At 47.7% G+C, this 67201-nt stretch overlaps 1 protein-coding gene across 1 annotated transcript; it reads left to right on the top strand.

Annotated features, from left to right (window-relative positions):
- The first annotated feature begins 6634 nt into the window (after positions 1-6634).
- On the top strand, positions 6635-33724 carry LOC142594676 (heparan sulfate glucosamine 3-O-sulfotransferase 3B1-like). The gene is made up of 2 exons (XM_075719798.1): positions 6635-7086; positions 33106-33724. Exons 1-2 carry the CDS (start codon positions 6635-6637, stop codon positions 33722-33724), a joined length of 1071 nt encoding a protein of 356 aa, XP_075575913.1.
- The last annotated feature ends 33477 nt before the right edge of the window (positions 33725-67201 follow it).

The following is a 67201-nucleotide window of genomic DNA, read 5'->3' as shown; positions in this document are numbered from 1 at the left end:
TTATCAGAACCAAAAGTCACCAGGGAAAGCAGTGTTTCACCATGTGCTAATTGCCTTTATGATTTTCCAGCAGATGATCTACCAGGAATCTGCCTGAAGGATCCCTAAAGATAGGAAGATTTCCATTCCTGGTCTCTCTCCTGTTTGCCAGTAAGTTACAGATCTGTGTCTGACAGCTTCCATAGCCTGGCTCACCTCTGCATTGGCCTGGATGAGCCCTGCCATTATTCCCAAATTAGGCTCATTTTGTACAGAACTGGAGCCGAAGACTCAGGTAAGTCAGGGAAGAAGCTTGAAAAGACCCCAGAAGAGATTTGCAAGCAGCAGGAGTAGCAGGAGGACTAACAGGGTCTGCAGTGGGTATTGCTTTAATGCCGGACAGAATTTAGTGGGGGAACTGAAACCTCCTCAGAAGCAGCAAGGGCCGTCGCATCAATGAAAAAACAAGGAGAAATCCAGTTGCGTGAAAATAATTCCATGGACAAAGCAGTGCAGCCACAGAAATTAGAGAAGGAGAAGTAGCATTATGTCATCTCGCCTTTCCTTTTGGCCAGTCACTGGGCTGATTTCCTATTCTCTTGTGCTGTTTTAAAATGACTTCAGCAACTTGGTTTCTGCTTGTTCCCATGGGAAACTTCCACAGTCTATAGATTTCGCTGGTAGGAAACTCTTCTTGACAGTCAGACTATATTTTCCTTTACTCAATTCCATCACATCACTCCTACTTACGCCTCCTTGGAGCACCCTAAACGCTCTTCTCCATTGAAGTCGGTGGAGTTATGCGAGCAGTAAATTTGGCCTGTGGCACTTGGAGAAATAGATATTAAAACCCCAGAGACAAATTAGAGGCCGAGGGGAGGGAGAGCAGTGAGGGAAAGGAAATGGTTTCAGGTTGAGAGAAACAAGATCTCCTCTTACATCTGTACAGCGGTGCTGCCCGCTGCCCCAGTGGGAGCACGCCCGGGACTCAGCGGCAAAATGCTGCAAGAGGCAACTATGTCCCTGGGGTGTCCCTGAGCACTGGTGTGGTTATGAAGCCACATCTGAGGGCTCGAGGACAGTGCATGGCACTTGGGCTTAAGTGCAGAAGGATTGCATGAAGCCCTGGGCGCTTTCCTTGCCAGTGGCTGGCCTGTTTTGAGTCCCAGTGATGCTATCCACAGTCACCCCACTTCCTTTCACCTCCAGGATGGCCCAGCCCCACCATTTGGCTCTTTGCAGCCGGGATGGTCACACAGGTTCAGCAATCCTGACCAACATAACACTCACCACAAGCTGTGCCTCTGTGGGTTAATACCAATGCATGCATTTTTCAGGACAAAATCCCAAATGCTCTGAGCCCTTTCCCCCAGCTCTTACCTCACTGTTGTGACATTAATATGAGTCCAGCAGATGTGTGCAGTGATGGAGCTGATGCGGTACTAGAGGATAGGAGGCTGCTGACAGACGCACAAGAGTTAGACATGGGCAATCCTCAGCTCCCCTCTGCTCCGAAATAGCTGCAGTCCACCAGCCCACGGGGTGCACTGCAAAGGACACGCAAGGAAGAGAGGAGACAGCACTGAGGACTTCTTAGGGTGGAAGAAGTGGAATAAAGATATGTGGGATCTCTCTTCCTGGGACCTTGCAAGAGGGGGACAAGAGGCTGGGGACATGGACGTGTGACTGAGGAACATCTCGGAGTACTGCAAAAGACCGATAAGGACAAAAACCCCATTATAGATACATATGTATGGAAGAGGACACATGATAGCCTGCAGAAGCCCCACACAAAAGCCCTGCATCTCAGTGTGCTAGATGCTGCATGTTCCCAAAAAGGAGGTGGTATTGGCTGGTCACCTCCTCTCAGGTCACTGTATGCAACAGCACTCCAGGGTTACATGCTCCAGAATACCTTATTTTCCCATGAACATGCACTTGACTAACATCACGAAATGGTGAATTACTTTTCTCCAAACAGGACTATGACTGTGTCAGGAAAACGGCGTGCTGTCTGGATTTGGGATCAAGAGCACCCTGGCTTGTTTTTACGTGCCTGCTCCTATTTATGGCCCCAGCAGGACTGGCTCCTGCAGATTTTTAAAGAGCTGTGTGTGCCCTGTCGCTGACATACAAGTCTTCATACTTCAGAAGAAAGAAAGAAGATGCTGAGCATTTCAGAACTGGCCTGTTCAGTGGCAGGAAAATAAGCTAAAAGGACGTATGGATTTTCTAGTTTCTATCTCTGGGAAGAGATAAAGCAACAAGGTGAAACGCAGCATCAGGCCAACAGGATAGGATCGGCACTGGGAGATGCTGTCTTGTGTCAGACTCCAAGAAGACGCTGGAAAGCACATGACTGCAGCTGCAGGGCACATGGCTGGGAAGAGTCATCCAGGGTGGATGCTGGTGAGGTGAGCCTGCAGACCTGACCCTTCCTCTGTCCTTGCTGGGGGCTTTAGTCATCTTGGCTTGAAGGTGTGTTGGGTTCTCTGCTTTCTGCCCTGTTTTAACAAGTGCATTTTGCAGATCTGGGTGCCCCTCCAGGCCCATCTCAGCAGTGCTCCACCAAATGCCACCGTGACCCCTTGTCAGGAGCTGCACCTTCCCAGTGCCGTCTGTGTAATAAATCAGTCATCAAGAAATGGGATCCAGAGACCGTACTGATGCAGCTCAACTAGTTTATTGATTAACCAGCTAGCAAGACAGCTACTATCATGATTCAAGGGCTCTGCAGCAACAGCATGGAGCAAATGGAGTCTTGCATTTCTGTTTGTGTGCATTTCTTTCCAACCCCGGTTTCTTCATGATGTAGCCCCTGTTGCTCTGTTGCCCTCATCAGTGGGGCACAACACATGTGCTCCTGCCACAACTGCCGCATGTGGGACGTTAAACAAATTGCAAGAGCCAAGAGCAAATGTGCAAGCCTTGCTGGAGCCCTGTTCCTGAGGTGGCAGCAGGTACAGACATGCAGGCTCCAGCTGGAGGCAGGTGGGTCAGTCTGGAGGATGGAGCCACAACTGGTTCCCAACTCACTTGTCAAAACCTGCCACACCTGCACCCCCTGCTCCAGGGAGAGCTCAGACTAAGTGGTCTCAGCCCTCCTCCTGACCTACCTTTGCTTGGATGCTGTTTCTGATCACTTACCCATTTGCCATTCCTAGGGAAAAAACTCCTGACGTCCAACTGTTGAAGATACAATTACAGTAAAACCTATCTTGGGGCTATTTTTCTTAAAAAGCCAATCCAACTTTTACAAGCTACAGCTGACATATATTAAGGGCTTAAACCAAACTTTCTGTGACATTTTGTTGATGTTATCCTGGCTGGTGCTGGTGGATGTAAGAAACAAGGAGAATTATTCCATCCGAAGGGTTTTCCTCTTACCTCATGGGCATAGGAACGTGCAATGGAGCAACCTCTGCGTGAAAGTAGCATGTTTTCTGGTTTGAATTGTACAAAACACCGAGTAAAAAGGTGAGTAAATCTGGGTCCAGGAGAGACCGCCTGTGTCACCCGTGGAATGATTGCTGCCCACAGCTGTGATCCATGCATTGCCAGAAGTGTCCTCTGTAATTCTCTCCACAATTACCAGTCTGGGCCAGCTGGCAGAGATTTACCGGCACACAGAGGGAAACTAGAAGACGATTCCTCCTGTGACTGCACCTCATCTCTGCTTGGTTTGTATCACCCTTCATACCACAGAAAGCCCAGCAGTGCCATCTATTTTATCTCACAGCAGAGAAACATTTTGGAACTGTTCACTGTTTCACTCCATAGCTGAAGCACAAAAGATCTCCTTGTGTCATCCCAAAATCTGTTTTGCAAATACCCAGTCCCAGGAAGGATGGGGACCAGTGGCACTGGTACTGATGGGGGTTTAGGTGGCCCAAGCACTATTCTTAGCTCTGTGTTAACCCACTGAGCAGCTTTTAGAGAAGTCATACACCTCTCAGGGTCCTATTTCCCATCTTCAATTTGCCTGGTTTAATTAGTTTGTAAACTCTAATTTGTAGTTTGGGATTATTTTACAAGATGCTCACACCACAGCCAGTGTGATCGAAACAATTCACTTTTGCATGATGCTTTTAATGAATTGATGCAAAGCTGATATATGATCATGCTATCTCTTCCTTCACACAAGAGAATCAAGGCCCTTGGTGGGGAAAAGATTTGCCTTTTGTTTGGTAGCAAAAGTTAAAAAGTAGAGGTTCCAGCAAAACTTGGATTTGCCCTTAGAGCAACAGTGCTCTGAAAACAGGCTAATTCAGTACAAAAATTTATGAACTTCTAATAAAAACATGGTAGAAAAGCTGCACACATGCATGGAAGCTGCTGGATGAATGCTGACTAAGGCGCTTCCACAGAACATGCAAAATCCCCACCGGCTCCTTGGAAAATGCTGGCACGATCTGGTCCTGGAAACTAGGGTCCCAGAGCTGAAGGTGTCATGGGAAGGGTCTCCTCAGCCAAATGCTCTTAATTTGGCTTTCACGGGCTGTTGTGTTGTGTTTGGTCTCTACGTGTTACTCCTGATACGTGGACTGTGACAGATCTCACCAGGTATTTGTACAGGCAGGGACTTCAGAAAATACAGTGCTACGAAAGGTGTGGCTCATCAAAAAGCCAACGCATGTCAAAAGAATAGGTAAATCCAAATACTTTGGGGAGGAGGAGGAGGAGGAAATGACGCAGATGACCCCAACACCATGATGCCCCAGTGCCCAACCTTCAGCTAGCAATTCCCTGCAGCTGGGGGGGGGCAGGGAATGGGGAGTGGGAAATCCCAGCCTGGCTGGAGACTGGCAGGAGTACGTGGGCTTTCTCACTTCTCTTTCTGTCCTGCAGCCTCCAGAGGAGGGACGCAGCCATTGCACCAGGGTGTGCAGCTGTAAACTCTCCGGGGACATGCCCGCTGGGTGGGAAGGTTGGGCTGCCGTCATCCTAGTCTAGCTAAGACACTAAAGGATCCGAGCAAAATGTGGATTGACAGGTATAATCCAGAATTGCATTATCTTGTCTTATGGTTCTCTTTTGTGTCTGTACAGCAGATAGACCTCTGAACCCTTGTCTTCAGTCTAGCAATTAAACTTACTATTTTGTCATTAAATCATGTTTAGGGGTAAAGCCGAGTCTGATTAACATTCTTGAGTGCAGGCCCTGGGGGATGGACAATGCACGGGGTGCCTCAACCAGAGGCCGCAGGAGCCAGGGTACTCCCTGCATGCATATAGGGCCTGGCTCGCCCAGGTTGGGGAGAGAAGTCCCCATTAGCAAAATTAGCCAGAGCATCTGAGAGCCCAGCCATGCTCCATGAATGGAAATCCTCTCAAATGTCCTTTTCTTTGTGGTTTTACAGCACTAGATGATGCTGGAGACCCCAGTTCTGATCCACAACCAGAAGAGCTTTGTGGGAGGCACTTTGGTTAGGTAGAATTTACTCTTGAGTGAAGTCTGTTTAATATAATGTATTGGACCTTGATAATGTTCCATCGTCATGTTGGATAGATGTGCTGGGCAGGGGACGACAGCTGATAAAAGCATCAGCATCACTGCCTCACCTCTAGACAACACCTTTCATCCCAAAGTACTTTCCAGATGACTTACGGGGACCGCATCGCCCATCCCAGAGATGCGGCCACTGATGAGCCGGAAGGTGAGTAGCAAGAACATCTCAAAGGGCTTCTGAGCTGGATGAGGATCCTTCCATGGTGCTGTTTTAGCCCGTGCTGGATTAGCAGCAGGTACCAGACAGACTGGGGGAGAAGAGCTGGAAAAGGGAGTGCTGTTCCCTATCCACGGAAGAGCTCGGAGGGTCTGAAATTTGGGGTCTGCACGTTCAGAGTGGGAGGAACAGCACATCGGGAGGAGGCCTCAAGCTGAGATGAGGGCGCTGCTTACGCCTTAGGCGGAAGGGGTGACGTGGAGAAGCGGGGAGATCCGTTCATCTCCAAATCCACGCTTTGTCCCACCTGATAACCTCCCGTTACCCGCGCTTCCTCGGCGGTTTTTACATGCGGGTTCTCGGAAAAGCTGGGAAGCGCGGTGTTTTAGGGGGAAGGCATGCGGGATGGCACCTGGATCTAGCGCGTCGGGAAAAGCCTCGAGCGATGCGAAGCCTGAGAGCGGAACCTCTCTGTGTTTGGCTAGAAAGAAAGCGTTAGGAAATGAGAGCGGGGCGTGATGGATCGTACGGAGCTGGAAGGCTTCGCATCACGACGGCAGCATCCTCGACGCCCTCACTCGCCCCAGCGCTGCCCCGCGGGCCCGCGGGGCAGCGCTGGGGCGAGTGAGGGCGTCGAGGATGCTGCCCCGACGGAGCGAGTCCCGCCCCCCGCTCCCGCCTCACCAGCCAATGAGCGCCTCCGCCCCGCCCCCGCGGGCTAACCGCCCTTCTGATTAGCTACTCCGCCCGGCTCATTATACGCGCAGAGCGCGGCTGTGATAGGTTGACGGCGCTGCCCATCAGCCGGCCCCCGCCCTCCCCGCCGCCGCCGCCGCCGCTGCCTTTGCCTGCGCTGCCGGCGGCGGGGAGAGCGGCGCTGGGGCGGGCGGCGGGGCCGCGCTGAGGCTCGGGGGTGCCCATGCGGCGCCGGGCAGAGCCGAGCCGAGCCGGGCGAGCTCCAGCCATGCATCCCGGCGCGCCCGCGGGCACATGGGGCAGCGCTTGAACCGCTGCCTCGATGTCCCCGTGGCGTCGCCGCCGCTGAGGCGGAGGCTCCTGCTGCTCTTCATCATGCTCTTCCTCTGGCTCTATATGTTTTACTCCTGCGCCGGCTCCTGCGCCGGGCTGGCGACCCGCGGCTCCCCCGCGCCGCCCCGCGCCGCCCCGCCGCTTCCCCAGCTGCTGCCGCCGGCCGCGGGGGAGCCGGGCGAGGAGAGCAGCCTGGAGGAGCAGCGGGCAGCGCCCGACGCCGCCAGCCCCATCTCCAGCTTCATCAACGGCTCCGGCACCAAGCGGCTGCCGCAGGCCATCATCATCGGCGTGAAGAAGGGGGGGACGCGGGCGCTGCTGGAGTTCCTGCGGGTGCACCCCGACGTCCGCGCCGTCGGCGCCGAGCCCCACTTCTTCGACCGCAACTACGAGCGGGGACTCGCCTGGTACAGGTAGCCGCCTCTCCGCCTGCCCGGCGGGGCTCCGGGGCGGGGGGGTCCCCCTGGCCTGCCCGGCGGGGCTCCGGGGCGGGGGGGTCCCCCCGGCCTGCCCGGCCCGGCGCGGGGTGCGCCCCGGCGGGGAGGTGCGCGGCGGCCGCCCCGGAGCGGAGCCGAGCGGGGGCTGCGCCCGCCCCGGGCTCTCCGCAGCTCGGGGCAGCGCCCGGGGCGAAATGCGAACCTTCCGCTAAATGCACCCCCCCCCCGCAAAAGCAACCCCTGGGGAAAAAAAAAAAAAAAAGCCCCAAAACAAAACCAAACCCCAAAACACGACACCCTGCGCGCAACTTGCTTTCCCCGTTAGTCCAGGCGGCGGCTGGCTGTTTGCAGGCTTTATGCTGGCCAAACGGCATTTAATCTTTAAATAAAGGTTAAATATTAATTAATTTTTTTTTTTTAAACCCTTTTATTTCGTTGTGCTTCCAGGGCTTCTGCTGGAGCGTGTGTTTTTCCTTCAGCTGGGGGTGTCGCTGGGGGATGGCTGGCATGTCCGAAACGCCCTTCGGGTGGGGGAGCAAGGCTGCACCGTGGCGTGCTCCCAGCGAGGGCAGGTTTGGGGGGCTCTGACCCGTTCTGGGGGCGCAGCGGCAGCCCGGGACTGGCAGGCGGCAGCTCCGCGTTAGAGATAAAACTTCCTCGATCGCTTCATTCCGTTAACTTTCTCCTTCCACTGTAATCAGCTTTATAGCTGATAAATTGCTCTGGCTTGCAATTTCCAGCCTAGCGCTGGGGATAAGATAGCGGCGTGGTATGCGATGGTGTAACGTGTGCTTTGGGGACGGGATGAAACTTTTTGGCTGGGAGAAAATTGTAAATTACGGGATTGCGTCCCGCAAGGGTGGATGTGTAAGTAGTTTTGCGAGGAGCAGCCCTGCGCGCGATGTCTGTGTGCGGGTGGGCTTCAAGAAGCAGGAGGCGATGGGTGTGGAGGACAAGTCCGGCGCTCCTCAGCCCTGCTGGGACGCCGAGCGCGGCGCTGAACCCCATTTAAGTTTTTTTTTTTTCAGCCTTTTATGATAGAAGTACCTTTACGAAGAATATTTTGAATATGTCTTTCTGCTGAGTGTTTACAGGAATACTAAAGGAACAGAGATGGAAACTTTGAAGCTAGGTGGGAGCTGTGAAGTTCTGAATTTTAACCTCTTTGTAGTCTTGAAACTCCCACCCTGCAAGTCCGATTAGGTTTATGTCTCTTTCTTTAATGTTGCCATCCCTCAGCAGTTAGTGAAATGAATGCAGGCTAAGATCTGGTGAGGAGGAAGTAATTTTTGAAAGCACTTTCGTTTTATGAAATTCTAGAATTTTGGTGGAGGATGCAGCGTGTCGTCCCATAGTGACCAAGATGAAATCTTTATGAATTGAGTTGGTTTTAAAAAATTACTAATCTCGCAATTTGAAAGGAGAATTTGCATATAACAGAGCGGAAGACCTGTCAGGATTTATTAGCAAAATGGTGTTGTACGTGTTGAACTCTGTTTTTAATTAGGCACCTAAATTAGACCATAAAATGGTTGATTAATCTTTTACAAGTAAGAGGTGGAAGGGGAGAAGGAGAGAATAATGCTTATGATTACATTAATCTGTTACCCCAGATGCAGCGGGCGAAAGTCAATATTTAAAGGATACACATTATTTTTAAATTTGGAGAAGCTGGCATCAAAGTTGCATGTAACTTCTTAAAGTTTCACCTTATCAGCTGCTTAATTTTAAGCAGCATGGGCCCTATCCCTGCAAACGCACCTCTACGTTATTAAATAGTGTCTTTGCAAAAGGGGTGTTTTAACTGAAATACAACAAATCTTCAGATCTGAATGGTGACGCTCCCAAGCAGCGAGCATAAGTGATGCTGAAGGTCTTGAAATCACTCGGGTACAATTCACCCTGAGGACCGGAGCGTGTTTGTCTGTCTGTGGGACTGGGACCTGGATCGACTGGGGAGGGGAGAAGACTAAATAATTTAAAATATATGGGGGGAGGATGTATTTGCTCAAATCAACAGTCAAGTTGTTTGGTAATTGTGCGTTATTTCTAACTTCGATTTGAATTAGACACAGATGTTTGTTCCTATAAATTTCAGTGTTAGAAATCAGATACTATATAGCTCAAAACTCCCACTGACTTCAGTGAATCTTGGCTTCTCAGCACTCCTCAAGAGCATGCTTATTTCTCCAAGCCCTAATGAGGCTTTTATTTATTATCTTAATGTCAATAAGGAGATGAGTTTGAATTTTCTTGTTAATGGCCCAATAAAATGGGATTAAAAATGCTATAAAATATCCGCTGTGCCAGCCATCGTGCAGCGAGCTGGGCAAGCCTTGTCTCTGTTTTTCAGATGCTTTTGCACAAATTGACTGAACTTTGGAACTGGGGGAGTTACTTGTCTCCTCAGCACCTGGTCCTTGTAGTTAAATCCAATTACCTGGCTTTGAAATGATGAAGATGCAATTTTTGACCCATGTCTCTCAGTATATTTTATTCGACTGGTTTCTGTCTAAATTTGGTCATATCTGGTTTTCTTTAAGTTGTTCCTGCCATATAATGAAGTGTTCCAATGTGATGTTTTCTCATAATTTCCAAGAAGCAGGAGGCATCACAAATTTGCTTATTTAGCTTGATGAAGGCTTATATTTTGGGGTATTTGCAATTAATCATATTTATGTTAACTACTGATCGCTGTCTAAAGTTTTCATCTATAGAAAATAACTTTTGAAGGAGGGAATACAAACTTTTTTTTCTTGCTCCATTTTCTGTCAAGTGAAATGAAATCTTTTTTTTCTTTTTTTCCTCTGTGTGGAAGGCAAAACAGCATCAAGTGGCGCTGACCACCGTTCCTAAAAAGCAGAGGGAAAAGAGGTAAAAAATAAATTGATTTTTTTCGATAGTGAGATTGGTACAAATCTAATGGAAATAATTTCTGTACGCACATTGTGGGGTTTTCCCCCCCGTTAATGAATACAGCATGTTAACTATTTCAAGTGAAAATATGTACCATGACAGAGGAGAAACGGGATCCAGCCACTATTGCAAACTAATTTTAAGTAGTGCCTGGAATTTTTGGATAATAAAGAAGTTTCTTCTTCGCAGCAGTAAGGAGTTCAGCTCTGCAGCCTGTGCGCGTGTGTGTCTGTCTGCCTGCACAAACAGCCTGCCCGGCAGCCCGTTGTTATTTTCTTATAGGTTTACTGTATGGGCTGGGATGGGTGAAAGTGTTTCTTGCAAGCCCAGAAAATCAGTTGTTGGGGGTTTTTCTTTCCCCTTTTTTATTTCATGCAACAATGATGCATTTTTAAATATACTACAGACTTGAAAGCCTTTTGTCCTATAATTAACATAAAGTAAGGACAAAAGGTTGTGTCATTAGTCTTATGTGGTTTTGGGGTTTTTTTTCTTTTCTTTTTTTTTTTTTTTTTTATCATTTTAGGCCCAGTGGGCTGTAGTACCCGATCCCTCCTGCCGTGGGCTGAGCATTCCCAGCCCCACTCAACATCACTGATTTATATTACAAGTCTGTAGCCCTCTGCTAGGAAACCCCGTGCCATGGCTACGCCGGCTGTAATCTCGGTTGCAGCACTAGCCTGAGCTCCTCTGCCTCTAGCAACACAGAGGGGAGACCTCTCGTTCTTTTTCCTTTTTTTGGGGGGGGTGGTGTTATTAAAATCTTCCCGCTATTGCCAAGCTACCTTTAATTCATTCACCATGCTGAGGCTGTGGCTGGTTTGGGTCAGCAGGATCAAGCCCAGTCGTCTGGTGGTGTGCAATAAACAGCTTCAAAACATGCATCTCTTAGACTCCCCAGTCACCTAAATAAGCATTGGGGACCTTGATGTGCGAAGTGCTGCTCTGCAGCAATTCCTGAATTGGCAGAAACTTCCTCATTTTTTAAAAAAAAATGTATTTATTTTCCCCCAGGAGCCTCCTTTTTGCCCCAAGGAGCGTGTGGGGGTGCGAGCAGCGCAGTGCTGGTGCTTGCAATGGGCCAGGCAGGGAGCAGGGGAAGGATAAAGTGATAGCGGTTAAACGTGCAGGGGTGAAAGCCTTGCTGAACCAAGGGCAGACCTTCGGCAAGGCAGGATTTTGCCCCTCTGTTTGGCCGTTCTCTCGGAATCCTGACTTTACAGTGTAGCGAGGGTTTAATACCTGCCGCTTAATTGCCACCGCGCTTTGCAGCCTCCCGAGCAGGGCACGGATCCAGCAGTGTGGAGGTGTCGGCACGGACACAACCGGGTGCTTGCAAAACTCAACGTGTTGTTTCTGCTGCGTGTCGCAAGGCTTGCTGGCCCAGGGAAGTTTGGGAACGGTCTTGATTCTCCCAACTGAACTTGGGTGCAACTGACCGATTCCTCCAGCACATTCCCATGAGCTGCATTTGGTTGGAATGAGCGTATCCTAAAGGACAGTTGTGTTCTCTGGGGTGGCTTTGCCAAGCAGCTTGCTCCTTGAGATTTTTGTTGTGGGAGGCGGAAAAATCAACTATTGACCTTGCATTGTGTCGTGCTTAAGTGAGCGGGGACTTTTAATGGTCCCCTCAACACGTGCACAGGGTTCAGCGCCCCCTTGGCCCTTCCAGCAGCTCCCCGTGACGTTGCCTTAGCTGCTGTGCAAAGTTTGGAAGAAAATGGCCCCAAAAAAGAAGGGCTGGGCTGCTATAATCAGTCAGTAAGGCCCTTGTGTTTGCATGGGATCATTCCTTTAGATCTGAGGAGGGTTGAGTTGTTCAAACAGATGGCAAAGATTATTCGTGTTGCTGGGGTTTCAGTGCACTGCTCCGTTTCAAGCATGTTGCCCGATATGACGCACGTGACAAGTTCTTCCCAGCACGACGCTGGGGGGGGACAACATTGTCTGCCGTGATCGGGTTTCATGGCCTCACCTGTTGAGCTGCTGAACTTTTCAAAGTTGACCATGCGTTGGGGGTGACTTATTTGGATGGTGGATCTGCCTGGCTAATCGCGTTAGCGCAGCACTGCGTGGCGTGCTGGGGAACGTTGTGCTCCTTCTTGGCATGAAAATGATGGGAACGAAAACCCACGGGCTCAACTCTGGGTTTGGGATTTATTATTTTTTTTCTTTTCAAGTGGGCCATGGCAAATGTCTGTAACACACCCTGAGCTTTGGATACCTCAAGGCGCTTCCAGTGAAGGCTTTGTTTTTAAAAGCATCCAGCAAGCCCCGGATGCGGTGGCTATAAAAACTCTACCCAAACTGCTGTTCTTGTGAGCTGTATTTCCGACCTGGCCTGATCCTGGACTTGTCTTGCCATCAGGCCTCACTTGCTAAACTGCTCTGTCAGCTTGAGCCTGGATTTGGTGCTATTAATCCATCCCAAGTAGGAAGAAGTCTAATTTAGTGATCATTCAGCATGAGCATTCGTGTCTTCTGCTGGTGTGGCCATGGGTGGTCGATGGGTTCAGAGGATAATGAATTGGCCAGGGCCGTGCGGGACAGTTAACGTATGGGCTCAAAGAACGACAAATAGTGGGGCACGTTATTTCAGTGGTGTAATTAGGGGGTCAGGGGCTATTGGCTGCTACCTGTTGTCACCATGTGTGTGAGGAGTGGCTGGAGGAGAGGCTGCTGCTTTGGTTTGTGAAATGACTAAGTGCTGTGCTGGGTCCTGACTTGCTGCTGATGACTGTACTGGTGCTTGCCCATGCCGTTGCAATTTCAGGTCTTTCAGCAGCTCACTGTGTGTTTCTTAATTAGCTCGCGAGAAATGCCATGTGGTTTTTTTTTTTTTTTTCAAAGGAGCTCAGCCCAGCGGCCATCGCCAGCAGCAGCCGGAAGGCAACTGAGTAAATGGACCTTATCTTGACTTCCTTAATGGAAACGAGGATTCCCGTGATGAAACGTATTGATTATCAGGCAGGCTCAGAGGGAACGTGGGGTTAACTCAGGGCAGTGGCTTAACTGGTGGCATAGCGTTGCCATTAAGGAGTTGCTCCTGGACTGGAGGTGGTTGCAATGTACCCACACACAAGTCTGGAATGGCATCGCATCTTGCCCTGAGTCAGACGAGAAGAGGAAGCCAAGGTCACGGAGCACAGTCCCTCTGTCTTGAGCATCTTTGTGCCTGGGGATGGTGGGGACTGCTCAGACGTGATGTGTAGTAGACCTTAGTTCATTGATAAATGTTACGGGAAGGAGATAACCTTTTCTGGTGCCAAATTGGTTTCAAGCGTCCCCATGGTGGTTTTCCTCTTTGTAATGGCTTTGAAGATGGAAGAGGAAAATGGACTCAGTGACGGTGATTTTTGCATGTGGTGCCCTTGTACTGGGAGGGGGCGAGGGCTGTCAAGGTTGGGGAAGGGCACGTGGGAAGCTGTGAGCTGGCTTCCTTGTCTGCTGACCTGCAAGACCGTGCATCCCATCTCGGCGAGCATGTGTGCTCCTATCTCAGGATGCTGCTGGCAGAAGACCTACGCTGATTTCAAATAAATAATTCACATTTTTAATTTCTTCTGCTGAAATAAGTGAGCGTGGCAGTGTCCTGTCACATGGTGGATAGCAGGGAAGGAGAGAACTTTATTTAAAGAAACATAATGCTGTGTGCTGCTAAATGCTTTACATCGGCTTTAACCTCCTCAGAAACTCCCTGCTTCAAAATCTATTTTGTTTTCTACTCTCCCTACAGAAGAGGGATGGAGAAAGAACGTCTCTACTGAGGGATGCTGTGACTTAGCGCTGGCTTCAAGGGAGTTGTGGCACTTTATGGCAGCAGAGGATCTGACCCAGAATTTAATTTGCAGCTGGTCTTGGATGCCAGGCCACGCGTGGGTAACCCTGCTCTCAACGTAGCTTTGTGCAGTGGCGTCTGGGGGGCTTGGCTCTGCTAACCCTTGCTGGAGGGAGACGTCCTCCCTCATAAGGACAGCCTCTTGTTGTCTTGTGCTGCTAAAATTCATAAGACCAGAGCTGTAATCTGGCCAGTCTGCCGGGGACTTCTGCAAACCCACCAAAGTGGCTACTTTATAATAAACTAGCGAGCAGTTATATATATATATATATATAAAAAAAAAAATAAAAGCAAGCAGTTGTAACCTCTCCCTTGAATTGGCATGGCCTCTCCCCTCCAGCGTGCGTTCCTGGCAGTGCAGCAGGCAGCTCTTCCAGAAGAAAGTGAGAATTGTGCATGGGCTTTTATTTTACATGTTGAGGTATAGTATTATAGGTGGATGTATATATTTTATACATCCCTTGCTGCATGTGAATGCAAGGCCAAATCCTTTGTTGCCACAACCACTATCCGGCAGTACCAAGCGCGGGTGGTGTGAAAACACTGGTTCTCTTTAAAAAAAAAAAAATGTACTTTTCATGTGGGAAGTTGGCTCTGGTGAGAAGACAAGTCTTCAGCAGCGTGCTGGTGGCCAGGACTGGTCCAGGTCCCCAGATCTCACAGTGTTTAATGCAGTCCAAAGCCCTGCCTGGGGGAGGGCTCCAGGATCAGGTCCTCGGCATGTGTCTGTGTGACTGTGAGTACAGAAAATGTTTTCCCAAAGCCAAAATCCATTACAATGATTAACCTCGATAAAGCAGCTAGACAAGCCTTATGTTAAAGCCCTGAGCATGCAGCCTGTCTCAAGTATCAAACGCAAACTTGTCTTAAAACTTGAAAGTCTGCGAAGTACAGGCGAGACACACGTGGAGGCGTAGGAAATCTTTAGAATAAACTGCTGAGTTGGTGAAAGAGTGATTAAACACGGGAAGAGCAGAATGCACTGGCATTACAGTGAGGTTAAATTGCATTAGTATTTTTGATTTGGAACGGGGTCTGTTGGGCTGCAGCAGGCAGCTGAGCCTGGGTGGTGCCTGTGGCTCAGTGCAGAGATCTTCCCGTCACTAGGGGGAGGACAAAACCCCGGCATTTATTAATAAAGTGCTTTGGTGCTTCATTGAGCTATTAAATATTTGTTTAAAAACTGGCAAGGCCTGTAGCTTTGGCGTGCCTTCGGTTTGTTTTTTTAAAGGTGTATTAGACTTGGAATAGAAGCAGGAGGTGCTGGAGTAAACAGCAGGTGTGTCCAGCCCTTCAGTCCCAGCAGCGGCGGTACATGGTCCTCAGCTGGTTTATACGCAGGGCTGGGAATGTGGCTGCTAAATGTGAATTGCAGAGGGAGCCCATGGCTTTGCTCTGCCCCGCGTCTCTGCATGTCAGGGTGAAGGAGATACCTGATGCCATACCTCTCTGCTCCAAGCCCCCTGCACCCACCTCTGGTGCCACATTTAGCAAATTGTGCCGCATCGGAGCTGGTCCCCGCGAGCACCGGGGCTATCCCCATCTTCTGCAGGTGGGCTGGGATGGGGGAAGCTCCCAAAGGTCTTGCCCCAGAGCAGCGGGGCAGTGGGCTTCATGGAGGTCTGTAAGTGTCCCCGAGCATCTGCTCTGGCTTCACCACGGCTGGACTGAGCAAACTGAGCTGCCCAAGAGCCAAACAGCCTGACTGTTGCCCCTTCTTGAGGAAGGGCTTAGCAAAGTCCATCTCCTTCCCTCTTCCCCAGCACTGAACTTGTTGCAACTTAACACAAAGCTCATAGCTTTTTTTTTTTTTTTTTTTTTTTCTTTTTAATTTCCCTCTCGAGCTGGTCTGGTAGCTCATGAGCCTTGGGCTGTCTGCATGGCATTTTGAAAAGCAGAGGGAATAGCTAATAGAGGGTGTTGAGCAGTGAACGAAGCCTTGGGAGAAGATATCAGCCTTGCCAAAGCAGAAGTGGAATAGCCGGTTAGGGTTTCAGCCTGGGTTTGCTGCAAGCTGAGAGGGGCTGGGAGCTGCTGTCTGCTCCGAAGCCTCTTAATTGCAGGCTGGCGCTGCCCGGACAGCCGGACGCGCAGGAGGAGCAGCCTGCCCTGCATGTGGGGAGTGTCCTGGTGTCTTGGTGCACACCGATGCCTTGGCTGACTGCCCTGGCTGCACCATGGCTGCTGGCTCCCCCCAGAGATGATTTCAAGGTCACACTGCTAAATGCAGTGTAATAATTAATTAAGCTATATATAAACAGCAAGCTCATATGGTCCTAAAGCAGATTAAGAGCCCAGGAGTTTCTTCTCGTCTGCCTTCCTCCCCACAGTCTTCTCCTTCCTTGGTTCCTCTGCAGGTGAGCCCTGCGGTTGTTGCACGCTCAGCCGTCCTAGCACGGCTTACCAGTCGGGTAAAGCAGCTGCACAGCTGGGTCTGAGCCCAGAAATGATAGGAACAGAGCAATACCTGCTCCAGGGGACTCCCTGGCTCACCCAGTTTTCCCATCACACCCAGTCGTCTTCTTGCTGGTGCTGGAGGAAAGGACATGTGCAGCATCTCTGCCCTCTTGGTGGGGATCACTTCACTTGGTATCGGTGCCTGATGCTGGGAATAGCCTAGTACTCGGAATAGCTACTGGGGTTTGCCTTCAGTAACAGGCGTTTCAAGACTCCTGTTGCTTCGAGGCTCAGTATAGCAATAGCTGAGCTGTGTCATTTTTTTTTTAACCCCACTTTGGTGTTGGGTTAAAACCTCCAAATAAAGCACATTTGTGTGGGGTTTGCAGCATGGAGGTAGAAGAATAAGCTGGGCTGGGTTTCCTGGGACTGCTACAGCAACTTAAAGTTTGTAATGAAGCTTGAAACTAGAGTCAAGCAAATACTTGCCTTGCAGCTCCTGTGGAGTTTAGATTTGTATGGTATCAAAACTGATGCTTATTTTTTTTTACTTTCTTCCGTCTATCCAAAACTGGTCAAAACTCACTCACTGCAAGCCCCAAAAGTAAAAAGATTTAGGGATTAGGTTCAGTTTGAACTCCAGGTTACTTTTAATGTAGAAATACCCCAGGAAAATTAAAAATCCTGTCTCTTAATGAGGTGGAGGTGATGTGCGCTGTCAGATGTCGAAGTACTTGGAGAAGGGCAGAGCAGCTTTCAGTGGTTCCAGATCAGTCCAGGTTGTGCAGCTGGGGCACGTGCATACCACGAACCTATCAGCAAAGTCTGATCCTTGGCTTTGCACAGTGAAATCCTTGGAAAACTGAACAGACTCCACAGCCAGCTGTGGGAGGAGTGGGGGAGTGTGTCTGCACTACCTGCGCTTGCTCCCAGGCCTCTTCTGCTGCTTCCCCGGGCACCTCCTTGTGCACGTCCAGTTGACCAAGGACCACCACTGGGGACCAGGGCTGGTGGGAAGAGGTGCCTGGGGCTGACAGGCTCCATGTGAGAGGTTGCGTTTGGGTAACTTGGATTGTCTATCTCCAGCTCCCTGGCTCTCTGAGGCAGAGCTGGCTTGTCTCAATTTCCAAATGCCAGGCTGTATCTACATCCAGGAGATGGAGGCAGAAAGAAAAGGCTTTGGAGTCCCGAATCAGTTCAGTCCTGATGAGAGGGGGCCGGGCTGTCTCTTTGGGAACCCAAGAGTGTAGAGATCAAAGGTGCGAGTGAGTCAATTACAATTCACATTTGGTTCGTCCATATGTTTGGGTATTTGAAAGGCTTCAATGGTAACCCATTTTATATCTCTTATGCCCATTGATTTGTTAATCTGACACTTGGTTTCATCTGAATAACAATAGCTCTCATTCAGACTCCTCAGTGTTCAGGGAAAAGTCATTTCACTTGGGTTGTGCTCCAAGGCCTTAGCAGACCAGCCCACTGTGCCCTTTATGCAGAAGGGCTTGAAGGACTACAGGATAATTCAGCCCTGTCACCAGCTCTGGAAGGAAATTGTCTCTCGATGGAAACAGAGTGGGATGCTGAAGGTCGGTTCTGGGTTATGGCATGTGTGGTTTTGCTCCATGAGGTCTTTCTTGTTGCCACCGTAGCCGTGGACCTGCCACCGCAGCCTGCAGAGTGTGAAGGGGTGGGCAGGGTTATGAAGAAAGACAACACAAGTAGTCAGAAGTGGAAAGCAAGCATGGAGAGCCCTCTTAAATACAGCCTGAGCAAGTGTGCTGGACTAGATCAAATCATTGGTATGGTGATGTGAAGTCTCTAATTATGTGAATACCTTTTTAATTAGAAGCAGTGCTTTGCATCTGTTGTACTTGCAGCAGAGCATCTCCACCAGCTGAGCCTGCTCTTTAAAGAGCTCTTGACTCTATTTTGTTGACTGTTTATGACCACGTCATGATCCCACGTAATGACTGGGGCAGGAGGGGAGTCTGCAGACAGACCTGCTCCTTCATGTTTCCCTAATTGGTGCCTGTCTCCCTCCTTTGCTGGGAGTTTCACTGCTTCTCAAGGCTGGTTTGGTTCCTTCTGCTCTACCCTGAGTCCTGTAGTGTCACTGGGGACCGACCTTGGGATGCCGTGGCACCACGAACCCCTAGGTTGATTACCTCAATGGGCACACTACTTTTTTTGTCCTGGAACTTAATTTTCTTTTCTGTGCTTAATGTTTGGTGTGGAGGGTAAAAAGGATGAGGAGAGACTGGGGAAGGTCATACTGGTCTGATTGAATATGTTGGGGGAAAAAATCCCATCCTGGACAAACGTGTCTCACTCACTGCCCTGGTCTGTTTACCATGGAGTGATCTTAATTTCCAGTGCTACTCCTTTATGACTGTAAATCACAAATCCATTAACAAATGAGTTGAGGTGACAATCCCATTTGTGTTAAAATGCATTTAGGGATCAGTACTGAGAGGATCACCGGTGTGTTAATTTGCCAGGCCTTTTGTTCCAGTGGGCGGTAAATATAGCTCATCCCAACGGGGGACATGCTGACTGGGCCAGTGTCCAGATTGCCACCATTTCAGGTTGTGGTCTGTGCCCCCCCTCCCTTGTTGGGAAGGAAGTAGGAGACCTTTGGAAATGAATTGGGTGTCTCAGCTTGCTATAAAGTCTAAACCAATTTTAAAATTGTTGACCCACGTGATGGGATGCTTAGGGTAGTGAGCAGCCAGCTGGAAAGTACAGGACACGCTTGCTTGGTTGGGCACCTTCCCACGTAGCTGGTCCTCCTCTGATGAGATTGTTCTTCACTACCAATACTGGCCACTGGGAAGGTGACCTGTCCTCTGACGGTCAGAGGGGGCATCCACTTATCTTTAAGACAGTCAAGGAGGAACCTCAGTGCTGCAGTTACGTGGCTGGTTTGGGTGTTGCTGAAGAGGCAGGTGGAGTCATGCAGCTGGGGTTTGGCAGCAGCTTGCTGGCATCACTTGGCCTGTGTTAGGAACATGCATGCATTAGCAAAAAGCACAGAAAAAAAATTGTAACTTCTTTTTTTCCATAGTGAAAATGGAAAGCTGGCCACTCTCTGAGCTGTTGTTTCAAAGGCCTCTGCTGTTCAGGTGATGCTGGATGCCCATAGGATCCCTTTAGGTGCAGAAGGTGGATTCCTGGAGATCCTATGTGGCTTTTTTGAAGACCTGTAGATGTACGTCTGCATCGAGGCTTGTTTCAAGCCTGCCCTGGCCCTGCCACCCTGAGAACTCCCTTCCCATGTGCTGCAGAGGAGCTAGCGGGCTCCGGCTCAGCTGTCACATGGAAGATGCTCCAAGGGCTCTCAAGTGCCCAGAGGAAGGCGCTGCTGGGTGAATAAAGCAGCTTCCCTGTGCCCCTCCCTGCTTTGCTATTCCCACAGAGAGGAAGAGGAGCAGGAGCAGAGTTGTCATGTGGCTGCTGCTGGCACCAGTCCCTTTTGGGGCTCTTAACCTAGCACAGTGCTTTAAGCTCTCCCCTTTGGTATGTCTTACCCTGAGGACAGACAAATCGCCAGGGCTGCTCCCCCCACATCGGTTACGAACCGAGGGGTGTGAGCTGAGGCGTTGCTCAGGGCAGAAAGGGGCTCTGGGGCTTATTGGGAGACTTTTTCCTCTAATCATGGCTGTGAAGCCCCAGTGCAGGAAGGCTAGACTTGATTAGGAAAAATGTGTGTCAAGGTGGCAAGCAAAACCCTCCCTGTGCAAATGCTGGGCCGCTCATGCGGGTGTTTAACAAAGGGCGGCATTATCAGTGTGACTTGTTACCTGCCTGTGCAAGCACACAGATTAGGGCATTAATTTCTGTGTTGGGGGAAAATGCAAAAGACCTCTCAGCAGGGCTGTGATTTATGAATGTGGCAATACAGGAACGTGGTCCTGCCTGTATGTTGCGGCGTTGGTTTTATTCGGTGGCTGTTGACTTGTGCAACATTGAATTTGGGGTTGAGTCTTTGCTTTGTGGGTTATCGTTGGTTTTGGTTCCCCCCCCGCCTTCCCCGAGCAAAATCAGAGCAGGTGAAATGCAGTGGCTTGGCACTGCCCCAGGGGAGAGGGACAATGTGGGAAGCAGTGCCGAAGTTCATCTACTTGTAGTCCTGTCCTGGGTGGAAGTTTGTTAGGTGTTTCTGAGTGTTCAGCATTGGTGGACCAGTATTGGCTGCCTGCATCAAGCTGCTTTTGTTGGTTAGAGAGAGGCTGCTGCAGGGGTCACTGGTGCGTGCTTATTTAGCCAGAAAGTTGATTTATAAGTATGTGCCATAAAAATCTGTATCCATGTAAACCCTGTGAATCACTACCCTAGAATGGACCCAACCAGGGGTTGCTTCTTCTCTTGAACCAACCCCTTTTCTGGGAAACTTCTTCCTATTGCAGCATGGCTACAGAAACGCTGTGGTGGCAACGTAGCTGCCATACAGATGGCTAGGGCCTACACAAAGTGACCATCTCCCCCTGCATTAGATGCACAAGACCCTTTGGGTCCAAACTGATATGTACTCTGCTTGCTGGGCTCCCCACCACCAGCATCTGTCATAATGGGTCCCCGGGGAAGGGCCTTGAAGAGCATAACCTCCCATGGGCTACCTGGGTTAGGAATACCTCCTGGTGCCCTAGCTGGGAGCAGGAGCCCTGGGGTGGTCTGGTGTGACAGGTCATGAGTAACAGGGTGTCCTGTGCTGGGTGCAGGGTCCAGCCCTGTGGTGCATCCCTTTGGGGGAGCCAGCAGGATGCTCTGCTCCGTTTTCAGGTGGTTCAGCTCTTGGATGACTCATGATGCTACTTGGTTTGGGCATCTAATTCTTGAAACACCTGGTGCTTGTGGGACAGCAGCTGAAAGCCTGCAAACTGTATGCAGTCTGCAGTGCTGGCTCTACGCATCTCAACACCCGATTTTGTCTTGCCCAAGCCCCAGGTCTCCACGTGCATGGGGTTTAACTTGATGGAGATTGCTCCCTTTGCTGCAAGGAAGCATTTTCCCAAGAACTATAAAGAGGAAGGATGTCTAAAAGACCAGTGAGTAGCAGTGCCTGTGGGGTTTTAACATCTTTGAGAGGATTAGTGCCATTGCTGCAAATTAAGAGGAGCAAATTTGTGGGTGTGGGAGCAGGTTGGAGCTACAGACTCTGTGCTGGGCTGGTGGGTGCATTGCTGATGGCTGAACACTGCTGGCACTGGCTGATGCTCCTGCCGCATTGGTTCTGGCTGAACCTCTATGGCAGGGAAGGGGTGAGAGGGAAGAGCCTTGGGAATAGGCTGCGGTGCGAGCAGTGGCCACCAGTGCTGTTTGGACGTGGCCGAGCTGCTACTGCATGGCAAAAGAGCTGACAGCAAGTGGTGGGCTTTGTGGTGGGAGTTATGGGAACAACCCGGTTGTGCTCCTTCTGGAGCTGAAGCCAAACGCCTGAGATCAGGGTCTCTGGGGTTGGCTGAACCCAAGTGACAGCCATGTTGGCCCCACGTCCTCTGCCCCAGGGGACAATTCTGTCACCTGCATGTACCACAGCTGTTTTTTGGATCTCCCACCAGCTATTACTTCTTATCTGCTTTTACACCTCTTCCAAGCTGGGCTTCCTTTGCTTATGCCTACTCTGAGCTAGCAAAAGCCTTGCAACAGCCACATTTTGGGTTTTGCCTTTCTTATTTCTTTCCACAGTTGAGCTGATAACTCCAGACCTTGACTCTCTTGGTCTTTTTTTTTTGGATGGAGACATTACTTCTGCGCTTGCAGCTGCTGAGCTAGTTCAAGCTCAGCGGATACTAGTTCCAGCTTCCCACGAAAGGCAGGATCAGTGCTACCCAAGTAATGCTGAGTTCAAGAAGTAACATGTCTGGTACAAGGAATGTGTTAAACCAGCAGTCTCTGCAAGAGGTTCTGAGAGCAGAGCTTCATCTTGCAATGAATCCATAAGTAGATCTACCAAATCTTTGCATTGCAGGAGCTTAGTACACATAATGTTAACTCAGAGCTATACATTTTTGAGGGAAGAGAAATGGCTGGTCCTTCTGGTTGTGATAGAGTAAGAGGCAGAGGCAGTCCGGAGAATTTTTCCCCAGGAGCGAGTTGTGAGCGCTGAAATCTCTGCAGGTGCCTAAAATTATTTCTCTTTCCTCACTTTCAGGCTGTTGTCTGTTTAATTTATAGAGAAAAATATTTCTACCGCTTTGCAATAAACTCTTGGACACTGTGAAAGTAATCTTAGCTTGTTCCAGACCTGCACCAGTGTAGCTGCTGACTTACATCCACACCAGGGTGAGCAGAGCTGAGCTGCCTGCTTCTGGTGGAGGTGGTGAGGACTGGTACTGGTGGCTTTCAGGTGCCAGAAGAGAGGGAAGGAGACTACAGTAGCGCAACTGCAGGGATAAATTCCAGTTAAACACTCCAGCAGGGTGTACTAAGAGGTGGCATGGCACAGAAATGAAATACACAGCTTGGCAGAGTCAGTTGGCCCTGCGATCTGCTGGAAAAAAGTCTTTAGTCCCAGTTTGCCAGTTAGCTCAGTCGTGTTTCCTGCTGGGTTTAGGGTTTCTCCCCCCCCTCCCCTTAAATCATGAGTTTCACAGAACTGCCCACTCCCTGCTCTTCTTTTAAACAAAACCAGTCTTTTTTTCCCTTTTTTTGGGAAATGGAGACAGATTATAGTAATCTCACATGACTCGACCAGTGGGCAGTGAAGTCCAGTGATGCTGGGCGGTATTCTAAAGAACTCACCCATAAACAGCAATTAGCTTTTAATCGCGGCGCTGCTCCTGGCCCCCGCGCCCGCCAGGAACAGCAACGTGTGCGCTTTGTCGGCCGGAGCGGCACTGGGGGGACCCGCAGCAATGAAAGGGAAGCGGGGGTGACCGAGAGGAATAAGATGCTCATTTCAGCCCCACCCCCTTACTGCACTCAAAAGCTCGTATTTTCAGAGCAAAGCACTATTGAAGCATCGGGACAATGGAGACCAAATCCTTCTGGGGGAGGGGAGGTGCTGGCAATTGCATCTTTTGTTGCTTTTACTTCTTTACTTGCCTATAGCCTCCCCCATCCCACCCCTCCAAGAAATCCACATAGATGCTTGCTAGATGATAATGCAATCACTTTCTTGGGGCCTTGCTAATAGGATTATAATTATTAATGGAGATGAACAGGAGTGAATAGAATATTTACCACTTCATCTTAAATTATTGTAAATCCCTCCAAAGCAGCCCTTTGATATGTAAAGTGCTGCCCCTCTCCCCCCAGTGAAGATAATTATTTAGTGGAAGTTCAGAGCTTTTAAGTATGATGGGGAACAGAAAGAGGCTTCGGTGTTTACATAAAGAGGAGGGCCTATATAATGAACTAGTAGAGTTGATGAATATCTTGCCTGGCTCCAGCAAAGGAGGAGGGAAAGTTCTTGCTGAGCAGTTGTAACGTCTTGGGCTGTTGTTGGGGGAAGAGGGAAGGAAATAATTGGAAACTTGGCCCTTGGTCCCACATCTCTGCAGCAGCACATGTTCAGTCGGTGCATGGGTCCACCTGGTGACAGTGGCAACGTTTTGTTCCTTAGGGCTGGAGGAATTTCTGTTTGAGGAATGACGAAGTAGGCTGGGAGACCTCAGCCTGGCAGAGATGCCTTGGGGGAAGATACAGTACTCTACAAAGTCAGAACTGGGCTGGAGATAGAGGGAGGGATGGATTGGTGTCATGGTGCAAGGACTGGGGCTACAGCATGAAGCCAGGAGCTCGTGCACAATGGGCAAAGCAAGGACCCAGGATGGGCTGTGCATGTGGAGGGTCTACGTGGGTTCAGGAGAAACCTGGACAAGAGGTTGGAAGAGAGGTCGATTGAGGGTCATTAGGTAGACAAACTGCATCGGGCCCAGGAAAGTTCCTGAGCTGAATTTTAGTGGAGGTTGAGAATAGTGGTGGGGGACAGGCGGTGCTTCTTGCCCTGTTTTTCCTCTGCCCTAGTCCTCCTATGGCCAGGGTTGGAGATTCCTGGGCTATAGGGGCTTTGACCTGAAGGAGAAGGCTGCACCCTGTGGGCATATCCACAAGAGCATCTGCAAGCAGGATACATTTCTTCCAAGCTTTCAGGCTGGTCCCATCCCCTTAAGCCCTTCCTCCCAAAGGCTGCCATCATGGAGCATCAGCTGTAGGGTGGGAAGGGGGATTGCTCCAGCCAGCCGCCTCCAAGAACAACTTTGTGCCTTTGCATCCATCGCCAAGGACAGGCATGTCCCAGGAGTGACGGCTGCATCACCCATCAGCCTCAAAGGAGTCTTTGTCGTTCTTTGGCCTCTTTATTATGCTGTCTGGTGAAAGCACAGACCCTGTCCCCATGCAGAGAAGACTCCTATCAAGTGTTTCTGCTGCTCTAAGTTACTCCTCCCCTAAAGGCTGCAGCTATACAGTGCACCATATAAGGCACTTAGTTATACAAGGCAGCAGCCCTGTGAGGGATAACATGTCATTATCTTGGTTATGAGTCTGTGCTTCTAATTAAGCCACTTAAACCTGTGAGGCAGGGGAGGTGTTTGGGAGGGAGGTGGGTTTTGGTTGGCGTGGGGTGGGAGGCAGCTTTTACAGGAGAGGCAGGGTCTGCTCATCACACTGATTGCTGTTCCTGGAGGCACAAACTCTCCAGGTTTTGTCCCTGGATCAGTCCCTGCTTTGTCCAGGTTGGGTGCTCAGATGCTGCTGCAAACCGTCAGCTCTGTGGCTGCGGCTGGGCAAAGTGCCCCATGTCCCTTGCCTGCAGCACAGGGAGGGTCAAACCTCCGTTGTGGCTCCCAGATCTGATCTGAATGCAGTGACTTTGGGGGAGGTGGATAAAGCCTTTTATTAAAAAAAACCTGAGAAACCCAACCCCTTGTGATTGCAGCAACATGTTGTCCCCTCCTTGAGGCACTGCTTGCTTTGATTTGCTGGGGCTGTTTGGCATGACTCGGCTCTGCCTGCGTGGAGTGGGGACCAAAGGACCATCTGCCGGTGCCCCTTGTCTTCCTGCTCCCTCCAGCCTTTGATGGGATTTTTTATCTGCATCAAAGGAACTTAGATCAGACTCCATGGCCGGGCCAGAGTCTGTCCCTGTGGGGTATGTGGTGATGCCACCCATGGCCACCGGGTCTTTGGCCCCATCAAAGCCCCGGAGCAGCTTCATGATGAGGACCTTTGGCACGCTGTTACCCTCCTCTGCCTCCTCTAATCCCCAAACTCCCCAACAGGTGAAGGGCACCTGGCAGATTTGGGGGCAGGGAGCAAAGAGAGTGAGAAAAACATTACTTTCAGGCCCACTTATTTTTTTCCCCCGTTTCCCTCCTCCTTTACCTACCCCTTCCTCACCCACAAAGTTCATTAATTCCCATCATCTGTTTTGTGTAAATGTCGTGGCAAGTGTTTGACGGAGCTGGATAGGGTTACACCCATTTCAAAAAGGCCAAGGCTGGTTCCCAGCCGTTCCCTTTTATTGTTGTATAATTTGCCAACGCAAACAATGGGCTCCCGCTTGAGACAAAGGCACACATGTTGCCCTTACTGCTGGTCATAAAAAGAGGAGAGGCTGTGTGCTACTATACAGGTCCTTGGTGCAACGGCAGCCTGAGCTGAAGGAAATTTTGGTAAGAAAAAGGTGATGCATCAAAAAATAAATCAGCAAGTGCTCCCACCCCCAAAAAAAGATTTGCTATTGCCTCTTCGCTGTGTTTCTTCCTTCTTCTCCACCTTCCTTCTTCCCTCATCCAGAGCTGCTGCCACCAGAAAGCAAAGTCAAAGCCAAGTGGGTAATTTTGAAGCAAGTTGACCTTGATGCTGGTGGCAGGCTCTGTGATGTAATTAAAATGCTTTAACAGTCTTTTCCTGAGCTTGTCAGGTTCTTGCTTTTAGGGAATGTTTCTGGGATTTGATGATGTTGAGATCAGTCCCGTGGAGAGGAGGGCCAGGTGGGGCTGCGATAGGTGTAATGTGGTGGCCTTGGGAGCTGAGCTGGTGGTGCTAGTGATGCTGGTGATGCTCTGGGTTTTTGCTTCCCAGAGCATTGCAGAGCTCTTGCTCGCTGTCGTGTGCTGGTGCAGGGCTACAAGTGTGTGGTTTCAATCCAGCCCTTGGCTGCTCTGATCACCACTGTACATTTTTCCTGCTTTCTGAAAGCAACATGCTGCCTCAGAGGCTGGGAATAATGGGGTATCACCTTGGCAGAGCAGGTGGGCTAGAAGGCAAAGCTGCCAGCAATGGAGATGCCACGCCCATCCTTTCCTGGGTGTCTACAGCTCTTTTTCAAGATACTAGATTTAGCTCACTTGGCTTAAATTTACTTATTGGGGAGGGGGAAGAGAGGAAGAGGCAGAGAAGCAGGGGGATTTGGAATGAGAATTGGCTGTGCAGGGCAGGAATGGCAGTAAAGGCCTCCTCAAAAGTGTGTTTGATTTAAGGCAGCGGACGGATGATCTGTGGTTTAAAACAAGCCCTTTGGCTTTGGTGGGATCCTAACCAGAGCAAAGCTGAGCAGGAGCATGTTGGGATGGGAACAGGGGACCAAACCGCCCATGGGGACAGGGACAGGACAGGAAAGGATTCAGCAGACTGGAGAGCATCAATGTGGCAGGGGACGAGGCTTCAACCTGCCTCATCTTCTTCATTTGTTTCCTTTAAAGCTTTTCCTGGCTGGTAACAGCAGGCTTATTTGCTTTCCAACCTGCAAATTAGAAATGCAGCAGAAGTCACAACAAATTCATCACATGCACCAAATTGTACTACGTTCCGGGTTGTGCTGCATGGGCTTGTTGTTACCTCAGGTTTTCAAACTCCCTGTCACAACTCTGGAGGCTAAAAATCTTGTCTCCTCCCAGGATGGCAGAAGAGCTTTTGTGTCTACTTTCTCCATTTCTGTTCACCTTCTTACCATAAGCTTTCAATCTAATCTATGTGGTTGCTTAGCCTTTTGGGAGGATTTAGGGGCGCTTTCCCCAGAAACAGTCAGGTTGCCAAAATTTGGTTTTCTGGGAAGAAATCCCTTGTTGTCTGCTTGAAACAGCAGTCAGGAATTTGGGTAGAAACTGTCCAGAAATAGGTTGGATGCTCTGCTTGTGCACCACCGGGTGGCAAAGCAAATGGTTCTGGATTACAGGCCTGAACTCGGCATGAATGTGGCTGATGTCCAAAACAGTTCAACTTGCTTTTTCTTCCCTTTCGTCTGTTTTCCTTGCTTCCAAGGAACAGCTGTGGGGGGAAGTCTAGAAATTCTGCACCAAAGGTGATTCTTGCTGTATCTGCTGGCAGAGCTGCCATGGGGACTGCTGTGAGCGCTCCCTGGTCTGCCTCTCGCAGCTGCATCCCCATACTACAGTGTTTTATCCTGACTGTAACAATGCTTCTCTTGTTTTTACAATCCCCTATACCCAGCTGTCCATCTCCTCTAGGAGAGTTTTGTCATACTTGCAGAGGGAAACTGAGGCAGCTCAAGGATTGAGCAAGGGGGGTGGTCGGGAGCAGAGGGGTTTGAGGCTGGGAAGTGCTGTTGCTGCAGCATGGGGCACCCCAATTTTAACACTTACCAGTGGGACTTCAGCTCTTGAGCGCGCTGGGGTGAGGGGAACATCTCCGAAAGTGATGCTGGGTGGCTCCAGGTGCTGGGTAGGAATATTTCCAGCACAAAACCCTCCCCAGGAAGGAAAACTCATCATCTGCTCAGCTCCAGGACTCCTGTTTGGCAGCAGGAGCACCTGAGCGTGCCGGGTCTTGGCTGGGCAGCCTGACGGTGACCTCTGTGCGGGCAGACAGCCGAGGATGGTTGTATCTGCAGCCCCCCAGGCTGAGCCCCGCTGCAGGGCTTCGGGCTCCGGCAGACCCTGGGTTTATCCCAGCCAGTGTTTGCAAATGGCAGGAGGTGCGTGGGGGGACCAACAGATGTCCCTGGGGATAAAGCGGGTAATGACGGCTGTGCTCTGCTCTGCGCGTTGGTCTGTTCTACCTGTGGCGAATAACTCAGCAACAGGTTGCAGAGGTCCCCTCGACCCCCCCCAGCCTGCGGTCCCTCGCCGTTCCTCCTTGAGATGTGGCAGCAGATTAGCCTGGAGCCCCTCTATGCAGACAAAAGCTGCCACAAAGGGCATTAGGCTTCAGGATTGGATTACCGTGTGGCCACCTGTCATTCCCACTTTGTAAATTTATCTTGCTCTGGGTCCGGTTTTCATACTGGAGAAGTTTGCCCTTAAAAAAAAAATATAATTCCTCCCTCCAGAGTCTCTCCAAGCAGCAGCCTGGTGGAGTTTGTTTTAGCATCCCTTCTTATTCCAGGCTTCAGAGCTATGTGGGGCTGGGGATTAGGGCTGTTTGAATACAGAGAGCTTTTATTACATTAGTCTAAGTGGTTAATAGGTAAAGTAGGCCAATCCATCTTTAGACTAAGCCTATCACTTTGCCTATGAAGGGTGCAGGCTTCACTGAGGAAATATTCATTAAAGGAAAAGCTTTTCCTCTGTCCCTCTTGACATGTTAATAGCTCAGGGTTAGGGGCTCTGCTCTCTGCCTGCGGAAAATTCATAGCTGTGCTCACACAGCAGCTCCCTCCTGTCACTGGGACCCCTGACGCTGCCGGCAGCTCTGCCGAAGTCAGCAGAGCAGTGCTGAGCCCTGCCAGTGCTTTGCCAGCTGGGCTTGGTGGGGAACAAGGGATGCTGGGAGTCTGCTGGCGCTGCTCATCCTCGTTTTCCTCTTCCTTGCTCAGAAAGTAGGGGTGTCATCCCTTCCCAAGCAGGGATGTAGGGAGAGGGTTCAAATGATGGGTGAAGGCAGTGCTTTGGTGCTGGGACTGTCTGCTGTGGGGTGTTCTCAAGGCCAGAAGTATTCATGGGTTTGAAAGGATTAGACAGTTCACAGTCACTGTAAAATGGGATGATTTGGATGCAGATGCTGGCTCCAGAGGTCTTTGAACTCCAGGTTGCCAGAAGGCAGGAGGATAACAAGGCAGGAGGGACTGCTTGCCAAGCTTTTCATACTATCTTTATTTTCCACTACAGTATCCGCTACAGCCCTCAGTGGTGTCTCCATCCAGCCCTGTCCCAACTGGTGCAGCAGCTTTTGTCCAAGGGCTCAGCTGAGCTCCCCATTTCCCACAGCCTGACTCCCTTAATCACCTCCCTTTCCTCTCCCATATGGACAATGGTGGTAGCTGCACCTCTGCCATTCTTATCTTGCACCTAACAGTGCTGGCAGAAGCTGCCCAGGTCTCTAACATGCCTGTGAAGCTTCCATGGAAATAGAGGACTCCACAGCTGTCACGAGCTGTCCCAGGGCTGAACTGCATGTACGCCATTGAGCTGACCATGGGTTTCTCCTGTTACTTTCGCCCAAAGGGGTTGCATCGTGCCAGGGCACAGTGGCTACAGCTCTTCTGACCATTACAGCTCCCCTTTGCCCTCCTTCTGCAACGGCTGTCATTTAGTGCAGCCCTTGCTGTCTTGGAGCCCCAGAGCAGACATGTTCAGAGCTGGAGTTTGGTCCTACTTCCACCAACATGTATGTCCGGTGTGTTGTGTTGGAGCTGCAGTGCTATACGTGGGCCAAGTTGCCCTTCTCTGGTTGTGGTTTGAATGGGAATAAATGCTTCTTGGTGACTTTTCCACCTGTGTGTGTTCAGACCAGCAAATTTACCAGTTCCTCCTGTCCCTGAGGCTCTGTTGTCTCTGGCTGCCAGCATGAGGATTGATGCCTCTATGGGAGATTATGGAAACGGTGGGAGAGCTCCTCACAATGGACAGACCCATGCAATAAAACCTTGCTTTCCTAGATGTGATGTTGTCAGAGGTTCAAACCACATTCATGAGCCACAATATTTGGCCTCACTTGCTGCTGTCTAGCTTTTATGCAGCCACTTTTCAAACAAGGCCGCATCTGAGACAATCTCGAGGATCTTAGTTTTGGGCTATGCCCAGCACCCATCTGGGTACAGTGAAGGAAGAGAGTGCTGGAGCTAGCGCTGAAGGCTGGTTTTGGTGGATTCAGTTCTTGTTCTTGGGTTGAAGGCTCCATTTCTATTTCTGCTTGTCTAGCTTGGGCTGACCAAGCCAGAGAGCAGTATCAGTATCAGTGATGTGCCTTGTCTTGCTTCTTTTGCTGTGACGGGTCACAGGCAAGATGTTATGCAAATGCCAAGGATTCAGGTCCTCTCCAAAAAAGCAATTTTGGGAGGTCTAGATCTGCATAGAACTGAGTACTCTCATCTCTGTTGGAAACAAGACATATTGGATATCCTCAGCCACAAATCAAGAGTGTGGGTTCAGGTGCTGACTGGTCTGCAAACGGACTGACACTGGGCTGGTGGATGCCTCTTAGACAAAGAGTTGCTCCTTGCTGTCTTCCACTTCTGCGGTGTGCTCCTCTGTGTTTGCTGAAACGCTAATTAAGAGCCTGTGTCTCCCAACCAGATCAACTGACTCAGCACCTCCACCCCCAGCAATTTCCTCCTGTTTCATGGCCCAGCCCTACCCAATGCCTCTCTTGTGCAAGGAGACAAAAATAAGCCTTGCGTCATTCCCAGGAGACTGATAAATATTGACTGTAAAACTCCTGGAGGAGAAATCGGTCTCAAGGTGCAGGGCCCTGTACAGCAAGTAATCTGATGGACCTGACCTGAAGCCAGAGGGCTTCAGTGCGGCGTAGCTGTCGTGAGCACGTCTTGGGAAGCAGTCTCCTCTCTAGGCAGGTCCCAGTCCATTAAGGACTTCATGGATTGAAACCAACCTCTTAAATCAAGCTGGAAAGCGGTCAGTGGCCAGTGCAGGATGTAGAACCCGGATTTAATGTGGCCATAAAAAGAGACACCACTTAATGAGTAGACTGTTGAAATCCACATCAGCCCATGACAGATTTAAGACTTGCTCCCTGAACATTATTGACTGGCTCTGTTCTGTGATGGCGTTAACGGGTTTGCAGAGTTGGCCAGAAAGGTGAAGGATTCGTCAGAGTTTTATTTTGGTTTTATTTTTTGGCACACTCTGGCTCCTGACTTCCAGAAGCTCTCGTGTCCCAGGTGTCTGGTAGACCAGTGTGATTTTTATCTGCATGTGGAACTCCACTTGCGTGGCCTTGAAATCACAGCCCTAGGGGTTGCCACCACCCTTGGGCATGGCTGGAGATTCCCACAAGCTGATATCCCCTTCCTCCGCAGTCCAGCTTCTCCATCACGACCTCCCAGTGATCTGGGCAGATCTGGTATGGGGACCATCTCCCACCATGGGTCTACAGAGAAGGGGCTTCATGGGCAGTACCCAAGAACACCTCATCTGCGGTGCAGAGGTGTAGTTATTGGGTGCCCCTTGCCAGTAAACATGTTGCATAAAGTTAATGCCAGAAGCTGATGAAGTAAAATACCAGGTACAATGTGAGCTAAATAGCAGTTGCATAAAATAGCTACTGACCAGCTTGCATGGGCATGTGATGATTTGTGATTCAATCACACTTCTCATTCCTGGTTTTCCTATTATTTGGCCTCAGAACAGATGGGTCAAATTTTTTTCCTTGGCTTCTTAATTGGGGCATCCATTGGCTTTAGCACAAATTATCAGTGGCTTTTTGAATTGCAAGAGCCCACGGTGATCTTTGCTGTAGAAGCATAAAAGTGGTAAGGGAGGCCATGGCCATCGGGGAGCAAATAGCCTCTGTGTGCAATGTCGTACGTCTGAGGGAACCGCTGTTTCAGGCTTGCAGATTACACACTGGCTGGTTATTTCTCTGTGCTGGGTGGATGCTTTGAAAACTTCATCAAGTTTTATTGCTTCAATTTTGTGGTGGACTCCCCTCTTGCCTTTTTTTTTAACTGTCTCGCAGCCCAGAGCAAATGAGTCCCTTTGGGTTATAACGAGAAAGAATTGGTAAATGGTCTGAAATATTTAAGCTTGCCTAGTGAATGATAGGAAAAAATTACTCTTCCTGCTTTGTGCTGCTTCCGTGATTTCTGCAAGCTTTCTAGTTTTTCCACACATTGTTAATTAGAGATAGCCAGGGAATAAGTTTGAATTGCTGAAGGATTTAGGTTTCAAGGGTGTTTTGTGGGGGTACATCCTGCCCATGAGCTGAGGTTGCGTTCTCCGTGGTCATATCCTGTGCCCTGACCTGCTGTAGCCTGCGTGGCATCAGAGGGGAGAGGTTGTCCTTGCTGGGTGCTGGATTGGGATGTGCTGAAGCAGCTCTAGATGCTCCTTCTAGTGCGTGTTAGGGAACAGGTCTGCACAGCAATAGCAAATAGTAAAGCAATGGGTGAAGCTGGGTGCAAGAGGACCCCTGCGGTTGGGCGAGGTCCTGCTATTGACAAGCCAGGGACAAATTCCACCCTCTTGCCTGAATTGGGAAAAGTGGTGTGTTTGGGATGCTAAGGGAAAGCAAGGGGGACACGCTCCGGTGAGCTCCTGCTTTTCCACTACACCGTTTCCCTTGTTCGCCTAGGGAAAATGAGCTCTGGGCTGGGGCTGAAGGCTCTCCGGCATTGGCCTGAGCCAGGAAAGCCTGGTGCAGCTCAGGACTCATCCTGGCTGGTTGGAAGCCAGTGTGGTACATGTAGCCACACTCCAGGTGCAGAGTGCAGCCCAGCTAATCCACTCATGGATAACTGGGAGATTACTCAGCTGGATTTCTAATACAGTGGCCTTTAATAATAATCCCCTCTTAATCCCTAAATCAATGGAAAATGGATTTATCTGTATGAGCTAGATGACCTGTGTAGGCATTTTAGGGAGAAAAATTCTTGTGTATCTATGTGTGAGTGTGTATATATATATATATATATATGCATATGTGTATTTTTGTTCCTGTTACCGGCCATTCTGACCTATGTCTGCGTGTTTTGCCGGCAGGGACCTCATGCCCAGGACCCTGGAGGGGCAGATCACCATGGAGAAGACCCCCAGCTACTTCGTCACCAAGGAGGCCCCAGCCCGCATCTCCTCCATGTCCAAGGGCACAAAGCTCATCGTGGTGGTGCGGGACCCCGTGACCAGAGCCATCTCGGACTACACCCAGACGCTCTCTAAGAAGCCCGATATCCCCACCTTTGAGAGCCTGACCTTCAAAAACAGGACTACGGGCCTGATTGACACCTCGTGGAGCGCCATCCAGATTGGCATCTACGCCAAGCACCTGGAGAACTGGCTCCTCTACTTCCCCATCGGGCAGATCCTCTTTGTCAGTGGGGAGAGGCTGATCAGTGACCCCGCGGGGGAGCTGGGCAGGGTCCAGGACTTTCTGGGCCTCAAGAGGATCATCACCGACAAACACTTCTACTTCAACAAAACCAAGGGGTTCCCATGCCTGAAGAAAGCGGAAGGCAGCAGCAAACCCCACTGCCTGGGGAAGACGAAAGGCAGGACCCACCCCGACATAGACCAGGAGGTGGTGCAGAGACTGCGGGACTTCTACCGGCCCTTCAACATGAAGTTCTACCAGATGACAGGGCAGGACTTCGGCTGGGACTGAGGCTGGTGTGGGAAAGTCACCTGTAATTATTTGCCCAGCACGGTTTGCGTATATAAAGAGATATATATGTATGTAAAATGTACAGAAATCTATTTTATAATAATTTATTTTTAATTCCTAAGCAATTAATTCACTAAGCTGCCTAACCGCACTGGCTAGAATGGTAGCCTGTAACCTGTTTAACATTCCGTGGTGTTTAATTCTAATATGTCTGTCCTTTTTTTTTTCCCTCCTCCTGATTTCTCCTCTTATTCGTTTGGTTTGTAACAAATGGTGCTTCCATTTTTCCTAAACAAAATTTGTATTTAAAAAAATCAAAAAAAGCCAGGGTGGCAGGGGAGGGGAGGGGTGGGGAGGGAGGGAAAGCACAAATTTATTTTTGTTACGGGTATTTGGCCTTTATAAACATTTGCTTTCCCTATTCTGGTGTCCCAGTCTCTGCTCCGGTGTTGTGCTCCCTCGTCCCACAGCTTTCCGGTTAGTCCCGCAGCCCCAAGGGGGTTTCTCTGGGGCGGGTGGGGAGGGAGGCTGGGCATCTCCCTGCGACGCACATACCTCTGCTGAGCAGCAGCGTGTTTTACCGGTGGCTGTAAAGCGTAGGGAACCTCAAGCCATACAGCTCCTGCTCTGCAGCCCGGGACTCTGCTGGCAGGGTAGCGTGCTCGTTTTCTAGCAGAGAAGCTGCAGAGCCTGTTGCATGGGCAGAGCTGTCTCCTCGGTATACTTTTCCTTCTTGCCTTTTGTCAGGGAGGCTCTTTCCCACGATCCCGCTATGCATTTTAAATCTTTACTGCAGGACAAATGTAAAAATACACATATCTGTATGTGACACGCTCGGTGCTGGTCTGAATGACTTGCAAGAAGCGTCGCTCCAGGAGTGCCTATGCACACGGGGCACCGCTGGGAGATGGCTGTGCTGGCAGTGCAGGGAGCAGCGTCCACCTACCAAAGATGCTGGCAGAGCCACGGAGCCACGTGAAAACCCCAGGTCTCTGCTTGGAGCCATTCCCAGCATGGAGGGTGTCCCAGGACATGGCACAGGCAGCGCTACCTCCTGCCCTGCAGCTGCTGGAGAAGCCCCTGGTGCGTGAGACTGGGGAACATCATCCTTGGCCCTCTTGACTCCCAGTACTTTTTGGTGCAATGCCTTATCCGTGGTCTCTCCCAAGGAGCAATATTTGCCTAGAGCCTGGAAGAAGTGCTGCTTTGCCAACAAGGATGAATCTGTAGAAAAGCAGGGGGCTGTACTTGCATTGGGGCATTGCTGGCAGTCCAGGTGCAGCCAGGTGCCTCCCTGATGCCCCAGGTGAGCACAGGCATGGCAGCCAGGCAGGACAAGGAGGCTCGGAGCTGTTATCCATCAATCCAGGTGCAATAACCTGGAGATCCTTCACCTCAGGTGGAACCAAATGCTTTGGGGCAATAGGACAGGTTGGCAGGGCTCTCCCAAGAACTCTAGCCATGTTTTGTGTGCTCAGGAGGTTTTGATAAATACCATGTGTGTCTAATGCCTTATCATTACTGTCGGAGGTTCTGCTAGCTCAACTGGAACATTTTCAGAGCAAGGTGACAGCAAAAGCGATTTGCTCCTTGAATTTTTAACAGAAGCAGGGCCATGTTGTCTGTGTGCAACAAAAAAAACCGCGCACCTCACCTGCAAGCTTTGAAAGGATGTACCACACCAAGTGTGGAGCTTGCTGGATAAATCTCATGTGCTACCGTGTGAACTCTTGCATCAAGCAGGCAGTGTAAGTAAAACTCAAAACAGCAAAAGCACCAACGGGCAGAGCATATGTGAGTTGAGTTAATGCTCTAGTTTCATATGCATTGCCTATACAAATGCATGCCCTGCATCTCTCCCCAGTCACCCATAGCAAACCACATTTGAGTGCCACGTTGCTGAGCCCTTCCCAGCTGTGGTGGGGTGTTTTCAGTGGCATTTCCCAGATGTTTCTTTTACTTTCGCAGCCTCCTCGCTCTTGCCTGCCCCTTACAGCTCTCTGCTGTGGCTGTTTGGTGATGAAAAGGCCCTTCGGAGCCTGGACTGCTCTCCCTGGGTCTTGATCTGGTCCTGCTCAGGTGGATACAGTGAAGAGCAGACCCACATCTGGGTCCTCTGCAGGGATCTGCAGATAAAGCACTGCCCTTCAGTGTTTTGTTTGAACCTAAGGGCTCTTGGCTTGGCTCAGTGGTATCACATCTCTGAAGCGATTGAGGGACTTGCACCCCCATCAGTGCTGGTGAGGCGTGTGTGGGTTCATGCATGGGGTGCAGTGCACTGGGGCGTCCTCAAGGAAAGGGAGATGCTAAGCATAATGTCAGGACTGAGCTGTGTAGCAAACCTGCTGTGAGCAGGATGCAGATCCCTCCCTGGTGTTTGCTTCCAAGCACATCTTCCTACAAAAAGGTAAAGTTGGGCAAATCCTCTCTTTTTTGCACTGAGCCATTTCTAGCAACAAAGTGACCCTTTGGATTGATGCAGTCCAACTTCCAGAGGTCACAGGTGTGAGGGTGGGACCTGCTGAGCTGTGCAGGTTGACAGACCACACACATGACACCCATCCTGCAAAACATAGCTGCAAACTCGAGCAGTAGTTGGACCTATGCATGTTTGGGGTCTTTGGTTTTTGCTTCAGCCAGGTCCCCAGCTCTGTTCCTTGCTGCCAGGACAGGTGATGAATGCTTGAGTGTGTCTGCTTTATCACAAACCCTACTGCTGCTGGGTGACTGAGGGGAAGGGGGTGAGGGGTGGGGGGGAGAAGAAAATACTTCCTGGTGGAAGAGTGATTTTGAGTTCTCAAAACCTCAGTCTTCCTACTAGCCAGCTTATGCAATGTGTGGGAAGAAGCTCATCCTCTCCACTTGGCCTTTGGGCAAGCTCCAAGCCGCGACTGCGCTGCTTCCCCAGGCAGTTTTGCTGGCTGAGCCCTTCCACTGCATGGCGAGAGCCTCGGGGATCTACCGCGTTGGCATGGCTTCCTTTCTGTGTGGTTCCCTTCCGAGCGCATGTGCTTGCCTGCTTGTGAATGCTGGATTTCACATCCCCTACGTCTTCCTCCTTGCTTTCTTGGAAACAACTTTTTAATATCCCAATGCCTTCCTCAGTTGTACAGCAGAGTGTGGGCTTAATTTGTATAATCAAGCTCTGCTGCAAAATGCTCTCATGAAGCAATCTTGTTGAGGAGTAGAAATACAGTGAGTGAATAATAATTCTTCTAACCTTAAGCAAATTGTTAGCCGTGGCTCAATATTCTTCATAATGAAGTCTGCACTAGACTTTTAATGTAAAGGCCTTACCTAACAAATAAGACAAGGTGAAATCCCCGTGGTGTACATCTGCTTGCTAATACTGGAATCAGTACTGTTGTCATAACTTTAAAAAAATACCTTTTGTTTAAGTTAAGAGTTAAGCTTGGAGGTGTGGTTGTTTTTTTTTTTTTTTTTTTTTACATTGTAACATTAATTTATGGCTGAGTTTCATTCAGTCCTGTGTTCAGAAGTGCAGTACAGGTATTAGTGATGTGTTGTCTGTAACATGGTACTGTAGAGTAGCCAATTTCTAAAAAAAAGAACAAAACATAAAGAAAAACAAAAAAACCCACAAAAAAGAAAATTTAAAAAAAATGTAAATTGAGTATTTTGTGGTATGTAAAACACAAATTAATTTTACACTGAGAAAGATGTTTCTAGGAAAATGAAATTCTGATAATTCATACTATTTGTATGAACAAATAAAAATTATATTTTACCAAGCGATGGACACGGTTGTCTTCATTCAACACTGTGGAGGTGGATGTGGCCTCCCCACGAGGGTCTGGTGGTGCTGCCCCCCGACACTTGCATGTCCACCCCATTAATGTCCATGCAACTGTGTTGGCCCCACAGCAAAGCCCAGAAGTGCGTGCTGAAGCCAGCAGGATTTAATCATAAACATGAGCTCCCATCCAGCACAGGGCTGTGTTTGGGAACCAGAGGCTTCACTGGGTGGTGGACATGCACGTGTTTTGCTCAGTTGGGTTGTGTGAGGGCTGATCTGTTCCATTGAACACACCTTCATCAAACACCATTTCAGGGAAGAAGACCTGAGGGATTGCCCTCAGCCCTGCTGAGGATGGATGGTTTTGGTGTTTAGTAAAAATCATCATCCTGCGTCAGGGATGCTGGAGGACAAATTCAGTCTTTTATAGCTGGTGGTGGGGAAACTTTCCAGTGCCAAGTTTCTTTTCAAAAGCATTGCACTTACTTACAGTAGTGATGCTGGTCCAAACCTCTGGGGACAGCAGTTGCTATTGCACACTTTAAGATAGAAAAATTAATTATCATTAAATTCAGAAGAGTCCCAGGCCAGTGCTATACCAAGCAGCGCCTAAAGAGCATTACAGATTTATGTAATGTAGCAATTGCCACTTAACTAAACTGAATTAAAACAATTTAATTTTTTTTAGCAAGTCTTGCATCTGGTGCAGAGTAATTGATGAGAGTCTTTCAGATTGCCCATTTTGCAGAGACCTTCTAGAAAAGGAGTCAAAAGTAAGCACAAGATTTAATATAGCAGTTAAGGAAGAGTTCAACCTGGAAACCTCTAGCTTGTCAGGATTGTAATTAGCTGCTCCCAAACTCTGGCAGTGCTTAAGCTCTATAGGTGCCCATTTTTAAAGTATATATACATAGATTTTACTTTGAAATTCCCATGTACCTTTTGAGTGGCACAGCTGACCTCAGCTTGATGGAGTTGAACAATTTGTTACCTCATTCTCACCTCACCTTGATTGCATTCAAAACCAGGTGCTCCTCTACTAATGCCCCAGCAGATGTCAAGATCTGAGCTTAACCTGGTTTTGCAGCAGCTCATAGAGTGCTGTCCCTCATTCCTGTATTTTATAAGAACTACTCAGTTCTGGGATGGAAAGAGTGTGGGTGCTTCTCCTTCACAGGGGGACTGGTGCTTCAGAGCAAAGGGAAGGTAAGTCCCTGTGAAATGGCATTCAGCATCTGCCCTGTCCTCTGCATCTCCCTGTAGGCTATTCCCAGTTGCACTTAGGCTTGTGGATACTGGGGAGTGTTTCCCCACTCAGTTTAGGCTGGGCCCCATTCTGAAAAGCTTTTTTGGCAAGAGCATCTAGAAGATAAGAGTATCTGTGTGGTTTATGGGATCACATCCTGAATGTAAAGAAGTGTTTGTTCTGAAGGAGATGGCCTGAAGGGTCTTCTGGTAGCTTTGGGGACTTCTGCTAAAGGAGGAAGTTCTTGGAGAAGAGGTAGGTGAGGTGGAGGCAGCCAATGAAAGGTTGCTGCTAATGATGGTGATAACTAAGGTGGATTTACTTTTTTTCTATGTCCGTGATGAGCTATTGTTTTAATCTAAAAATCATCCAGGTCTCCAGGTTGTGCAAATGAATGCAGCATTTCTAGTGAACGTGCTTGCGGTCTGGTGCTGAGATAACATCCTAGAAGGGCGTTACCTTGCAAAGATGCAGATGCCAGGGATGGGAAAGCACAGAGCAGGGAGGAATTAATCTGAAAGGGAAAGGGCTGCTGCTGTGAGCACCTCTGTGTAGCAACAGGAGGGTGTAGAGACCCCTTCGGGGAAGGTGAGAGAAGGTTAAAACAAGGGAGGAAAGAGCTGGGGTAGCCTGTAAGCACTAGGGAAAGAGCTCTGAGGACTTGTGAAGGCAAAAAGTTCTGCTGAAGCTTGGAGTTGAGTCCATACTAACAAAGCCATTGAAAAAGTTGGTGGGTTTTGTAGGTAACTACATGTTTATTGGGCTTTGAACCAAAATGATGCATTTAAAACAACCTTGAAGCTTGAGAAAATTTTTATTGGGGCCTGGTTTCAGGAGGAAGTAATTACTATACGAGTTTTTTTTCTTTTTCCTTGGGACTGGTATACAGATGGCTGAGAGATTGTGCTGCTGGCAGTCCCAGTTCCCTAACCACCAGGATACTGCAATAGCAATTGCTTTGTTTCTCTTTCTGAGTTTTTGTTATTTTTTTCCCCCTTCAAAAATCTAACTTAGCCACTAGATCTGTCCATTAATAGCTTTATTCAAAGCTAAACTTTATTATCCTCCAGCTTCTCTCTGTGGTTAAGAACCATGGTGTTAACTCTTTTCCTAATGCATATATTTAAAAAGGTAATAATACTGACTAATTAGTTATAAATCATTCAAACATTTCTATGCAAGGTAATTGTTCAGCACCTTGTTTAATGGCTTTTTTATTAGAGAGGGGAATTCCTGTGTCAAATGTTAGCGTTGGTACCTTCAGTTGGGATAAAACCTCATAGCCATTGTGAATCCTCAGAGCTTCCTGTCAATCAGGACTTCCCCATTGCAGATTATAATTAATTTCTAAAGCACCTATTCCAATTCCAGATCATTGCAGGATCCTATACCCTAATTCACTGGGAGTAACTGGTACCAAAGACATGGGTAGGTTGATTGATCTTGCTGTTTCTAAGCTCTTCTTGCTAAGCTGTTTGCTTTATTTACTGCTGCTTTCCCTTATCTTCCAGCAGACCATGGTTCAGTCCTGCAGGATTTTTAGATCTTAACTTCTGCCTCCACAATATTCACCTCCCTCTGAGAAGGGGCTTACAAATAGCATCGCAAGAATCAGCCACTGTAACAATTTAGTTAAAAACTGAAGATCATCCTCCAGGAATATTATTTGCAACTACTTATACAGTCAGCTGTAATTGGGAGGCTTAATTCATGCTCATTAAGTCCTCTCAGGTGCTTGATGAGAAGCACTGTAGCAGTGCTAAGTGTTACTGGTTAGTCAAGCTGCTTACAGCAATGAAGGTGTCGCCATTTGTCTTGGCTTGATCTTTTCCTGTCCCACCAGGAGCTGGTAGGGAGGACATTGGCACCAGCTGTCCTCAGGAACAAAGTCTGGTCTGGATATTGGGCTTTTGCCAGAAATTACATGCTGTGCCCTGGTAGCAACCAAAATTCTGAACAAAGGAATGAAGTTTTAAAATAATATGCTCAAAAAGTGACTTGGCAGAGAAGAAGCAACTGGCTGCTTTGACATCTAGGTTATTTAGCTGGGAATTTATGTGTCAAAAGCTTAAAAGCTTCACCAAAGAAAATTTAAGAAAGCATCATGTTTCCAACTAATTAAGTAGTGTCAACCAAATATAATTTATTTCTCACTATCACTCATGTCTACAGCAGAATTATCTCATTTTTGATTTCTAATGACTTTCTCTCTCTCATTAATCTGGCCATGAATTATTTTTATATAACTTTTTGGCATTGAAGCAAAGAAATTTTTTTTCTTATTAAAAAGAACAGCATCCCTAGATAATTCTGTATCACCCTTGAAAGGGCACAGGGAGTCTCGCTTGGGTTTCATGGCACAACTCTAGCTTCCCTCCCCAGGAACCCTGGTAGGCTCTACCCTAGGTCTTCCTCAAGACCTCAGCTTGTCCTTGCTCCCTGAGGCCTCCCTTGTCCTTTCTTTTAGTACCAAGTTGGGTACACAGGTTCTAGTTTGGTCTTTTATTGTAACCACAAAAAAAAAAAAAGAGGCTTTTTCCTGCAGTTCTGGGGAATTTTCTCAAGTGTTTTTCACAGGACATCACTGTCTTTTCTGTTCCTCACAGCATCCCTGGCTCTTCTCATAGATGCAGGCTGTTGAAGAGGTTTTAAAGGTGGTTCATCCAGCTGTCATCTGTGGCCCTGTCCCAGGCATGTGTTTCCTGGTCATTGGAAGTGTTAGTTTTACTGCTTTACTGCTTTGGTCCATATCTTGGTTTTTACTAATGGTTTGTTATCTGAAGTTCAGCTATTTTCCAAGTCCCTGGAGCAAGCTCTGCAGATGCTCCCATACAGGACTTTCTTAGACTGGATCAGACATGTATGCATGTTTGCATCCAGTATCCCATCTCCTATCCCAGATAGCTCCAAGAGTGAGGAACTGGAGATGAAACTTTCTCTTCTGCTGCTCATATGTGAACAGAGGTGAATCTGTAATTTGGAGGTCCATGTTCTGCCTGGGTTTTCTCTAGCAGTGCATCCAAGTCCCTTAGCCAGTCAAGGCAGACTTTGAACATAACCTAAAGAGATTAGCAAATACCCCTTCTTATGAAACTTCCAGTCCCAGCTGCAGATCAAAGAAACTTGGGTAATTTAGAAAGGCATCCAAGTATTGGGTACTTTACATATATTGGCCTGAACCTCCAAAAAATCCCTTTGTTTCCAACCGCTGCAGAAGCAGAGCCTGCTACCCACAGTCACCGAGAGCAATCCTACTGCGTCTCCCGTGGGAGGAACTGCTGTTTCCATCCAGCCCAGGTTGCTGCAAGGTAACCTGGTTGGCAGATGACCTGGGCAGGCAGCTCAAGCTGCTGCAACACCTCCTTGGGGAAAGCAGGAGGGAGCACACAGCCAGAAATGCCAGCAGGGAAATGCTGGGCAGGCAGAGCCTCAGCTGGCAGGGGTTCACTGCCTTCAAAGGTGAGCTGGGGAAGAAGCCACAGGCAATAAACAGATTGCTGAAGGGTGATATGGAAAATAGGTAAGGTAAGACTGTATAGGGATGACTCAAATATTGTCTTTCTGTGCCCTTTGCATGGGCAGGGGTTGCTTAGAGGTACTTTTTACATAAGAGTATTTCTGAAACCCAGTGGGTCATGCCCATTGAGATAATAAATGCATAATTTATGTTGGATATGGCTGACTAGCCACAGCTCTTTAAGCTCTCATCAGGAGTGAAATTGCACTTCTGGCTGGTTTGGGGTAAGAGAAGTCACCTACAGCTCAGCATTTCCCTAGTGCTTCACCAACAGCTTTCAAGGGGAATATGGTTACAGCTGACTTGGATTTACCATGGTCTTCCTCTCTCAACTGTGTCCTCTTGGATGACCAGCCAGGCTCCAATGCTGAATTCCCAAAGCTGAGCTCAGGGAGGAACAGGAGGAAAGTGAGTAGGTGAACCACATTCATGTGGTTGCAGCCCATAAAGCTGGAGGACTCTGGATGGTGCATGATGTGTCACTGCTGAGGACTGGGAAAGGCTCTGGCCACCCTGCCCTGGATCCAGGGTCCCACATCTTGGTGGGCACAGGAGAGACCATGTTGTTTACAACCTGCTGTAGGAGATGCAGAGCTGCTCTACCCTATGTCTTACTTCCCCTCCTCCTAAGCCAAAGCAAACTTTAAAAACAAAAAGCCTGGCAAGCAAAACTCCCCTAAAACCCAAAGGAGTTTTTTGACTCATTTCTCCCCTCCAGGTTTTCATTATTTCCTATGGAAAATCCACTTCACCTGTGGAAAACTGCTTTGCAGAAACTTCCATGTAGTTAAAAACTAAGATAATAACTTTTTGGAAAATGGAGTGGCACTAAAACTTTTTTGCTAATTCTGACCCAGCATAAGGCAGCTAGGTGGGACAGTGGAAATCAGAGCAAGGACCCAGACAGCAGCATGTGTCTCTGCAGCAGGAAGAGAGGTGAAAGCCCAATGTCCCAGCTGATATCTGAGCAGACTTGCAGATGAAGCTCTATCGGGCAGATATGGAGACATGCTGGAGCCACTGGGCTATACTGGTATCCAAATCCATGCTAACTGCTGTTCAGCAATGGACTAAAACTGAATCAACAGCACAAGTGTCAGACTGCACCTGGCTTTCTCTAATCATAAGAATGATGGAAAAAGTAAACTTCAAGCCAAATGCTAACATAGCTCAGCTGGGGGGAAGCTCCGAAGCACAGATCTCCTAGGGCCCAGCAGCACCACGAAAGCCTGGGGATGACAGCCCTGCTGAATTGCAATGTCAAATTTAGCAGATACCTACCCAAAAGCTGGGGCCGCAGTCGCATGCAACCATGGGTGTGTTGCATCTCCATCTGGAATATGGGCTGTGGGCTGCTCAGGTGATCCTGAGACAAGGACAATTCAGGATAATCATAGTATAATATTGTATTGATTTTTTTCAGGTCTTTGCATCAAATTCCAGTGTGGAGGGCCAGATCCTCAATTTGGTGTAAATCAGCTTCACTTAGCACACTGCAGTTGAGGCTGTCCAAGGGATTTCAGTGGATCGGCAGGGCTTATGGCAGCTCCAGTGGGATCTGCTTCTACAGAGCTTCTAGGCTAAGTACAAGTCTTCAAAAAAACAGCAGCAAATGACTGGGCAGTCACGTGCTTTCCTCCTGCTCCATCCTGAACAGCCCTGTGGTACTGGTTGAGATTGTCTCTTATTCTGCCTGCCTTGACCTGGCCACAGATGCATGAAGTGATACAGTTGTACAAGAAATTCAGTTGGCTGTCAGTCCTCGGGGAAATTCATATGCCAAGTATTGGGCTGGCATTATTCATCCCTGGAGGGGTAACAGTACAGGGATCTCATTACACTTCCTTTTATACTGCTTTGTTTGAAAGCATGCTTGGCAACTCAGTTGTTCAAGTATTGTGGTGGAAAATATACAGTATTTATGTGTCAACAGTGAATAACAGTCTCCAGACAATCAGAGGGATGCATTTCAAATAGTACAATGGTACAGGGAATGCAGAGTGAGGGGTCTTGCACAGGACCTCTAGGAGTAACTGGGACCTGGGACATGACCGCTGGACTACCTGTGGAAGGGGAGCATATGAAATATTTGCTGAGTGTCTGTGTTGCCATTTGTGGCAGAGCCTGCAAATAACCACCAGTGAAAAGGGGTTAACACTTGTGCTCATGTGTAGCTCTTTAAAGATGAAGGCAACAGTCCCTAGTTGGTCTCTACACATGACCAAACCAAGAGGTCTTTGCAGATGGAGAAGGTCATGTTCAGAAGTTCTGACTATTTCAGGGACTCAACTTTACCTTCTGCCCTTCTCAAGGAAGGATAATGGTGGGAAACTAGATCTTCTGGATGTTTCTTGGCATTTCACAGGCACTCTAAAAGATTTACAATGAGGTGCAATCCCATTTCCAAAAGCAACTTGGGCTCTTGGCATTCATTTTCCTATGAAAAGCTGATGGAAACTAAGTTCTTATGGCCTCTAGCTGCAAAATATAAAAGCAATTTGCTTGCACTGGCACTGCTGGCAGTTAGGTGCCTAACTGGGATCTGGGCTTCAGGACCAATTATTTCTGAAAATGTTACCTCAAACATTTAAATCTCAGGTACTTGGGCAGTTTCTCATGTTCTTCACAGGTCTGCAACCCTGTTAGGAGGCCATCTAAAAAGCGGGGTGAGGGGGTGGGGAAATCATGCATTTTGAGATGCTTGGTTTATGTTCCTGGATTGTTTGGATGTGGTGGGTTTTTTTTGTTTGTTTTGGGTTTTTTTTTGTTTGGTTTGGGGGTTTTGGGGTGTTTTTTGGTTTGTTTTGTGTTTTTGTATTTGGTTTTTTGGTGCTTTTGGGGTTTGTTTGTTTGGGTTTTTTTAAAGCTCCTTAGCCTGCCTGCATGCTTCTGTTTTGTTTCCATCCTGAAAGCAGAGCTCCTGGTTCTGCCTTAGCTTACCCTGATGGTGGTGTTAATTCTGGTGCAGCACTTGGATACTAGAGCTGGATGCATGTGTATCCCTTGCTGTTCACCACCTTCATTCTCCTATTTAAAAGTGTAAATTGTGTCCTGGGAATAATCAGTAAGTTCAGGAAGAGCTTATACGTTAGAAAAGATTGACTAAATCTTGGCAAGGGCAAGTTAGCATAGCTGTGTTGACTTCAAGGGAGCTGAACTGATTAATGTTAGCAATGTGGCTGGCCCTGTTTCTCCAGATGTTCTGGTGAATGCCTGCAGATAATGAATCCTGGCTGGAAATCTGGAGAAATTTATGAATATTTGTGGGATAAAGATGGTGTTACATGGGTTACTATGACCAGCTCCAGGCATGGCTCAATGCAGGGCAATAAGCAGCCTCACTCTGCATGCTGAGGCATCAAATGCTGCCAGAGACACCCTAATTCAGCTGTGGATGAAGCTGTTGCAGCCACTGCTGAAGGTGGATTTATCAAGCGAGTGATTGTAGCTTGCTGCTTCTTGTGTGTGTGACATAAACATCTATTATCTTCATTTGTAAAATTTCTCTGCGGCTCACCTCAGGGCAGATACTTCTGAGAGCTCAATTACAGGCAGTTAGTTGCTTGACAACACTTCTGGCAGATGCTAGCAGAGTGCACGCTCTGTATCCCTGTCAGACAGTAGATCTCTCTGTTTATTAATGTACTGTCATCAAGAAGTGCCTAAAGTCACCTGGGAAGCTGCTGGGTTTCTCAAGGGGATGGAAAGGGAGGCAGCCTTGAGCATGAGGTCCTTGTGGTGGTTACAGGAGGCCCCAAGAGGTCTTTGGCCACATTGAGCCCCATCGGAGGGAAGGGCAGCATCCCTGTGTAATGGTCCATCCTGGTCCCCGAAGACCGTGCTGTTCAGCCACAAGAAATTTCATTCCTGCTCTACAAGTGAAAACAGGTGATTTACCCAAGAACATGCAGGAAGCCTGTGGCAGAGCTTGCAACTAAAGGTGGGTTCCTGGCCCTCAGCCCACAGTTCTTCTTACAGTATTAAAGCAGATACAAATCCCATCCGAGGACTGGACCTCTGCTCTCCTGAGGGATCAGAGAGCAGAAACTCTGTCCCTGTGCCAGAGCCACCAGCTGAAACAGTCCCTCTGGTGCCTGAGGGGATGGTCACTACTGTCCTCTGCCTCAGTGTTTCCCCACCTGGTGGGTGACTATGGAACAGGACCTCTGTAGGCTTACAGCACCCAAATGATGCCTTTTGAGGCAGCTCTCTAACAACCTCCTGCTCTGCTGACTGACACAATGAGGGTAGGAAGGGGCTAAAAGTCTCCTGATAGTGATCTGGGTTCTTTTAAAGTTTTATTTATTTAAGGAGACTTTCATTCCCCTTCTAAAAGGCAGTGGAAGGGCTCTGCATGGCCAAATGGCAGCTCCAGTGATCAATTAGTTCCTCCTAACAACCAACATCCTGCAGCGGTGAAGGGTCACGATCAATCACTACCTATTATAGTTACATGATGAAATTGTAATTATGGGAGGGAAACACTGCATTACACATTCATATCTGTCATCCCAGAGCTGCATGCTTAGGTGGCACCTTTCAGTCAAGTTCAACAAAGTACTTAACAAAGGCCCATTAGCCCCCTCTTCCCTCCCTGCCAACAAGCACACCTGTCTCCTGGTTTCATGCAGGCAGGAACTGAGGCAGAAACAAGGTGAGGGGAAAGTGTGTAAAAGAGAGGTTATTGCACCAAAACTCTTCCAAGCAAATCCCTCAAGTGTCCTTATTGTTTCACTCATGGCACAGTATATCCCCTAACCATCTCATGTCCTTGGTCCTAAGTGAATGGTCCTCGGATCCATGCAAATAGGAATTATTTCTTTTTGTTGGCAATTCTGAATAATTTTTTAAATGAAAACAGCTTGAAGTTCCTGGCAGATCACAAAGCTTTAAAAACAAGAAAATAATAAACCCCTGGAGTTTTGGTTGCCCCAAGACGAATTATTTTGCTAGAAATAATCTGGAAGTTTGGAAGTGCCTCTTTTGAATGGCACATTAAAGATAGTTTGATTCTGTTTTGAAAATACCTGGAAAAAAGTGCCTTTAGAGACTTTATATATGAGAGAAATGAATGAAGTACTTTGTAGTCAGCCAAAGAAAATTTTTGTTTAAAATATTGGTCAGAGCTTCCCTCTTATTTCGAAGGGGTCAAATATCTGTCAGAAATAAGCCTTTTGTGGGGTGGTTGGATGGATTTAGATGACCTCAAGGTCCCTTCTAGACTATCTTCTGTGACCCTATGACATTAATCTCTGTTCTAATGGCCTGATCATCAATTATCGCTGAATAAAAGGAAATGTCATTTGATAATACCTCCCTGGCTGCGTTTGCACAGGCTGTTCCCTAGCCCTCACTCCTGCAATGCAATGCAGGAAAGGGATCAGGGTGCACCTGTACTGATCTTTGGTTTCCACTGTGGATTGTTGGGACTGGATGTGTTCCTGTACTGCCCTGGAGCATGGGGAGAATAAAATGCCTGTCATATTTCCCAGCCTAGACCTCCCCAACAAACCGAATTGGCATAGATGAGTCCAGGTGCCTTCCTCTGGCTAGTGAGGGTAGAGGGGACCCAGGTCAATTATATCCCTGAATTAGGCATGTCAGGGGACTGAGGTGAATCCGGCCCAAATTAACTACATGGCTGATCTCTAGTCCCAGGGCAGATCTGATAAAGTGGACAAGGGTTTTTTTCCCTGCAGCAAACCAGCAGTAACTTGAGAGCTCTGGTTGCATGTACATGAGTAATTGTTTCTCTCTTGGACAGAAGACCACAGCCAGTTCAACATCTCTTTCTCTTCCCCTGTCCCTCTCTGAGAATTTAGTCTCTAGTCCTGCCTTTTCCCTAAGAAGAGAGCTCCCAACAATGGCTTCCTTGCCCCAATGGGGTGACTTTTATTTTTTATTTTTTCCCCTTTCTGCCCCCAATTGCTTTTATATTCACATGGTCAATCTTTGCACTGTCCTGTTAGGTGCTTTTGTGACGTTAAAGAGTACAATCATGTTTTTTCTTATCTTTTCTTTATTGTTTCTTCCCGTGTCCCAACTGTAATTGAAGAAAACTTGTTTATCAGCACAATGATGGTAAGGCTGGGTTAGAAACAGTGGTTTTCTGCTGCAAAACATCCAAAGTGTCCCATGGCTGTCTCTGTTTGGAGTAACCATGTGCTGTGCCAGGAAAGCTCGTACTCTGGCACTTAATCTATTTGTCAACATCTCTTGATCCTGAAGACTGGACTTGCACTGAACTCCTGGTAAGCTCTGCCTCAGTGACGATGCCATTGGGCTGGAGAAGGCCCTGAGCTGCTGGTACAAAAGACTTCTGAAATGTTTCTTATCAGAGGATAAGAAACTTTCTAAACACAGAACATAGCAGGAGGGGGGCGGAAAAAAGGCATTACTGAGACAATCTTCCTCTTGCAACAAACTGCTGAGAATTATTGTGTCCCTTGGCAAGGGAGTCTCTCCAGTTATTCTTAGACAGACCTGGTTTATAAAAATGTTAGTACTGAGTTCACAAAAACACAACCCTAATTGACCTAGAGTGTGTATTAAATAAATAATAAATGAGAATAAAGTATCAATGAGTAGTGTCTATAGCAGACATCTGTTTTCTCACTGGCCTGCAGCCATACCTCTCTGGGCTGTGATCTCATCAGCCAAGTGAGGTCAGCTGAGTTCAGCTCTTGGATGAATATAAGCATGCAGATGGCAATGCTAATGGAAGTTGTGTGCTGGTAGGGTGAGTGTCTGGGCTTGCTGTTCACTGGTACCTGCCATGCCTGAAAGCAGAGGGAATGACAGGCAGGTCATCAACATCCCAAGGATCATCTCCTTGAAATCCTAGAGCCACTGACAAAATTAAGTGGGTAGGTGTGTGCTGCACATGGATTAGCAACAGCTTCTGTCTAGAGATTGTTCCTGAAAGCTATGATATACTCCAATGTTTTTATGGGGTGCTGAATGGCAGAAAGGTGTCAGAGTTGCTTCTTGGCAAGTGAACTGCATAAACAGCCAAACAAACGTTGATCAGTGCTAGTCCCAGGAAGAAGCCAAAGGTGTAGCACATTTTGGAAGGGTTTTAATAAAAAGGAAAGCAGCGGCATGTTTTCATACTGATAAAGCAGTTTCAGATGGAGCTGACAGATGTTAGTGGGGCTTTGGCAGAGAGCAAGAGGAGAGCAGCCCATAGGATGACCTGATGTGGGCTCTGAATCTGCCTGATATACAGGAGGAGAGTTTTGGGTTTGGAGAACTAGATTCTCCTATCTAGAGCACAAATATGAATAGGTGCAATGGTCTGTCTTGAGGTGAAGAAGCATTTTTTTCAGTTTTAGCCCCTTATTCCTAAAAGTAGACTCAGCTGTGCCTTCAGTGCTCTTAAAATTGTAGAATTGCCCATTGTAGGCATCCCATAGCTGTCAGTCTAACATCCCTATTCTGTGCATGCTGTGAGCAGAGCTGAATACATCTTGCAATGTGAAAACTAGCATATGGGTTGCAGCTGGGGGGGGAGGGGGAACAAATCTGCTGTCCCAAACAAAATGCCCCCTTTCAGGCTAGAATTTCCCTTCCCTGGCTCCTATGGCTGCCCACTGACTGTGCCGGCTTGGGGCTTCCCCTGATCTGAGCAGAGCACTTTGCTGCTTAGCTGCACTTCAAAGTCCTTTTCCTTTCTGTGCCTGGCCTCTGCCATCCCTAGTGCCATCAGCTACTCAAACCCAAGATTTCTTTCTATCGCAGAAGGCTACTTGGGAAAACTTGCCAGAAAGGCAGCATTCCACTGGGCTCAGCCTAGAAAGCCCTTTTCTCCTATCTCGTTATCTCTCCTTTCCAGTCATTTGACTTGCTAGCACTGCAGCTTGCCTGAGGCTGCACGTTTCCTGCATAATGCTTATTTTGGGGGCAATGGATAAAACACCCGGCATAATTACACTCATTCAGCCTCTTTGGAGTAGCACTTTGGTTTTGTGAAGAAATGAGGTTTTCTTGTCCAGCCAAGCTCAGACTCCTGGGCTGCCCCAGCACATAGCAGGATGTGGGAGGTGGTACAAGGTCCCTCCACGCTTTTGGGGGTTTAGTGCTGCTTTCAGTGGATTAGCTGCAGCCAGAGCCTTGTTCCTGACATATCATTTGAGCAGAGAAATATCTTAAGTGATTCTGAGTCTAGTTTTGCTGTTGGAAATGAGGGCAGAGGGGAGGGGGTCTGTTTTGATTTGAATTAGCTTCTACTTCTGAGGCCTCAATTACACTTGGGTCATGATATCTTTTTTTTTTTTTTTCTTGCAAGCATTAATGATAGAAATGGAGTCAGGAAATTGGGAGTTGCATATATAGTAGTGTGCGTCCTTGTGCTAGGGACTTCAGAGAAATGCCACATATAATGGATTTCATGATAAAAACTGCAGAAAACAGTAGTTCTGTGTGTTGATGGCTCCTGGAGTGGAGCAGAAGTTGTGTTGATGTTATCATCTACTTAATTGGAAGTTTTGAGCCTGAAAGTCTTCACAGTGGAGATGTCATTGGCTGCATGTAGTTTTAAGGGAGGGTTCATAAGTAGTATCTGGCCTCTGAAAAAGGCCTATTAGTCTAAATGACACTTTAGCCAAAATGACAGACCATGAGCAATTGCCTGGGAGACAGCTTGCTAATGGGTGGCTTTCAGTTCATGTCTGTCTGCTTAAAAGCTGTCAGAAATCTTATGTCGAAACAAGCAGTTTCTTGTTTCTGCCTCCTTGGTGTATTGAGGGGAAATGGACGTTCCTCTCCGGTGTGCTCCAAAAGGTGCAGACACGTACCTGCCCCAAGGGGGTGGAAATGGAAGTGGAGCCCTTCACCTGCTGTCGGTGAAGGGTCAGGGCAAGCTCCAAGGAACTGAGCAGAGAGTTACCCAAAGCTCCCTCAAACCCAGGGTCTACCCAGTATTGTCGTTATGAAATACCTTCCCCTTCTCCTCCATGGTTTTCCACCTTCACCCAGCTCCCCACAGCCCAGATGGTCCCCCCTCCACAGACCCTTTGGTAGTCAACACCAGGAGTCCTTCCTCACTGGGCATGGGGTCATCCTGCCCAAAATGTTGGGGCACGCAGAGACCAGTACCTAGGCATCAAATACTTCCAGGTGTTTATCCCTGCTTGTTTCTCATTGGAAGAGGTCAAAATGAGACACCTTCATACCTTCGAATACCTGGGTTAGAGCCCATCAGTGGAGCAGAACTGGGAGTGTCTTGGGAGAGCTGGTCTCTCCTGGCTGCTGAGACAGGAAGGTCTGGAATTTATGAGTCTTAGAGATGGACATCTGGGGAAAATGCAGGTCTTTGTTTTGCCAAACTGATGAGAGGAGGAGCAGGGCAGCTCCAAGTGCTCCATCTACACTGTGTATGGTGGTGAGTCAGGCCGAGAGGTGTACCCATGCTAGATTTAATTCAAAGTAATGAGCTATGGAGATTCACCAGTCTATGGGGAAATGTGAATGCTGTTTCAGGATGCTCATCCACAGTGTGGTCACTGTTTTTGGAGGAAAGCTGCCACATGCTGTGTCACCTTGATGGGAAACAGCAACCCAGCAGGACCAAGCACTGGAGAGTCCTCTGCAAGGGCCATGCTTCAGCTCCCAAGCACTGCAGAAGTGGAAATGAATAGGAACCTCAGGATTGATTTCACCCTCTTGAGGCTGATAAAACTCCACTGAGGTTATAACCTAGCAGCTAGGAATGACAGCACTGAAGCCTGGGGGTAATAGAGATGGTGTTCCTCCAGCACAGCAGTAAAAAATACAGCTTAGGTGGGTCCTTTACCTTCCTATGCCACTGTGCTGAACTCCATAACCTCCCACTTCTCCAGAAACTTGCATCAGGCCTAATCTTCATTTAAATTTATCTTAATTATTAATGTAACACATCTGTTAGAAATAATATAAGCTCGGAGTAAGGGAAGGGATTAGGATAAGAGTTTGGATACATTTGAAGTGCCTACGGGATTTAGTATTTCTAATAGTGAAACATTTAAATAAACAGAATGGCTGTTTCAGGGCCCTGAGTCATCAGTTCATTAATGAATTTAAGGTACAGTACACCTAAATAAGATTTAGGAGATTGCATTGTATATGTACGTGCCCTTCCTGTGCTTGAGACACAATGTCAGAAAGCATTCACGGGCTTCAGCTGCCTGGCCATGCACTACAGTTTCTGTACAACCTGCTGAGCTGGGATCAGACGCAAACCCCAAGGGGTTTGCATGTCCATGTGCACACACTGAGGCAGGCCTGGGGGTCCCAGGGAGCGTGTTTCAGCCCCAGTTCTGCTACTGGCCTTGGCAAATGTTTTACCATTTCCATCCCTGCAAATGGGAATAATTTTTTAGGCTGTCACAGAGCTTTTAAAGGCTTTTTGCCTTTTACTGGTGAAAAAGAGCTAGAGTGTAAGGGTGGACAGCACAACTGAAGAGGAACTGTACCTCCAAAATATCAAGGACTGAGCTGGAAGCAGTTTTATATAGCTGTGGCGTCCTAAAGCCATGCTTAGGCTCCCTTGGCAGTCAGCAGAAAACTGGGGATGCTTCCAAAATGTGGCTGAGGTTAGCTGTCTGTGGAAGCATAGATCCAAATGTTAGGTATGATACATCTAGGCCAAAGCTAATTATGTCAAAAAGAGTAATTCTGTTGGGTGCAAGTGAAATACTGTTTGGCTTGCATTTACATGTTGTCTGAAATCATTTGTCAACAATCTTCTGTAATTAGATCTTGATTTAGGCTAATCATTATATGCCTTGTTAACTCAAAGTGTGTATTTAAATCCCCATTGAACGTAATAGGACGCAAACACATGCTGAAGAAATTTGAAATACTTTTAGTGGCTTCACAAAAACACTGAACTGAAATACTCAGCCTTTTTGTTTCAACCGTTCTTTCCACTGGCAAAAAAAAAATCCATTAATCAAATATCATGAGCTGTCTCCAATTATTTTGCCAAGCTGGGAAATTAGTGAAAATCCCACTCTGGAAATGTGAAAGCAAAATGCACCAGTACATTAAAGTGTTTTAAAGCCACTGCTGAAAAAGTGGTGACATGGTGGCTTCGTTCCAATTTTCTATCTATGTGTTGGGTTTTTTTTTTACCTTTTGTCCCTACAGAAATTCCAGGACCGAGTCAATTTTGCAAAAGTCACTTAGATTCCACCAGGACTGAATTTGCAGCCTTACTAATGTAATTAACATCTATTAAGCCAGTGTGTGCCCTGAGCAGCTTAATAGGAAAATCTAATAATGTTTCCTATTGGAATGTTCCCTGTTAAATTGTCAAAGTGCTTTAGTGTATGTTTTCTGTAGGCAGCATTGTTTAATGGAAATGTTACACAAATTAGTATTAGGCCCTTGGTGAAATGGGATCTTTAATTTAATTTGATTTTACAGCCAGGACGCAGAACGATTGTTGCTTTGGCCTTGCCAGCATGTGGCCAGGCAGAATTAGGTTTTGCTGGGATCACCTTTGTAATGACTCCTCCATTGCTCTTGCCTACAGAGCGGCAGAGGCTTGGTTATTAGCTGAGCTGTAAATGGCATTAATAATGTCCTTGTGGAGCAATAGCATGGCAGGATGGTCTCCATAAAAATAGGAATCCTGTGGCTGACCAGTGTTTTGTTTTATTTTTTAAGGTGGGTAATAAAAGAGGAAAATGGAAAGCTTGTGCCTTTGTTTTTGTTTGGCCTGATGGGTGATGGGAGTGGAGGTGCAGATGTTTGTATAAAGCCCCGCTTGTTCCACGGGTGCTGCCGCCCGATCCACTTTCTGTTTGCTGAAGCCCCTGTTGAGTTTGCTTGGGGTTTTAGCAGTGGTGGTTAATGGAGCAGGGCCAGTGCCAGAGCTCCCCTGGGACCCTTGTGCAGAGTTCCCTCCCTGACCTTGTCTGTGTCCCAGGGTTGCAGAGAAAACAGGCGGATCTTCCTCTGAGGAGGTGCAGACAGGATGGGAGAATACAGCCACTGTCTGCACTGCTTGTGTGGTTCGCATCGCCGGCCGTGAATGCTCATACCAGGATGACATCCCTATTGTCCCTGTTTTACCCCTGGGGGAACTGAGCTGCGAGGAGGGCAATACTCCCATCACCTTCAACTTGGGAAAGTGGTGAAATCCCAAAGAAAAGGAGCTGCTTCTCTTTTCTGTAACTACACAGTCTCCTTGCTCAGGGAGTCGGCTGGCTTACAGGGAAGGATGCCAGGGCTAGCAAATGCCCAAATTTAGCCTCTTCCCTACAAAATCAGAGTTGCAAATGCTAACGCTGTGTGAGGGAGATGCTGGGATTGTCTCGGGCTGGGGTGGTACAGCTCTGAGAATTCAGTCTCAGCAAAATATTAACTAAAGAGGCAAGGTTTCTTCCTCTTTTAGTTGTTTCTCTTCTGGAGAGACAAAGGCATGAACAACCCCCTGGATTTGAGGAGGGCAAGGAGGGCAATTTGTTTAGGAAACCCACTGAGATGGTGCAGCGTATCTGCAGTGTATAAGTAAATGGAAAGGTCTGCCTCTCTCTTCAGGCTGCTGCTTTAACTTTCCCCTGGAGGAAACTGCCAGGCCAGGAGTTCTTAAATTTTTCATCATGTAGGCAAAGCTGTTTCCTTCCCTAGCAAGGAGAACTTCTTCTTCAGAGCCTGACTGATTAATCCTCTCCTGTGCACCATCTTGTACTTTGGGTCCTGCAGCACAGTTCCTGCAGTCCCTTTTGCAGCATCAGGCACTTTACAGATGTGTCTGAAGTCGAGGTCTCCTCCAGGTGCAGCTCCTGGCGTAAGTCAGGCTGATTGTGCCACAAGAATAGCAAATTACTGAACACTTTGCTGAGCAGCCCTCTCCAGCTCTGCTTCTTTTAGAGCACCGATATGGGCACAAGCAGCTAACCCTGGGTTGTCCAGCCAGTATCCAAGCCAGCCCTGAGCCCAGGATAGTCAGGTTTAATTTGGATTTCATTGCAATTTCCCCTAAAGCACTGGCCCAGAAACTCACCCCTACATGCTATAGTGTCTGAGGTGTCCTGGGAGACTTTGTCTTCCAGGGAAGCCCCATGAGCAAGGCAGGGGCTTCCCTGGGTACTGATACCTGCCTGAGTACTGAGACACTAAAATGAACCTGAGAGCTCAGGAGCAGCCACAGGTTTCCTGGCACACTGAGCTGGGGGGTTGTGAGCTGGCTGTCCTGATCTGAAAGAAAATTGGACTTTTCCTTCCAAAAAAGTTGATAGGTGGCGGAATTATCACACAGACAAAATTCTCTCCCTGGCTCTCAATAGCATTTAAACAAAGCTAGATCTAAATTGATGGCATAGGTATATAAAGGCAGGAGTATAGGTAGTGGGGTAGAGAAAGCAAATGTTTTGGGCAGTTTTCAATGGAAAATGGTTTTAATAACAACAAACCCATTCTGCCTGCTTGTAAAACAATGAACTTGAAATCCTGGTATCCTCTGAGAGAAAAGTCCCTAAGCAGTGGCTACTTTGACCAAAAGTTATTGAGTAGGGAAATCAGCCCTTCTTGTGTGGTTCCCATTACCAGCTATGAGTGCCTGTACCAATATGTCTTTATCGTAGATTTCTGCTATTGCAAAGGAAAAAAAATAGTTGTCAGTTCCTTATACTGATGAGTCTGTAAGACCTATGCTTGGTTTTGGTGGGGTTTTTTTTGGTTTAGTTGTTCCCCCCCCCCCCCCCCCCCATGAATATTAAAGCAGTTTTTGGAAGCTGGCTGGGCTCACTTCCACTTTAAATTAGGGAAACTGAGGCAAAAATGGGGCTGTACCTTGCCCAAGATCATAAAATGAATAAATGACAGAGTTTGGGGTAGAACCCAATTTTTTCCTGCTTCAAGCTGGCTGTGCAGAGACTTGAGAGGGCACTAATAGTGCTTCCCTGGAAGTGCAGGTCAGGACCATTTCCCTTGCCTGTGAGCCAAGCTCTCTTCTAGCAGCAGGGCCGTATGCCCCACTCTGTACAGTTTAACTCAATGATTTATACACTTGCTGGAAGGCCTTACACACAGGCAGATCTGGCAGTAATGGTACTTGATAAAATCCTTCCATTTTTTTTGATTTGGTAGTTGATGTTAGCAGTTTAATGTCTGCATGGAGCATATTTTCATATTGTCAGCACGAACCACATGGAAATGATTGATGAGATGTTGGGTCCTTGGCAGGAGTAGTGGCAAGAGAAGAAGCTGCCTTTCTCTTGAAGTGTTTTGCTCTTATTTGCTACCTGCAAATGCGAACACACAGGCTGGGGCTTCCCTGATCATGAAACCACTTGGTCTAGGAGCAGCATAGAGAGAGACCTTCTCTCATGCCTGTGGTGTTGCTGTCCTGGGTCCTCACCCACGTTATGGTTTTCTTCGTTGAATATTGCCACCCAAATAAATTTAAATTTATTTATATCTTATGGGACATTGTGTTCCCTGAGAGAAAGTTTTTGTGAGTGTCAGGTGAAACAGGGATGGTGGGTCAGAGCAGAGTGCTATGGCAGTGTATATGCGTCGTAGCTGGTGTCATGTGCTTGTCCTTGCCACACATCTCCTGAAGGCATAAGATAGCTACAGAAACCTGATCTCTGCAGGACCTCTGAGTCTCTTCCACAAATATGAGATAAGAAAGTTGCTGTTCAGGAGGAAAATTAATAGAAGCTGTTGTCTGGAGTGGTGGGACACAATGCACCAGCCATGTGGCCATGGCACATGGTGTGGTTGTGTTTAAGGCTCTCCAAAGAGATGTTGTTAGTTTGTCCTTGTAGAGGTTGCAGCTGAACTTTCTGATGCAGGGTCTGGAAGCTGCTGTGGTTTGAATCTTCCTGTGATCTGGAGCAGTGAAACTAGAAGTGGAGGAGTGAGAAAAGGGGATGAAAGGTGGAAAAGAAGAGACAAAGTGGAATATTCTGCTAGCTTTTACCTGCAGCAAAACCCTAGTCTGTGTGTGTGTGTGTGCACTGTCTGATTTTTGTCAGAGATGCCTTTGTCACAAAGACCTTTTTCTGCAGGGACAGTATGTGGGTGATGCTGATACAAGCAGGAGTTTTGGATTTGTGACGGGCTATCTGGTTTGAATCAAATAAAGAACCACTCTGAATCCCTGGCCAAAACACAAATGAAGCCTGCAGCATGTTAACAAGATGAGAAAGTCTGGCCAATTCATTTAATCTGTTCCAGGCTCCTCTTGGCTTCCAGGTGTTCATCTCGGATCACAAGCCAAAACATCCTGGGAGAGGCTCTTGCTGACATATTTCTAGCCCATCTGATAAGGCTCACGCCTCAGAGCCGGCATGCTGCTGCAAGATTCCCACTATGCCTTAGCCAGGGATGTCAGGTTAGGGTTCCAAGGCCAGATCCAAAGTGTAAATGTAAAAATACAGGTTTTGTCAACCAAATGCCTCACCAACTGTAATGCATTTGACCTCATAGCTCTCCTTTGGGACATGTGCTTTGTTTCACACATGGGTAACTAATTTTCTTGTCCAAAGTCATACCAAATCCTCATGGAAGTTTCTCTCTTTAAAAGGATGTAGGGGGCTGTGCAAGCAAGTAGGCAACCCCATCTATACCTCAGTCAATGCTAAGAGAGGCCCAAGCTCTCCTCTGTCCCAAGATAAGTCTACATGGTAGCCACATGTTACCTTGCAGACAGAGCCATGCTAGGACTGCTCAGGTATGTCCAGGCTCTCAGGTGGACTTAATGAAGTAAGGAGAGCCCTGTGTTAATCTGGGAAGAGGTTTGGGGCTGGTGATGGTCATGCTCGTCACCTTGAAGGATGTCAGCTACAGTCACATCCCTTACAGCAGAGCAAGAAGCACTGAACTTGCACTTCCCTGCTCTTCCCTGGCTCTCTGAGCTCTGACTTGCTTTGGAGACAGCAGAAGACTTTGCGGTGGGCCACAGCAGCCCATACTGGAAAGAGGAAGCCCCCTGAGCTGTGCTTAGCCTCCCTAGGAGCAATGTCCTCTAAATAGGCTTGTGGGGTGGTGAAGGGAGAGCAGGGGTAGCAAGGAATGGGGAAGACTTATTCCTGATGATCTTCCTGAACACTCAGCGGGTGTTGGACTGCCTGAGATGAGGCTAAAACTCAACCTAAGGGACTTGCCTTGGCCACAAAAGCCTGGATTTTCTCATAGTTCAATTGAAGATGCTTCAGACTGACTTTTCTGTGTTTCTCTAATTATCTGTGTATTCTCCTACCAACATTACAAGTACTTGCAATTTTTTTCCCCCAAGAGCTGAATCTAGTCACTTTTTTCCTCTAGGCTTTAGAGGAAACAGAAAGGTACTTAAGTTATGTTTTATTCATTGCAGTCACTATCTCTTGTTAATTTACTTACATTATTTACAGAATTTTAAAGTGTTTTGTGTGTCAGGCAGCATCCCAGGCCCTATAAAATGCTAATTTTCAAACTGTATCAGAGGCAAACATCTTTTCTGGGCCTCTAGGTAGACAAAGGGTCGTCCCCATTCTTAATTTATTTTTCATGATTCTATATATAAATGCAATAAAGCCTGCTTCAATGGCAGATCTCAGGCAACCCACTTCTCCGTGTGGTTAAATTTTATGGAGATCCATTGTGGTTGTGTTACTGGTACAATAAATTTAATTTTTGATCTAGTGCCCTTAATTACTAAGGATGACTGAACCTGGTTTAAGTACAGGAATAACTATCTTGGATTTTTGCCCTAAACAGGAATGAAACATAAAGTTCAAAAAGTTCAACTAACTTTCTGAAAAGAAACTAAGTTTTATTTTCACAGTTGCTTCTTTGCACTTCCTGATTCCAGCAAGAGAGGAAGTGGGGGGAAACCCAAACCCCAGAAGGCTCTTAATGTTTTAGGTTTTAATCTCGTGTCTGTGAGCTCTCAGCAAATTGGTCCTGTTCCCAGCCTTGGGATGCTTGAATCTTTCAAAGTGCAGGGACAGTTGACACCATAAAATTGGGCAATACGCAAAGATTTAGGGACATTTTAAGATAGTCTAAATCATTGTGACATGCCTGAACCATGTGTTTCCTGCTGGTCAGTTGTCTCTCAAGGTTCAAGGTGTCCTGGTTTCGGCTGGAATAGAGTTAATTTTCAGTCAATAGGAAATGACGTTAGATTTCAGTGGTGTTTAGCCCAGCAGGGTATGGCCAGTTGTATGTAGCCACTGCAGCACCTCCCATGAGCCCTGCTGTCTCTCGATCACAGTGGTTATTACCACTGGTGTTTGCTGTACTTCTCCCAGATGTCCCTTAGGTGCCTTGATGCTCTTCTGCCCAGCTAGGAGGACATGCATGGTCTCACTGCTAACGGGGAGCAGGGTCATTCAGACCTCTGCTAATGGCTCTGGAGAAGTCTTAGGGGAAAATGGGCTGGATTGGGCAGGCAGTGCCAGGACACTGCAGCACCAGAAAGCTCTTCCTTGTAGGCAGAGGCCTGGGCTCCTGACATTGTTTACAAGGCAGAGCATTTCTCCTCTGTTCCTACTGAGGTCTGCCTGAACAAGAATGCCTCTTCTCAATTTGTTCCATCTCCAGCAATGCTGGTGTATCAAGGCAGTGACTCCAGCATTGTCTATGGGTGTCATGTCAAGGAGAGGTCAGATTGTGATAAATAAAGTGACTTAATCTCAAAATTAATTTAAAGATGTCATTGCTCTGGCTTTTCCTAGTGGAGGGGTATGCTCTGATGTAATGCCTCTGATCAAAATATGTTGGCAGACTTGAAGATTTCATTTGAATTTTGTAGCCACTCTAGGAAGCAAAGCAGGGATATCAAGTTGCAAACACATGGTCTTCACAATTATTTTTCACTGCTTGGAGTTTCATGAAAGTTTCAAGATTTTTCCAGTAAATGCATCGTGGTATGTAATGTACACCAGCTCTCTGAGCTGCCTCCTCAATTAAATGCAAAGTACAGGGCTTTATTGGTGAGATGCTCTTGCATGAGGTAGAGCAATGCAACCTGTAACCTGAGCACAGGCAGCCTGTGCATCACCTTCAAACTCTCGCTCCTTGGAATCTGAAGCCAAGTTCCCAGCATCTCACAATGTAGATATCTACTGCTACATGAAAAAAACTAGCTCAGTGGCACAAACAGGCTCATGAGCCAGTGTGTATAATGGTGTCAGCAGAGGGAGACGTGGCCCTGCATGTGGCACTTGTGATATGTGATACGAAAAAGCATGGCTCAGCCCCAAAATAGGACTGGGGCATCCTGTGATATGTGGGCAGCTACTCCTGCAGTTGCCAATAGCACAGCTCTGCCAGCAGCCAGGCAGTAATGGCTGTCACTGGGATAGGGTAGACCAGGACATCATCTTTCAGGCCTAGCTTCTTCCCTCCATACCAATTTTGCCGTTCCTGAGGTTGTTTTAGGTGTAACTGGTAAAACTCTGGTGAGGCTGGTTAAAGTTCCAACATGTGTTTTTGGAGCGAGCAACCATGATGTTTCCAACTGTGATGATGTCTTTTTTGGAAAAATGACAGATACTTTTTTTGGAAATGACTGGGAAACCTCAGAGGTTTTCTACTGCTGAAAGCCAGGGAGGTCTTATGGGGGGACTGTTATATCCTTCCAGCCCTCACTTCAGAAACAAATGCCAGCAGGACAGTCCAGTCCAGTAGACATTGTGGTCGTGACCACTGTCTCCAAAAGAGCACAGCTAAAATCCTTTTGCCACTTTGAAATTAGACACTGTGTTCCCACAGAGGTGCACACCTCTGATAGACGCTAGGGAACAAGTGGTTCCATTCTGTTCAACTCTAAGAAGAGCTGAGTGAAATGTAAAGCTTTGCAAGACTGAGGAGGCTGTTAACAATAACTAGCTCAGGTTTGGGGGTCTGTCCTTGATGTTAGACTTGGTTTTGGGGGGGTTTCTTTTCCATGTGAGCAAACTGCATGCATGTGGCATTATGCTGCTTCTTTGCATGTGCACTGTAGCTAGAAGGAATACACTTAACATAAAAAAGCTGTCATTCTACTAGGGAAAAAAAAATTCTATTCACAAGATTATTTGAAAGACTTCCTCCTCCCTTTCATCTTAAACAACAAATTGCTATGTTAATAAATGAAAACCCCAATAATCTGAATGTCACTCAGACACTTGTGAAGGGTTTCTCTGCAGCCAGTGTGAACCTCCTTGGGAAAGTGAATGCTGCTCACCTGGCATCCAGGAGCACATCCCGCTCCAAGGCTGGTTCTGCCTAACTCCATTGAAGTCAGTGACACAGTTCTGGCTTAGGATATGTTAGATTTCTGTGCAAAGCAGAACTGGTAGAATATGAACAGAAATAGAATAGAAATTGAGAATATGATAATTTTACAAGTCATTCTGTATGGGGTCATTGTGAAATGGGGAAAGGCATAAAAAGTTGCCCATTGGAAATTACTGGCCTGCTGCAGGTAAGTTTAAATATGTTCCTCTTCCATACGCAGTCTTGTCGCCACCTTGGTGCCATGTTCCAGTGAACCTATGGATCTACTTCACCACCCATCCATCAGGCCTTCTTTTCGCTATATGTAAGACCACCATCTTCTCCAAGCATTAATTTCAAGGTGACTTGAATATGCATTGCCAAATATTCTCCCTTTTCCCCAGCCTTGATTTGTCTTTTATTCCACTATGAGGTGAGAAAATCCATCCTGAGGTTTTGGCAAATACACACCACATGGCATTAGCCAACGTTGGTTAAATCTAGATAAATAAATCTATCTGTTCCCAAAAGGAACCTGCTCATTCTGTGATGTCACAACCTGGCTTTGGTGACATCGGTTAATCATCACAGGAATTACTGTGACGCCCCAGGCAATTACTGGCTAAAGCAGACGGGAGCTAGTTCCTGAATGGAGGAAGAAAAAGATTCTCTTCAGATAAGAGCATGGGAAAAGAAATAATGGAAACTGTGTGGTAGGTTAAAGGAGCATTTTATGTGCAGAAAGTCATATTTCCCTATCCGTGACAAAGATAATTCTTTTTTGCAAGGTAAAGAACCTTCCAGGAAATACACTCTAAATAGGCTGATGTATCCAGATACAATAGCAAGAGATTGCTTCTTTAAACAGACTATAATTATAAATCCATGTACCTGGAGATAAATGAAGGGGGGGCACTCTTTCTTTAAGGGCTACATTGGAATGTTTCAGGATCCCAGAAACCTGCTTTATACACGTGAAAGCTAATATATTCCAAGCTGGATCCCCCATCTGATCATTTCCATTGCACTCACTGAAGTGTATTATACTTCCAGGATGTAATTTGCTTTAGTGAAATTGTCATTTTTATTCCTAAATAGCTAGCGACCACTGGGCTAAAGACAGCTCTCCAGAAAGTGACCTTGACGATCACACTCCATTACCGATGCCTTGTTTAAATTTCAGAGAAATGTTAGGACTGCATAATAAGATGTTGATTGTCAGGCTGAGCAAGCAAGCTGAGATGAAGAAGATGTTGGGAACTACAGCTTTGCCATCTTTGCTTGGACTATTCAAAATGCTTTTCTTGATTCTCTGTTCATCCACTATCTTTCCTCTGCAAACTTCCTGCAGATAAGTTTCAGCCTTTCTTGGACAAATATTGTTCAGAATAAACAGGGAGGCAGAGGAAAAGTGTTTGTTTTATACCTTCGTGGGGTGATAAAAAAATCTCCAGGTAGGCTGCAGCCCCTGGACCATTGTTCCTTTGTGGTTTTGGCAGAAACAGTTTGGGCTGTATTGATTTCTTGTGAAATGAAATGTTAACAAATGTGTAGCAACAATGGAAGGTGCTTCCTTCTCTCACTTGTGAATTTTTTGAGCCCTGAGGATTTTTTAATCTTTATTCCCCAAACCCTGGGTTGGAAATTCAGTGAGGTTCATGAGAAAATTTAGTGCAACAATTATCTGCGTGTTCAGCTGGCTTCTCCCCCTAGATGGAGGCTGTAGTGTCTGTGTCATGCAAGCCTGCCTGAGGTGTCTGAAAATAACAACAATTAAATATCCATGAAACTTTGGGCACAAGGCAGCATAGAAATAATGTTGCTAACTTTTTTCCCCTTAAAAATCCTTATGATTTTAAAATGTATTAACAAATATTCTCTTGGGAGGGAAGCTCCTTGGCAAGTTAGTCTCATTCCTGCCTTAGCCTTGGGGTTTTTTACCATGCTATAAGCCCATACAAACATTGCAATACCCTGCAAGCTGAGAGAGCCACTGACAACGCAGCCTGGGAGCAAAGCTGGGTACCACACTATGCTTTAGAGGCGCCAGCAGCTGTGGGGAAGAAAAACTGAAGATTGCTTTGCTATTTTCCATCTCCTAACAGGAAAAAGGCTAGTAAGGGGAAATAAATGGGGATCAGCCCCTCCTGGCATCTACTGAATGCTTGGTTTTAAGCAGCAGATTTCATCCAAATCTCAGTAAAATGCATCCAATCCATGTACTTTGTGTTGTAGTACTCAGCTCATAATCTGCCCTCCAGCACTGCTGCTGTGTACCATGCTCTGATGCATCAATCCCATAATATTCTGCTTCCCCATAGGTGACCTGCCTGTATTGTACGGCTGTTTGCAGGGTTATCCAGGTGCACTGCACTGTAAGTACAAGCTCCCATCATGCTCTCCCTCCTGTAGTTTACAGCTTTCACTGTTCTGGCAGGGAACAAAAGGATCTGACCTTCCTCAGGGTAAGCAGGGAAGTTACTAAATAACCAAGTTCTCCCTTCCCCAAAAGGCTGTAAATTGTGCTGAAATAGTGGTTTCACGATATGCCAGATAAGAAGCTGTTGTAGGCCACAGAATGATTTCTAATTGGACATGAACCAGATAAAATGCTTTACCCTGGAAAACTCCAGCCTTCTCTCTCTTGCAGAGCACACATTTGCTGTCTGCTCACTCCAGCTGTGCTCTCGCTGGAAGCACTGGCAGTGTCCGTGGGTCAGGGAGGGTCATAGTCCACCCCAGGAAAGGACACTTCTCCTTCTTTCCCTTCCCCCAAGGCACAGAGATACCATCCAGCTTTCAAAACGCTGTTAGATGGCTCGAAGTCTTTAGACTTGCTGAAGATTTGGCCACATGGGAAAGACCCAGGTGCTGGGGTCAAGGTAGGCAGTGCTGTAAAGCCCACAGCCTCTTGTGGATTTGGGTTGGTTGGTTTTGGGGACAGATCCTATGAGCTAGAGAGATGAGGACAAGTGGAGGAAATTACTCTGCTCCATTGAGAACAACTTCATCAATGGTAGTGAAACAAGGCCACAAAGCCAGTGGGCGAATGAACTGGTTTTGTGCCACCAAATGCTGCAGGTTACATTCACGTCCTTGCCTTTCTGAAGAAGGCAAGACAACAAGCACCAGAACTGACTTCTCTTTTTGCCTATGTAACATTTATTAAACACCATAAAAAGCTCCCCTTCTTTAGAATATAGTCTTTCCAAAAGGGCTTTTACACACTCTTTCTCCTCCTCTTGGTTATTTTTTTCCATGCTTTGACATCATTAATGTGGGGGATATTACCAAGCTCCTAACTGGAAGAAATGGTTCTGAGCCAAAAGGTACTGCTGGAAAAAAAGAAAAGTATTTTCCATGGATCCATCTAAATGCAGCCAACTTGATTTTCTGTAGCTCCAGTTTTATAGGGGAGTTTTCTGAAGTCCTACCCCGAGGTCACCCACTTGTGGGAAAGTAACACGTGGTCGATCAGATTTATGATTTCTCCCCTCTTGTGATTTTTCTCCTCTACTTTTCACACCATTGGGGAATGACCCTAATTAGGTTTATTAAAGTTAGTTCTATATTAATTGTGTGGCCATGATCCTACAAACACCTCTGCATATGTACAAACTTTATTTATGTTAAAAGAGTTCCTGCTAAAGTCAATGAAGCTGAATTCATGCTGAAAGTTGAATGTGTTCATTAGGGCTAGTGAGAACAAGGTGTATACCCAGACATTCACTGCACTGTGGTGCAGAAAGAGGACTTTCTGATCACTGGTACAGTGTTCAGATAGATTCTCTAGAGATGGAAGGAAAAATTTTTTATAAAATAAGAGTTGAACCAATTAATTCCTCAAATGAAAGCACGATCCCAAGATTATTTTTTTTTCCTTTCAAGGAAAAGATGAGTTTAACTTATTTTTATACCATGTTATTGTGGCTGAGCACTCTACTGGTGTCTTCTGAGCTCCTTACCAAGCATTTCCACTGCTGTACTAGTTGCAGTTTCCTAATGCGTTTCATCTGCAAAACAATGTAGTTGTTTCCACTACCAGGACTGTTTTGCAGCACAAACAGGAACAGCATTGCCCACGGTGTTGCTGAGAGCAGCTGAGCTATGTGAAGGCTGGCTCATGTCTCATGCAGCTTTACCACCCAGAAATGCTGTTCCTGCCCATTCTGGTACCATGGAAGTAAGTGGTAACTGCAAGAGATGACAGGGGGCTTGAAGATGTGCCAAGCTTGCGTGCACCCACCTGACCTGTAAATAACATTGGCCTTGCATCCTCTGGGGCTGGCACTCTGTCTCAGCTCGAGATCAGATGTCCCCTGTTTTTTTGACAATGGGACGGCCTACATGGCACCAGGCTTGCTGGCGTCAAATGGGAGCCAACTTTCTCAATGGGTAAAGAGAGTCTTTGCTCAGGAGCTTGTGGGACTCATTGACAGGGCATTAAACTAGATGTGAAGGGGGAGGGGGAACATAGCAGGCTTGCCTCTGACCAGCTGTGGGATGGTACGCAATGGTTAGAGGGATAGGGTGCTACTTTGAGCACTCAGCCTGTTGTCCAGAGGTGTGTTGGGGATGCTGCAGCACAATCAAAGTCTTGCAGAGATGAGCTGGGGGCTCCTGAGGTAGTAGGAGCTAACAAGGAAACCTCCGTGAAACACCTCAAGGGAAACAAGGGGTGTTCCACTAAGGCTGCGACGTGGCCAACAGCCCAGATGAAATGCCTCTACACGAACGCACACAGCATGGGCAACAAACAGGAGGAGCTGGAAGCTGCTGTGCTACTAGAAAGCTACGACCTGATTGCCATAACTGAAAATTGGTAGGACGAATCCCATGACTGGAATGTGGCTGTCGATGGCTACAGGCTGTTCAGAAGGGACAGGCAAGGAAGGAGGGGTGGAGGTGTTGCCCTCTACATAAAGAAATCAATACAGTGTGAAGAGCTGTCCCTGAAGAATAGCCACGAGCAGGTTGAAAGCTTATGGGTAAGAATCAGAGACAGAGGCAACAAAGGGAACCTTGTGGCTGGTGTCTACTACAGGCTGCCTGATCAAGGGGAGCCTGCTGACGAAGCCTTCTTCCTCCAGCTCTGGGAGGCTTCATGCTTGCAGACTCTTGTCCTGCTGGGGGACTTCAACCACCTTGACATTTGCTGGAAAAGCAACACGGCGAGCTGTAGGCAATCCAGGAGATTCCTGGAATGCATAGACGACTTCCTAAGCCAGGTAATAGACACCCCTACCCGAGGGGACGCATTACTGGATCTGATGGTCACCAATGCAAGTGAGCTCGTCGGTGATGTCAAGACTGGAGGCAGCTTGGGCAGCAGCGTTCACACGTTGGTGGAGTTCACGCTCCTGAGGGACATGGGAAAAGCGAGGAGTACAGTCAGGACTCTAAATTTTAGGAAAGCAAACTTCCAGCTCTTCAAGGAGTTAGTCAGAAGGACCCCCTGGGAGACAGTCCTCAGGGACAGGGGAACGGAACAGAGTTGGCAGATCTTTAAGGACACCTTCCATAGAGCACAAGAGCTATCAGTCCCCAAGTGTAAAAAATCAGGCAAGGAAGGGAAGAGACCAGCATGGCTGAGTTGAGACATGCTGGTCAAACTAAAGAGTAAGAGGGAACTGCACAGGCAGTGGAAGCAGGGACAGGTGTCCTGGGAAGAGTACAGGGAAACAGCCCGGTTTTGTAGGGAGGAGGTCAGGAAGGCCAAGGTGAGGATGGAGCTGAATTTGGCAAGGGACGTAAAGAATAACAAGAAGGGCTTCTACA

Source organism: Pelecanus crispus, chromosome 12, assembly GCF_030463565.1.
Source record: "Pelecanus crispus isolate bPelCri1 chromosome 12, bPelCri1.pri, whole genome shotgun sequence".
Taxonomy (NCBI): domain Eukaryota; kingdom Metazoa; phylum Chordata; class Aves; order Pelecaniformes; family Pelecanidae; genus Pelecanus; species Pelecanus crispus.
The sequence above is the reverse complement of the archived record's forward strand: the minus strand, read 5'-3'. Positions and strand labels throughout refer to the sequence as shown.

What these genes read in the sequence shown, in the direction of transcription:
- LOC142594676 (XM_075719798.1), top strand. Translation starts at nt 6,635, where the DNA reads ATGGGGCAGCGCTTGAACCGCTGCCTCGATGTCCCCGTGGCGTCGCCG. An exon ending in CGGGGACTCGCCTGGTACAG is followed by an intron (nt 7,087 to 33,105) that starts GTAGCCGCCTCT and finishes TTTTGCCGGCAG; the next exon opens with GGACCTCATGCCCAGGACCC.